The 72,089-nt window shown below is 41.8% G+C and overlaps 1 long non-coding RNA gene and 2 pseudogenes across 3 annotated transcripts; 1 reads left to right on the top strand and 2 right to left on the bottom strand.

Moving 5' to 3' along the window:
• Window positions 1–23,635: 23,635 nt before the first annotated feature.
• Window positions 23,636–29,643, bottom strand: LOC120295639 (annotated as a pseudogene).
• Window positions 27,848–29,066, top strand: LOC120288940. Of its 3 annotated transcripts, XR_005546853.1 has the most exons (4): window positions 27,848–27,993; window positions 28,172–28,244; window positions 28,451–28,513; window positions 28,879–29,066. It is a non-coding gene; the product is annotated as an uncharacterized LOC120288940 (long non-coding RNA). The 3 variants fall into 3 exon arrangements; XR_005546851.1 differs by lacking the exon at window positions 28,879–29,066 and having other exon boundaries at window positions 28,451–28,839; XR_005546852.1 differs by lacking the exons at window positions 27,848–27,993; window positions 28,879–29,066 and adding an exon at window positions 28,001–28,034 and having other exon boundaries at window positions 28,451–28,839.
• Window positions 29,644–31,526: 1,883 nt separating the features above from the next.
• LOC120295637 lies at window positions 31,527–33,651 on the bottom strand (annotated as a pseudogene).
• Window positions 33,652–72,089: the final 38,438 nt, after the last annotated feature.

Genomic DNA, 72,089 nt, shown 5'->3' with positions numbered 1-72,089 from the left:
CTATTCAATTTGGTTGCAGGAAGTACAGTAAGAAGAAAGCATTATAAGATCAAAAGAGGAAAAGCTACTTGCATTGGAGAACAAGCTGAATCTGGGAGAGAATGTGAGTTGGATGCATAATCTATCTCTAGAAATTACTGATTTATTACATACTGAACAAAGTTTTTAAAGATGGACTTGGATTTGATGGTTTTTCTACTTATGATCATTATTTTGTATTTCATCTTCTAATAGGTGTTGGATCAGTTCTTTTTTAACAAAATAGCTTTATTTTTTTGGCAAGTATAGTCCAACTAATTTATAAAATTGCTGTGCCTCATGCTTCTTGTCCTTGTCAATGGCGCTGCTTATGATTCAACACAAATATGATTAGCTCAAAAGGCATTTTCTTCGTGGAATAGGGGAGATAATGATAGGTTGGGGATTCATATTCCAAAAGATCATCACAATCAGACTCCACAATCATGTCAAAACATGAGAGCTAGACATCACATCACACACCCTTAATCACGACTGATCTATTCAGCAGATTTGAATACAGCGTAGTAATCAGCTTATGTGGATTGATCGTTGTTGTTGCTATTGTTGCCATGGCAATGGCTGTGGCCGTGGGGGTTCAGATCATCCTCATTGGGCAACTATTGCTCGTGATTCACTGATAGAAAGTCGAAGAAAACGAGTGTTGATGTGATCGCCTTGTTCGGCAGCGTGGCTAGTGTTGAAACTTAGGGGGATGGAATCATCCCTAGGGCTTGGTGAGTCCAGGATGAATAGTTGGGGTGGACTTGAGGATGATCCTGCAAATGTGGTGGCCTCACCTTCATATTTCTGAATGGTGAGCCACGATTTTATTGGCCTCCTCTCTCGTACATCTCTTCTTTCTTGCCCATCGTCATGTTGCTGATGTTGCTGTTGTCCCTCTCTCCACCACCACCTCCTCTTTCACGCGCGGGGTCGACAGAGTTGGAGATGGCCAAATTGAAGTCGGCTCCTTTGGGCTCTTGCGCCCTCCAGATTCGCAGGATTGCTCCCATCAAGCGAGGCTCTCTTTTGTTGTTCCTCTGTAATTGCCTTCAGTTACTTCTCGTTGGCCTCTATTATCTCCTGAAGCTTCCTCTGTACCTGTTTTTTGTTTTGGATTTGAGTGATTAGAATGAAATGGTTTGGCTTTCTCCATGGCTTTTAATCCCCCTAAACATTAAGAACGTACTTCTCTTAATTAAATACTATCTTAGTAAAGCCTATCTTTGGATATATCTCTAATTAACACATCTTGTTGTGACTTTGGATCGAAGATTGCATCATATTAACAGTGATAAGACTTTGTATCGACTGTATGATTGCCATGTTTTGTGTTCCCTAATATTCTCCAATGCACTTTTATGAATATTCCTTTTTAAAGAAATAAATTGCCAAAAAGAAATTATTCATACCTCAAGTTGAATTCTCCTTTGAGCTTCCATTTGAAGCTTTGAAGCCTCTGTAGATAGGATTTCTCTGCTGGGATGCATGATTTATTAGCCAAGTTGATAGATGGATGTGTTTCTTATTAAGTTTGAAGCCATGACTTACTGTAAAGATCCCAAACAATATTTGTTTTAGACCTCAAGCAAGAATTGATTTCTCTCTACTTTATACAATATTTTTCTTAGTAATACATATATATGAGAGATTTAGGAAAAGATATATAATTTGTGAAGTATGTGGAGAATTTGTTATTGAGAATCAAGATATATCATTTGTGAAGTACGAGGAGAATTTGTTGTTGAGAATCAATCTCTTACAATATTTCCTCTATTGGTGCTCGTTGATTCAATCGGGGCAGAATATATATATATATATATATATATATATATATATATATGTTTTGGTGAAAGGTAATCATATTAAGCTAAAACCAATATTTACAACAAAAATGGCACCAAAACATACACTCATAATGAACAGAAGCATAATGAGTGGAAGGGTGCTGAAAGAAGAAGAAAATGGAAGCCAACAAGGCACAAAATGTGAATAAGCCACACAACTACGGGCACATCCAAAGACGGACCAAACAAAAAGAAGGCGACCAGCCGGCCAAACAATGGCAACCCAACCCAAAACCAAACAAAACATCATCGCCCAAATGGAAAGGACGAGACAACCAGCAGGAAGCAAGGCCAGCACTGAAACATTAGGTACACAAAGCACAGTAGCGGACCCTCTTGCACCACTACTCCAATCTGGAAATATTACGGAGGCGCCGGAGTAGAAGAGAAGATGCAGGGGTCTATCCCCCAGCTTACGTTGAAATCTCATGTTGCTTGGGTTATCTTCAACATTTGAGAAAGTTAAACCCTTATCCTTAACCACTTTAATCAGGTGGTTCTTCACGGTCGGAAGCGTGAAGGTATAGTTCTTAAAGAGAATCTCATTCCTATATTTTCAAATCAGGTGGTAAAGAGCCCCAAAAGAGAATCGGGCGATAGAGTGATAGAAGTCCTTACCGGATATGAACTTTATAGCCTAGCAAAGGTTGTCAACCCAAGTCCCATTCCTTCAAGGGAGGTTGCATCTGGCGGCCCAAGAGAAGGCACAACTAGCCGTAATGCTACAATGAAAAAATAGATGATTAGTAGAGTTCGGAGTTACTTTGCAAAAGGGGCACGCCACATCCCCAATCCTGCCATGCGATAAAAGTAAGGCCTGCGTAGAAAGACTATTCCTAGTTATAAGCCAAAGAATGAACTGATATCTTGGAGCTATATCATTGTTCCAAATCAATGAAGCCCAATTGACCCTAGGCTTCTTTTTTCTTATGAGGTGCCAAGCCGAAGCAACAGAGAATAAACCAGTCATGTTTCCTTGTCAAGTAAGACGATCCGGAGCTTGCACTAGAAAGGGAAGGGGATGTTCCCAAGACCATAAAACTTCTCACATGGTTTGACCAGTAGGCGAAAAAAGATCAGCCACTGTCGCATGCCTAGGAAGGCCAGATTTGTGAATGAAAGAGTTAGAAAATATCAAGTTGAGGAGGCCTCTCGGGTGCCAGTAGTCGAACCAAAAGGAAACAAAGCAGCCATCTCCTAACTTCCATAGAAAAGATAACTGAAAATCAGTCCTAAGGTGGAGGATTCGCTTTTATGCCCAAGAGCAGTAGGTGGGTTGCTTAACCACCCAAAAACTCTTCCTTTTAAGGAAGGTTGAGTGGATCTATCTACACCACAAGGATTCCTTGTCCATAAACAGGATCAATATGTGTTTCAGCATCGCTGCCTTGTTACAATCCTTTAGACTGTGGATGCCTAGCCCTCCTTCCTCCTTTGGAAGGCAAACATCATCCCAGGATACATTGGCACCACCCCTCCCTAGGCCAGGGCCCTTCTAGAGAAACTGTCTCAAGATTTGTTCAATACAATCCAACATTACAATAGGGATGATAAAGACATTAGTCTAATAAGCTTGGATTGCATGAAGAACTGACCTTATAAGCTGGAGATGTCCAGCAAAAGAAAGAAAACGCTGAGTCTAGGACTGGACTCTTGTAGTTATGCAATCCACAAGGGAAATGCAATCCGCCTTGCCAAGCCGAGAGGAGATAATAGGAACTCCAAGATATCGTACTGGCAAAGACCCTTCCTAAAAACCAAACACTAGGAGAATCTCTCTGCGCAAATCTACCGATCCTCCAGCAAGAAATATCTCACTCTTATTAGAATTAGGCTTGAGTCCACTCGAAGAAAAGAAGGAATCCAACCCTTCCTTTAAGAGTGAGATGGAAACCAAGTCAACTCTGCAAAATAGAAAGACGTCGTCTGCAAAGAAGATATGCAAAAGACTCAAAGCCTTGCATCTCCAAAAGAACTTGAAGCCCGGTTGCCTAATGCGAACACTAAGGATTCTGGAAAAAACCTCCATGATTAAGGTAAAAAGGTAAGGAGAGATCGGATCCCCCTGGTGAAGACCTCGGCCACTAGGGAAGAAACCATGAAGTTCTCCATTCAAAGAAATGAAAAACTTAGGAGTGTGAACACATACCATAATGATTCGAACAAAATGATCCGGGAAACCGAAGGCATGAAGAACCAGCTCTAGAAAATCCCAGTCTACTGTGTCGTAAGCTTTCTGAAAGTCCACCTTGACCGCACACTTGGGTACATAAGGATCGAGATGGAAGCCAGCAAATAACTCCTGGGCAATAAGAATATTGTCTCTAATTCTCATGCCTTTGATGAAAGCATTTTGATAAGAGCTGAATATCATTAAGGACTGCAACAAGTCGGTTAGCCAAAAGCTTCGTAATGCATTTGTAAATAGTATTGCAGCAGGCAATAGGCCTGTAATCATTAATAGACGTAGCATTAGGAACTTTCGGAATCATGACTAGGATGGTATTGTTGATTTCCTTGAGAAGTCACCTTGTTGTAAGGAAATCCTTAACCGCTTCAGTGACCAAAGGTCTAACTATCTCCCAATTATGCTTGAAGAACTCAATACCAAAATTGTATGGTCCTGGAGCCTTCCCCCGAGCAAGAGAGAATATAGTATCCTGAATCTCCGAATAAGAGAAAGGACGAGATAGAGAACTAACCTGTTCCTTATTGAGAGGGCATTGTATAACCTCCCGAAAATCCAGTAATGAGGGGCTGGGGGACAGGGGGCGTGGTGAAAAAAGCTCTTGGAAATGAGAAACGAAGGTATGGTGGACCAAGCTCAAGTCCGAAATAATAGAACTAGTAGAATCCATAATAGAGAGAATCCTGTTCCTCAGCTATCTCCTAATAACGGAATGGTGAAATAATTTGGTATTCTGGTCACCTTCCTTAAGCCACCTGATCTTGGATTTCTATCTAAAGAAGGACTCCTCCTGATTCCTCAATTCCAGAAACGTTTGACGATGCATCTTCTGCAAGTTTGCAAGAAGCTCATTAGTAGGATCCTACTGCAAGTCAACTTGGGTGGATAACAAAGCATCCCTCGCTGCATTAACCCTCTCAAAGATATTGGAGAAAGATTCTCTGTTGAGTTGCTTCCAACGGCCTTTGAGGGCCTTCAGCTTACTCACCAATCTGTACATAGGAACCCCTTCAATTGGACTCTCCCAGACTTGAGACACAGTGTTGTGGAAAGATGGGTGTTTAGTCCAGAAGTTGAAAAACTTAAAAGGTTTCCTTGAGACCACCGGCTGCAAAACCCTAACCACCATAGGAGAGTGGTCAGAGATGCCAGGTGCAAGGAAAAATGCTTCCAAATAAGAGAAGTGAAGACTCCATTTAGCATTCACAAGAACTCGATCAATTTTCCTAGCCTTGCGATTAACCCCTGAGAAAGTAGACGAAGTGAACCGAAAGCCAACATATCGCAGGTCCTCTAATTCAGCTTGGGTCAAACAAAGATTGAAATTATCAAAGCAAGGAAGCCAATTGTTAGAGCTAACAATCTAATCAGAGGGATCCCTGATAGTATTGAAATCTCCGGCTACTAGCCAAGCATCATCTCAGCATAAAATACTCCTCTGAATAAGGTTCATCCATAATGGCCTTCTAGCTACAAAAGTATGTTCAGCATATACCATCGAGACATAACAAGAGATACCAGAGATGATAAACTTCAAACTACCATGAAGAGTAAGGGTGGGTGGGTCTAAGGAGGCTTGATCCAGAACCTCCCCTTTACCCGTATTGGCCACAGCAGCGGTAATCTCACACCTATGCCCGAAGGTGCCACAAGACGGATATTCAGCTGGCTTCCATTCAAATTCAATTGCAATTGAGCGCGAGACTCCGTTCAAGACCACATCAACGGTAGAGCATCTAGGCTGATTGGCATAAATTTCAACACAAACTCTTGTAAAGGAAAACACCTTCGTATGCTGCATGTATAGGTCAACATAGAGAGGTTTCCCAATGGCACTAGCAATGCCTCCAATAGCCAGAGCCGACCACAGATCAAGAGGGAGGTTATTCAACCTAATCTAGATCGGAACGGCGGTTTGCTTGTCCTTTTTCAAGTCCATAAGTGGCTTCCACTGCTGCAAAATGAGAGGAATTCTCGCCATCGTGATGGGTCCATCTTTTATAATCTTACGTCAGAACACTGGGTCCGGAATATGGAAGATGAAAAAGCCTTGATTGTCCTCCATCACCTCTATAAGCTTGGAGCCCCAAGTTCACATCAAAGTTTATTCCGTTAGTTTGAAGGGAAGCTTCTTCCCCACATAATAACCAATAAGGCATTCATGCCATTTGGGATCAAAAGCCTCCAAAGACTTTCTTCGCAAGGTGAACAACCAGTTTACCATCCACAAAAGTGGGCGGGGGAGTAAGCAAGATCATATCCTTTCACTGCTAGCTTCGCAACATTGGCCCACGTACGGGTGGGAGAATGTTTCAGATCCTTTGTTTGTTGGGTAGAACCACTCAGTCGCTTAGAAGAGGCCCAAACGCAACTCCTACCCCTAGAGCGACCCAAACGTGAGGGGGCCCTACAGGGCACTTGTTGTTTGCCAAAATGAACTGCCGATCCAGCCTTGGAAGGGCTGGACTAAACTAGAACAAAGGTGTTATAGCCCAAAGAGGTGCCCGCAACAACTTGGGCCTCTCGGGAAGTACCAGCTGGACCAGCCATGGCAGAGGAATTAACTCAAACACTTGTGCAGCCTATCCACTACCACAGAGGGCTATCGATGAAGAAGAACAGCTTACCAAGGAGGAACTTAGCAGCACCATGGACAAGAAAAGCAGACCGATCGCGTAGCAGAACCACCACACCGAGTAGAGCAATAGAACCCCCACATTGAGCAGCAGAACCACCACACCGAGCAACAAAACCCCCTTCGAACTAGTAGAGACCCAGTCGAGCAGTAGAACATCAGGGCGTGTTAGGGAAATCCCTTATGATATTTTGAAGATGACAAAATAAATCAAATGCTATTAACGTGTTTAATTGTTGAGTAATAGACTATGCAGATGATAGAACATGTAAAGAGTATTGTCAAAGTCTATACTTGGAAGAACCATAAGACATACTTTATGATATTGTCAAAGTCTATATTTGGAAGAACCAGAAGACAAACTCTATGCTGGAGCTGAACTTATTCAGACTATGTCCAGACCTTAAGGCTAAATATATTTAGAGGTAGAATATGTTCAGACTGACGTCCAGATTGTAAAGTTTACTTCAGTTCAGACTAATGTCCAGATTGTAGACTTTACTTCAGTCTAAAGACTCTCAAACTTTACATCCAGAACGAAATACAAGTTCAGAATGTAGCAGATTCAGAACGAAACAATGAGACAAAACGTAACACAAGCCCTAAATGTATAACGGCTAGTGATCTAGTTTGGATTATACATCAAGATTGATTTGATTAACTCAATCTAATTAATTGACAATTAGATCTTGAAGACAAGAACTTTCTATATGGAGAAGCTCTACTTATGGAAACCAAGATTCTGTTTGTATGGGCGATCAAAATTAATTTGAGATTCTACTTCTATCACTCAACAACTACCAAATCTTCTAGATACAGATCTATCTAATGGGTAGATTGGAAGACGATCCTCTAAGATACTGTCCAACGGCTGGTTTGGAAGTGGAGGAGTATTTAAGGAGATCAAGGACTGATGAGCAAGTAAGAGACGGAGCGTAGAATTTATAATTCCAAAGTCTGAGTCACCTTCGATTATACACTTGTCTCTTGTGAGCTTAAACATTTGTGATCGTGAGAGAAATACCAAAATAGTGACTTAGTGAGATAGTGTGATCTACTACTAAGTGTTTGCACTTAAAGTTGTAATTTTTATTGATTACATAGTGAAATCTAGCTAGAAGGCTATTAGCGTGGGAGAGTGGACGTAGGCTTGATATAAGCTGAACCACTATAAACTTTGTGTTCTTATTCTCTTCCCTAAACTCCTTTATTTTGTTCGTAGTTTTATTTAACTACTAAAGTCTGATTTCACTCAAAGTCTGCTACTCTTCAGACTCAATTTCAAAAGTTTGTTATTCTTCAGTCTTAGTTTCAGAAGAAAAATATTTCTACTGTTCTTTGTGAAAAATTTTCTTCACACTTATTCACCCCCCGCTAGGTGTTCATACTAGCACTTTCAGGGCGGAATATTGTCCTTCTTTAAAATGAGTAATTCTCAATTCATGTTAGAATTATCAAGATCCATATGGATACCTTAACTGATAAAAAATCAAATAAAATAAATATTAGAAATTAATGAAAATAGATGTATCATTTGTTAAAGTACCGGGTAACTCGAAGTTGATAATCATTTCTTGATAAAATGTCCTCCATTGCTGCTTGTTGTTGATCATATTCTGGTCTAGTCTTGTCCGTATATCTGAAGTATTTTTGTGCAAAAATGAGTAATTTTACATTTCATGTTAGAATTACTTAGATCCATATATATAATTTAGGTCCATCTAAACCTCTTTCATCCTCTGCCCAATAACAAGAGAAATGAAATAACAAAAAAATTAACTTCTATTCTTAGCAAGTTAGACAAGCTAGTTATAATCCAATTAATGACTATCAAGTTGTGTCTCGAAATCATATGAACAACGGAACCATCTTTTCATGTCTTCTCTTTTTCCTAAATTCTAAGAGATCTTCATGTGATGCTTACCATATATGCAATCGTTCTTCCCAAACAGAAAGTTCACTTAAATTTTGAATTATGCGGAACATCACTTAAATAGATAAATTACTTTTTAGACAAAGTTAGAAGCAAAAGATCATGAGTTTTGGCCATTAATTACCTTGGAAGGGAAGTGTCGACGCTCTCACTTCCCTCGGAGACCTCGGACCTGACACTGGCATTGGTCGGGACCTGCAAGACCTTGTTGGACTCATCGCTACTTGATAGGGATAGGGTGTTGCTGGACGACCTGAGGACATTGACGACTAGATATTTTGTGAACATGGGCCGCCTTGTGTTATTGCCAGTTTGAGAGTGAGCATCAAAGAGATCTGCGAGCTTCTTCATGGGATTCTGGGCATGGAGGAGGTCTTGGATCGCGCGCTTGCCACTTGAGGGTAGGTTCTTAGGCTAAGCGAAATGCTCCATTGATGAGAGACGTCTTGTGCTTTGCTTTACGATGAGGAGTGAAAGTAGAGAGAGAACCAGCACATGTTCTTTCTAGGAAAGAGAGATGAGGACAAAAGAGCTTAGGGTCATGAGCACGAAGTAAGGAAGATGAATGGGAGGTGGCGCGAAAATTCCTCATCCTGCGGGGTCTAGATAAAAATGAATAGCTGGTCTTATTAGTATGATTATTGTAATAATTGTTATCATATTCATATCTTGATGGGCGTGGTGATTGAATTCTCTTAAATGTTATATTATGCACGTGACCCAAAATTATATTCATGAAGCCTAGGGAGATCGGGAAAATTATCCAAAAAGTCTTAAACTTATTATATGTTAGCCAATTGAATCTTAAACCTTTTAATTTTGCCAATTTGGTCTTATGCATTTTTACTTTTTGTCAATTGAGTCCATTTGGCCCACTTTAACTAGAAATTGCTAATGTGGACGAATGGCATTGCCGTGGCACTTTTTTAATAATATTTTAACTTTTTATTTTTATTGTTATATTTTACTTTTGGGGGCTTTTGGATCCGGGGCTGACCAACCCTCGTTGGTTTTGGGCGAGGGCGTTGCACCCCTTGCCAGCTTTGGGTGAGGGTTGCAACGCCCTTGCTAGTGAAAGCAAGGGAGCATGAGTCCTTGCCTAGAAACGACGAGCCCGCACTTGGCCCTCTCTGGTGAGGGCCATGGCCATCGGAGCCCTCGCCTGACCAAATCTCGTGAGGGTGTTGCGGCCCTCACTGTTTCTGGGCGAGGGCTCACATGTCCTCGATTTTGCCAGACAAAAGCATCACAGCCCTTGCCTAGAGCCAATGAGGGTCGGTTGGTTCTCACCTGTGGCCGATGAGGGTTGGTCGGCAACCCTTGCCAACCATAGATCAAAAAAAAAAAAAGCAAAAAGTTAAAAAGATGAAACAATAAAAAAAATTCAAAATACTATTAAAAAGTGTCATGTCAAACCGGTCGTCCACGTTAGTAATTGCTAAGAAAAATTGGCCTAATGAACTTAATTGATAGCAAGTGAAAATATTTAGGACTAAAATGACAAAAAGTAAATAGGTTTACGATTTAATTGGCAAAATTGAAATGTTTATGACTAAATTGGTAAAAGTGTAATAGGTTTATAACTGAGTTGACAAAAGTGCTCCAACAAGGTTTAAGACTTTTTGAACAATTTTCTTGGGAATGTTTTTCCCTCAAATCCAAACCTCTCTTTTTATTACTCAATTGCTTGGGTAGGGGATGGGATCTCTTCTTCTTTTCCCATTTTCTAGGCAAAACACCATGAAAACAATACATTATAGATATCATGTTATAATTAAGGTTATAATTATGGTTAATGGATCAACGAAAACCAATAAATTAAGATACGTCTTTTCTGTTCACGTATCTCTTTTGGATTCATGAATTTCCTAAACTGTTATGTTCACATATCTATTGAATTCATGAAGTTCCTAGATTCATGTATCTTTTAGTTCATGTATTTATTGAGTTCACGAATTTCTTGAATTGACGCGTCTCTGGATACGTGAATCTCTTGGATTCATGTATCTCTTGATTCATGAATTTCGTGGATACATGCGTTTATTTAATTCATGTATCTCTTATATACATGAACTAAAAAGCTCTATAAATAGATAGAAGCATAGAGCTTCATTACGTCTTTTTGGTTTTGATTTTTCCAACTCGATTCCAAAAAGGCTTTGATATACTTTTCTACTCTTCTGATTTCTCTGAGTGTGCTGGTTCAATTGAACGATTTGATTGAGTCATGTTTGCATAGTGTTAATCCAAATAGGTTTGAGGTGTTATATTTTAGGAGGCATAGTTCGTGAATCTGCGGAGCACCATTGGCAGGAACTAATCACCTTAAGGAGATTCGGATATCCATACCTCACTTCCAATTTTTTGTTCTGATTACAACAAACAGTTTGCTTTCTCTGGATTAATTTTCCAACAATCTTAAGGCGATTATCTCACTCACTATTTGTTGTTCTTGTCAGATTATTGAGATGGCTGAAAACAATCAAGTGTCCTTCAATGTCTCGAATGTTTTAGGAGACATTCCTACAATCAATTCGACTATTCATATGGAAGATGTTCAACCCTCAGGGTCAGAATTTATAGCAACCAATGCTATGGGCCCTTGGGCCAACACCAATTTTGGTGGTGCGAGTACAAGTCATACGACTGGTATGCTTTTTTTTCATAACAATATAGGCCAAATGGCTTTTGGCTCTGTTTTTGGAGGGATGGTTCAACGAACCTTGCCTACTGTGATGGCAACACCTCCAGTTATAGCTAATGAGAAATCGGAGAAATTCATCGGAGTGGGCTTTAAACGGTGGCAGCAGAAGATGTTCTTCTATTTGACCATGCTCAATCTGACGAAATATTTATCGAAGGTGTGCCCGATAATTAGTCCAAATAAGCAAGATGTCACGGCGCTCGGTGCATTGGAGGCTTGGAAGCATGGGGACTTCTTATGCCGAAATTATATCCTTAACCGTTTAGTGAATTCTCTTTATAATGTTTATTGTAATATTGAATCTGCTAAATAGTTATGGGAGTCCTTAGAGAAGAAATACAAGATTGAGGACGCTGGCACCAAAAAATTTGTGGTTGCCAAATTCTTGGATTACAAGATGGTGGATTCTAAATCTGTCATGAGTCAGGTTCAAGAATTGCAATTAATTTTGAGTGACATCTCTGCCGAAGGAATGATACTTAGTGAATCATTCCAAGTGGCAGCCATGATTAAGATACTACCTCTAGACTGGTCAGACTTCAAAAATTACTTGAAGCATAAACGTAAGGAGATAAGCCTTGAAGATCTCATTTTGCGCCTCAGAATCGAGGAGGACAATAGAAGGAGTGCAAACCCTTCTTCTGAGCCAAAAGCCAATGTTGTGGAATCTTCCAAATCCAAGCAAGATATAAAAAGGAAGATTTCTTTTCAAGAAAAGACAAGCAGAAGGAACAGTTCCAGAAATTCCAAGGGATGTGTTTTACATGCAACAAGCTTGGCCATCGTGCTAAGGAGTGCAAGAAGCGCCCGAAAAAAGGCAAGAACGATGGTGCAGCCGAACAACTGAATTTGACAGAACATGACAATATTAAAAAACTATCTGCTGTGGTAATGTATGAAGCATCTTTGGTGTCGAACACTAATGGCCGGTGGCTAGATACAGGTGCCACAAATCACATTTGTGCAGATAAACATATGTTCTCATCTTATGAGAAGGCTGAAGAAGATGAGAAGCTTTATATGGCTAACTCTGCATCAGCAAAGATTGTCGGAAGAGGAAAGGTGATCTTGAAGTTTACATTTGACAAGGAGGTCGTCTTGCTGAATGTGCTGCATGTACCAGAGATTTGAAAAAGTCTAATCTCTGGTTCCATACTTGTCAAGAAGGGTTTCAAAATTGTATTTGAATCTGACAAGTTTGTACTTTCGAAAGAAGGGATGTATGTGGGAAAATGATATTTGTGTAATGACATGTTTAAAGCCAATGTGGCTGTCATTGATGTAAACTCGAATTATGTGTACCTAAAGACTATTAATAAAGAAAAGATTTTTTTTTTGGACGAATATAAAGAAAATATTTCAATTTACACTGTTGTGTCTCCTTATCTATGGAATGGTAGATTAGGATATGTAAACTATGGTACAATGAAGAGAATAGCAAACTTTGGGTTAATTCCAAGATTTGAGTTGGATGCTCGTTATAAGTGTGAGACTTGTGTTGAGGCTAAGTTTGCCAAGAAACCTTTCAAATCTATTGAAAGAACAAGTGAACCTCTACAATTAATCCATAGTGATCTATGTGATTTAAAATTTGTAGAAAGTAGAGGTGGAAAGAAGTACTTCATCACATTTGTGGATGACTGTACTAGATTTTGCTATGTTTATTTACTAACTAGCAAAGATGAGACTATGAGCATGTTTGTCAAGTATAAAGATGGAGTTGAAAACCAACTTGATAAACGAATCAAAGTGCTTAGGTCTGATAGAGGAGGAGAATATGGTTTAATCAATTTCAAAGAGTTTTGTGCTAGTTTTGGAATAATTCTTCAAATGACTGCACCTTATACTCCACAACAAAATGGAGTTGCTGAACGATTGAACATGACACTATAGGAGATGGCTAATGCCATACTTTTGAGTTCAGGTTTACCTCAAAACTTATGGGGGGGAGGCAGTTTTAACTGCAAATTATAATCTTAATAAAATACCTCACAAAAAGACATGTAAAACTCCATACAAATTATGGAATGGAAGGTTGACACCCTACAATTTTCTAAAAGTGTGGGGGTGTTTGGCCAAGGTGGCAATTCCTCCTTCTAAACAAACTCGGTTGGGACTTAAAACGGTGGATTACATATTCATCAGTTATGCTCAAAATAGTAGCGCATATAGATTTTTGGTTCACAAATTTGAAAATGCAGAAATCCATGTCAATATAATCGTAGAATCAAAGGATGCTGAATTTTTTGAGGATATATATCTTGCAAAAAGAAATTAAGGAGAACTTTCTCATAAAAGGCTTAGAGAATCAGAATCTGAGAATGATGAAGTTGTGACCAAAGAAACCGAACTTCGAGGAGTAAAAGATCTCGAATTGAAAAATCTTTCGGACCTGATTTTCTAACATACATGTTAAAATGTGAGCCCCAAACATATAAAGAGGCAATGTCATCTCCAAATGCTCCTTTCTGGAAAGAAGCTGTTGACAATGAAATCCATTCTATCATAAGTAACCATACTTGGGAATTGGTTGATCTTCCACCAGGAAATAAACCAATTGGATGTAAATGGATATTCAAGAAAAAAAACTAAAAGCTTATGGTTCCATTGATAAGTACAAAGCTTGGCTTGTAGCCAAAGGGTTTAGACAAAAAGAGGGTCTTGACTACTTTGATACTTATTCACCTGTCACAAGAATAACATCAGTAAGGATATTGATTGCTATAGTTTCACTATACAATTTGCTGATACATCAAATGGATGTGAAAACTGCATTATTAAATGGTGATCTCGACGAAGAGATTTATATGGAACAACTTGAAGGGTTCAAGGTCAAAGGACAAGAACACAAAGTGTGTATGTCACGCCCCGATCCTCGGGCACGCGCACATCCTTCACTCTTGGTCGATTTTATAATGCGATATCCCAGGACTAGTATCGCCGACCCTTTCATTTATTAAGCACATGCGGAAGCAGTTAAAATCCCCAGACAATAAAACGATGGGATAGAAAAGCAGGGCCATATTTTTCATATTGAAATTTATAACCAAACTTTTATACAAAACACAAATCACTTCATAACTATTCACATCAAAATGGAGATATCAAAAGAAGATAGGATCTCAATCCATCCAGGCCATACTCAAGGCCCATCTCGGTATTATCTTCTCCTTTCAAAATCCTTCCCTTCAAGTTTCACCTCCAAGATCTCCTTCCCAGACTTCTCCTCCTCAGCTCCTTATCGGGTCCTGAAATGGTTTCCCCAACCGGGATGAGACTACGTCTCGCCGAGTTCTACCCCACTAAGCCCGATTAGTAAACTATTATACTATAGGTTGCCTAAACACGCACGGGGCGAGAGGACTTACCTTGGCCTCGACTCCACCTGCATATTAGCACAGTTCAATAGGCACCTAAGCAATTACATCACGATCAATATCTCGATCCATCGACCTAGTCGATTTCATGTCAATTCGACCATTCCCTAAGTCGTTTCCCTTATTCAGGTTCAAATCGTACTCACGACTTCACAAGCATAGACTACCAAATTTCTTGGCAACAAATTACAGTCCCGAAGGACATGACCCATCTTTAGGTAGCAAATTACGGCCCAATGGGCGCGACCTTTAATGGTGGCAAATTACGGCCTTATCAGGCGCGACCCTTATCGGGTGGCAAATTACGGCCTTAACAGGCGCGACCTTTAATAGGTGGCAATTTACGGCCCAACGGGCACGACCTTTAATAGGTGGCAGATTACGGCCTTATCAGGCGCGACCGACTCCAAATTCGGTGGCAAATCTCGGCCCAACTGGCATAGCCATACTTCGGCGGCTTCCGAGGTTCAACTCGCAACCTCTCATAGTCAAATTCTAATTGAATACCGACATTGATCAATCTTGGGATGAATCCCCACATACTTATCAACTCACTCAATTTTCACACGATATTAACATACGATGGATCTTAGCCAAGAGTATATTCAAATCACTCTCACAATTCTACTCACTTTACAACTCAACAAAGCATTGCAAATGCTGAATAAACATACTTGGCCATTTACCAATCAATAATTCAATCTCAATCAATTCCAATCAATTTAGGGTAAATCCCCAAAATATCACAATTTATTTAATTCCATGCAACGTAGAGCTCAAATAAATAAACGGACTACGCCACGACGATCAGCACGAGATTTCGATCGTCAGCCATCAAAATCTTAATTTCCGAAAAATAATTAATTAATTTATTAATTTCGAAAATTAAATAATTAATATTAAAAATTCAATTTAGCTCAAAATAAAGCCCGATTAAATAAACGGACTTCACCACGGTCATCAGCATAATTTTCCGGTTCCAGACCATCTCAGTTGAATTTTCGGAAAAATAAATAATTATTTAATTTAATTCCGAAAATTAATATTTAAATACTAAAAAATCCACTTAGGCCCGAAAAGCCTAATTGGAGCCCACTAAGGGTCGGGAAAAATCCCGAGGCACTTCCAATAAATAGTAGACAATGTCTACTTGCTAATTACACATTCAATTTATCTAATTCGCATCACAATTGGCTAATAATTGCTAATTTAATCTAATCTAACAACCTAAACATAATTAATTAAATCTAAACCAACCTTAAGCATAATTAGCCAACTAATCCAAGATTAGTGAGATTACTCACCAAATCGCGCGCAAATCGGATCAATCCGACGGCGGCGACGCGAGGAACAACAAACTCCAAAGCACGGCTCGGGTTCGGGGCCCGGAAACGGCCCAAAACGGCCTTGAACAGTGCTGGAAACCCATTTTTCCAGCCACTGTTCTTGGCTAGACGAAGCTCGTCCGGCGGCTAGGGCGGCGAGGGGAAGCCGGCGGAGGGTGAGGGGGACGCCGGGGAGCTGCGAGGTGGCTGGACGGAGGTAGGCGGTGGCCGGAGGTGGCCGGATCGAGCTGGACAGAGGCGGAGTAGAGCTGTCTCGCATGGGGAAGGGATGCCTGGGCGGAGGAGAGGGCGGGCGGTGCATGGCGGCGAGCGGCTGTCGCGGGCGGCGATGCGACGGCTCTCGGCGAGCTGCGATCGTCGGCTCTTCTTCTCGCTCTTGGCTTGGGTTCGCACGCTCGGACGCGCGAAGGAAGGAAGAAGAAGAAGAAGAAAGAGAAAGTAGAGAGAGAGAGAGAGAGAGAGAGAGAGAGAGAGAGAGAGAGAGAGAGAGAGAGAGAGAGAGAGAGAGAGAGAGAGATTTGACCGGTCAAAACAAAGAATAAAATAAACTAAAGCAAAGTGGAAGATAGCAAAAGGGGCGGTCGGCTGGGGAAGGGATTCGCACGAGGGGAGGGGAGAGGAGAGAGGAGAGAGAAAGAAAAGAGAGAAAAAATGAGAGGAAAGAGAGAGAAAAAGGAAAGGAAAATACATATTTACTTATTTCAATTTTCCTTTTCTCTTTTCCTTTTTCTTTCTATTTTCTTTTGGTCTTCAATTCTTCCTCCGATAATTTCTTTCTTGAAATTTCAGACTCGGCAATAAATTGATAGACGATGAGACGGTCCTAAAAATGAATTGTGACACACTCGAATATTCGATTTCCCGAGACCGAATTAAATTTCATGATTAAAATTGACCGGACGCGATTTTAGTCCAATCCAACAAATTAGGTAGCTTTTAGGGATTTTACCGCGGTTATATCCCTTAACGGCTTCACCCAATAGGTTAGCTAACTCGTGAGTGATCAGCTCAGAGAAAAAGGACCATAGGCACGTCAACGAAATGCACATTTCATATTATCGAAATAGGGTCGAATTTCAGGATGTCACAGTGTAGACTTGTCAAATCATTATATGGACTTAAATAAGCTCCCTAAGCAATGGCATGAGAAATTTGACTAGATAATGATTCAAAATGGGTATAGAATCAATGAGTGTGACAAATGTGTGTACACTAAATCCACAACAGTTGGATATGTACTTATTTGTCTATATGTTGATGACTTACTAATTCTTAGAGATAACATTGAGGTCATCAGAATTACCAAGAACATCTCAAGAAGAAATTTGAGATGAAAGATTTAGGTGTGGCGGATGTTATACTCGGCATCAAAATTCTAAGGAATTATGATGGCTTATGTTTAACACAATCTCATTACATTGAAAATGTAATTGAGAGATTTAAAGGATTCAGCATTAAAGATGTAAACAATCATTTTCTTCCACACCTAACTTTAAGAAAGAACATTGGAAATAGTGTCAGACAGCTGGAATACTCTCAAGTAATCGGTAGCATCATGTATATCGTGAATTGCACTAGACTTGATATTGTATACTCAGTAAGCAAACTGAGTAGATATACCAGTAACCCAAGTCACGAGCACCAGAATGCTCTAATGAGAGTATTAGGATATTTGAAAAGGACAAAAGACTATGTTCTACAATATGGCAAATATTCAGTTGTTTTGGAAGGTTATTGTGATGCCAACTGGATTTTAGATACTAAAGAATCGAAATCGACTAGCATATATGTGTTCATGCTAGGAGGTGCCGCAGTGTCATGGAAATCCTCTAAACTAACTCTAATAGAAGATGTTCCAATGTGGCTTCGACATTTTTTAGAAGATGTTCCTGTGACATCCAGATTTTCGGGTTCGGATTTTGATTAGATAAATTGGGCATTTAATTGACGCGACGATAGTGTTTTTCTCTGAGTTGGCCACTCACGAGATAACTAGACTAGCTGGGTAAGCTATTAAGGACTTTAAGGCATATAGACTTGAGAATTCGATCAGGAATCGATTTCTCAACCGTGCTCATCTTTAGAAGTCATTACGGCACAGCTAAAAATCGAATTAAGATAAGATATAGGTCGGTTCAACTAAGATGAATGACCGATCGTGGGTGATTCCACTAAATTGGAAAACTCTCGTCGACTGGTGCTAATTTGATTTTACTGTCGTTTTGGTACCTCCTGTGTCCGTATTTGAATCCTCAAGATTTTCACGACAATGGAGAGTCGCCAATGGGTCGAGTTGGTTCATCGTGGTTCAAAGAAAATCGACCACACGTCATTTGTCTTAAAAAGTTATGAAAACTACCCAGTAGCCCAGGTCACGCTAAAAGCGCGTCGGAGTGAAATTAACCGTCAATTGAGTCCGATTTCAGAAATTGAAGATTTTGTGGTGTCACGAGCTATTCTAGGATCGTCGACTCAGTCTCAGAATTTTTTTTGGAGATTTTGAGATTTTTACGGAAAATGGATTCGGATGTCGCGGAAAATTAGCGAAAATTTGGACGGGCTCAATTAAAGGAAATTGGGACTTCCGAGCCAAGTCTTTGAGTGTCAGGGGCTTGCAGAAAATTGTTCGGTATTTTCTTTCATTGAAATTGGACCTCGATTTGGAGATTTGAGTAAGGAATTGAAGTTAATATTGGTGAAATTCGGATTTAGGCAAAGGCAGCAATTTTGGGCTTCAATTTGGTTTATTTGTGAATATTAAGGTTGGAAAGAAATGGGGGAAAAGCAATAAATGGGATGGCTAAGGCTTGATGATTATGGGGATGAGGGCTTGACTTTTTGTCCCCTCTCTCCTCTCTTTCCTCTCTCGGACGCATGCTTTTTCTCCACCTGCTTCTGCCGATCTTTTCATTTTCCTTCCCTCGAGCCATCCTACTCTCTTCTTCATGTGCAGACTCATCCCCCTCAAGCTTTCACCACCACGCCCACCAATTTCTCTAGTTACTCTCTTCTTCAACCCGCGAGACTGCAGCTCACGAACCGAGCGTGCTTCAACCATGATTCCTTTTCACGCCGCCAGCTCTTGGTCAACAAACTAGCCATAAAATCCACCGAAGTTGCATTTTTGACCACCGAATCCTCTCCATCTCTGCTTCGGTTTGCCAACGTCACTGCCACCGTATCAACCGAAGTAGCCTCATCACCACACGGCCTCAACCAGTAACTTCGGCCACCTGCCGCGTGCTCCATCAGCGTACATCCTTGCCGAATTCACCCTCTTCAAGCAGTCCACGTTTACCTCAGCTTCACTGACTTCTCCTCCAGCTTGCTTCCACTTCGTGCAGCCCATTCCACCGCCAGCAGCCGTCCACTTCCTTCGATCTTCACTCCAAGCTGTCACGGTGTCGAGGTCCATCGAAGCTTTAGTCAACCTTGCATCTTCTTAGGCGGTTTGTTGACCCAGCAAATCCACCGAGCGGCCGCTTTTGCCATCATCTGCCGCGTGTGCCTTCATCCACCGAGACTGCAGCCACTTCACGGTCAACAAACTAGCATCGAAGACCACCACAATTGGCAGCCCTCAGCTCCACGCGGCCAGCATCCAGCTGCTCGAAGACTCCAATCGGTCTTCAATTGTCGAGGCCCAACGACGGCCTTTGCTGCTCCTTCGCCCGGCCCAAAACTTCAAGCAAGCCAGCCCATGAAGTTCAGCAACTTCGGTCCAAAGATTTAGCAATTTAGCCCACTTGAAGCTGCATCAATTCGGCCCCGAGCGGTTGGGCCATTTGCAGCCCGTAGCTTCACCCATCTTGAGTTCAGCGAGCCCAAGTGCACTTCGGCTTCAACCCATTAATTTCAGTCGGCCCAATCTAGCAGTCTTCAGCCCATTTGAAGTTCAACCCAGCTTTGAAGCCCAGTAAATTTAGTAGTTCAGCCCAGTCCGTAGCCAAGTCCAAGCCCACGGGTGGCATCATGAGCCCAAGTTCGGCCGCCGTTGCGTCATCCTCGCGGTGTTCCGATCTTCGCTTTGCCAAGTGAGTTTTACTCACTAATACATTCTTAGTTTTCTAATTATACTTAAAGGTTGATTAGTGTTAATTAAGCGCAATTATGTGATTAAACTAGAATTGATTAGCGATTATTAATTAATTGCATTGCATATTAGTTAGGTGGTTAGTGTACTTAGATAGAGAATTACCTATAATATTTATTGGATGCTTTATGGGATTTTTCCCGACCCTTATCGGTGTTAATTAGGCGATTCTGGCCTAAATGGTATTTTTAGGAATTAAATATTAATTTTCGAAATTAATTATTTAATTATTTATTTTCCGAAAATTCAACTAGGATGGCCAGTGACCAGGATTTTAAGTTGATGATAGTGGCACAACCTGTTTATTTAATTGAGCTTTATATTGTGCTAAATTGAATTTATTGTACTTATTTATTTAATTTTCGAAATTCATTATTTAATTAATTATTTTCTGGAAATTCAACCGTGATGGTCGGTGATCGGAATTTCGTGCTAATTGTCGTGGTGCAGTCCGTTTATTTAATTGAGTTCTACGTCGTGCTGAATTAATTTAATTGTGGATTTTTAGGGATTATTCCTAAATTGAATTAATTTGAGTAATTGACTGGTGAATAATTGAGTATCGGTTGCCAGTGACAAATGTATTGTGGTAGATTGCTGATCATACTGGAAATTATGGAAATGAAAGTGAGTGTGTAAGATGTATGTTGACCCGATGCCTAGACATGTCATCTAGGAATTCGGTCATGTGTATAGTGGATTCATGATAGGTTATATATCACCTTGGAGAAAAACACGTGGCTCGGTGAGTTGGCCTATCACCTGGCAGAATGCACGTGGGCTCGGTGATTAAGTGTGGCATCTTGAAAGAGACACGTGGGCTCGGTAATTTGATGCATTACCTCGGAGAATGCACGTGGTCTGAATGAGTACATTTGGCATCTTGAAGAGACACGTGGGCTCGGTGACTTGATGCATCGCCTTGGAGAATGCACGTGGGCTCGCTGATTCAGAATGTCATTTTAAAGGGCACGTGGCTCGGTGACTTGATGCATCGCCTTGGAGAATGCACGTGAGTCCAGTGAGTTAAGCATGGTATTTTGGAAGAGACATGTGGCTCAGTGATCGGTTCCATCACCTCGGAGAATGCACGTGGCTCAGTGATAATGAATATCGCCTTGGAGAATGCACGTGGCTCGGTGATTGGTTTTATCAGTTGAGACGGTATAGCAATGACTAGAATGACCTGGAAATGGTCTGACTGACATGTAATCGACTAAGTCGATTGATCATTGTTTTGATTTGATGTTGTGAATTAATTAATTGAATGGAAATGACCGTGAGTGGTCTTATTGGCATGTAATCGACTAGATCGATTTGATCGATGCTTTGATCAGTGATGTGATTGCTTGGATGCCTATTTGATCTATACTAATATGCAGGTGGAATCTGAGGCCAAGGTAAGTTCTTTGACTCATGTTGTGCATAGGCAGCCTTAAGGTGTATTAGTTTACTAATCGGGTCTTAGGGGGTAGAACTTGCTGAGACGTTGTCTCAGTGGTTATTGAATAATCATTTCAAGACCCAAATGAGGAGCCTATGGAGGAGGAATTTGACAAGGAGATCCCTGATGAGGAACCCGAAGAGGAGTACTAAGGAGGAGAACCCCGAGGATAATCCCGAGTATGACTCGGATGAGGACTGAGATCCCGTCCTGTCTTGTCAGACCTTGTCTGAATGTGAATAGATGTTAGATCAGACTTACGTATAAATAGTATTGTAGAATACTATGAGATGCGTGTAAAAAGGTGTGGCATGTGAATTTTCAGTATGAAAAATATGGCATACTTTTCTATCCCATTGTTTTATTGTCTGGGAATTTATAACTGCTTCCGCATGTGCATTGAAAATGAAAGGGTCGGCGATACATAATCTTGGGATATCGCATTTTAAAATCGACCAAAGGTAAGGGATGTGCGCGTGCCTGAGAATTGGGGTGTGACAGTTCCAGTGTGACCAAAACTTATGCTTGCAATTTGCATACACTGTGACAATCAAGCAGCAATTGCAAGGGCGCATAATGTGATTTATAACGGTAAGTTTAGACATATTTGTCGTAGAGACAGTACTGTAAGGTAGTTGCTCTCAAATAGAATCATTTTTTGTAGACTTTGTAAAGTCAAAGGAAAATATTGCGGATCTGTTGACCAAAGGTTTGTCAAAAGAGCAAATAAACTGTGCATCGAGGGGAATGGGTTTAAGAGCCTAACCCAATAAAGAGATTTTAGGGTGGAAACCTAACCTATGCGATTGGAGATCCCATGGTCTAGGTTCAATAGGACAACGCAAATTTTGGAAACTCTAGTGTAAGCACCGTCTCTCATTCCTATGATGCAATAGTGCTTTCCTACAGCATTATTAAGGGTACGCTATGCGTTTAATGATTCATATAACTTAAAAAGTAACATCCAAGTAAGATATGGTAGGATATCTTTAATAGGAATGCACCTATATGCGTAAATCTGGCTGACTCTATGAAAATCTTTAAAGGCTAGATTTTCTAAAGTACGTATGAATCCCGAGAGGTTCAAGGCCAAAAGAATGAACACAACCGAGAACCAATCTTGAATTGGAAATACTCTGTGTGAGGTTTATTGTCTAGGCTTACACAAACAACTGGCGATTCAAGGCTTAGTCCATCGACTAGTTAAGTAAGTTCGATAGGTTTTCACAAAAGAAGGTTCAAGGCGAAAGCTACCTATCTTGATGCAGTGTATTTCAATAGGTATGCTCACATTCCTTCGAGTCAAAAATGTTTTGTTGATTCATTAATGTGGAGGATTGTTATAATTATGGTTATAATTATGGTTAATGGATCAACAAAAATCAATAAATTAATGTACCTCTTTTTTGTTCACGTATCTCTTTTGGATTCATGAATTTCCTAAACTTTTATATTCACGTATCTATTGAATTCATAAATTTCCTAGATTCATATATCTTTTAGTTCACGAATCTCTTGAATTCATGTGTCTCTGGATACATGAATTTCTTGGATTCACATATCTCTTGATTCATGAATTTCGTGGATACATGTGTCTATTTAGTTCATGTACAATAATTCATATATCTCTTATGTACATAAACTAAAAACTCTATAAATAGATATGAGCATAGAGCTTCATTACGTTTTTTTGGTTTTGATTTTTCCGGCTCGATTCCAAAAAGGCTTTGATATACTTTTCTACTCTTCTGATTTCTCTGAGTGTGCTGGTTCAATTGAACGGTTCGATTGAGTCTTGTTCGCATAGTGCTAATCCAAACAAGTTTGAGGTGTTGTATCTTGGAAGGTATAGTTTGTGAATCTGCGGAGCACCATTGGCAGGAACTAATCACCTTAAAGAGATTTAGATATCCATACCTCACCTCCAATTTTTTGTTTTGATTACAATAAACAGTTTGCTTTCTCTCGATTAATTTTCTAACATATCACATTGCCATCGCCATCGCCATCCATGGCACATAACATATACGTACATATATCAATTTGGTTAACACCAAGCAGATGCAACAGAGAGAGTTCGGCCGCGCCAAGCGAAGCAAACCACGCCATTCTCTTCTGTCAAAGTGAATCTCGGATCCTAGGTCCACTCCACACTGTGGAGCGACGCTGTCAATGAGTCGGCCACGTGTCGACCTAATGGCTTCAACTGGAACCCAGCCATCCCCATGCGGGCCCTCCACTTCCCGAACACCTCGCATCTTTCAACCCGGTCCCTACCTTCGCAAGCAACTAATTCCCCAATTTCCGACTCAGCCACTCCTCTGCCCTCGCTCGCTCCAAGCTGTCCCACCACACTGCATACTCAAATGACTCAAGCAGCGCCCCGTAGTACGCCAGCGTCTCCTCCACGCGCATCAGGTTGGGCGCCGTGTTCCCGTTAATCTCCTGCTCCACCAGCGTCACCACCTGCGGCGCTAGACCCTTCACAAGCTGAAGGAGCTCGTCGCTCGTGTTCTCCGCGGACACGCTCTCGTCTGGCATTCTGTACAGCTTGAACGCCAAGTTCACGGCCAGCACCTCGTCGGGCTCGCAGCCCAGCGAGTCGCGGCTCAATACGCTCAGCTTCTGCCTCACGATGTTGAATACTAACCTAACTCCTCTATTGGCCGCGACTTCACTCAATCGATCCCCAAGATGAATTGATCCCCAATCATCTTGAGCCTCTCCTCACCGTTGAAGCTATCTGCGAGCGTCGTGATCTTGAGGGTGGATTGATGGCCCGCCTAACTTATGGGCAGCGCGTGAAGGAGATTGTGGTACTGTTTTTCCCCACCAATATTGAAATCAATTACATGGAGCTTGTTAGTGGAGGGTTGCTCTAACGCAGCCTTCCAAATCGCGAGATTGGCAGTCGGGAAACCGAGCCCTAAACAAGGAGACAGATTGTAAAGTGATCGAACCGACAACACATGTTCCTCGGTGAACAACTCCGCCACGGGAAGGGGCTAATCGACTGGACTCACGTAGGGGTGAGCATGGTTCCCGGTTCTAAAGGGACTGGTTCTGGTTCCCAGTTCCCATTTTCTGGGAACCGGCAGTTCCGGTTCTTATAGGAACCGGAACCGGAACCGGCACTGGGAACCGGAACCGGTCCGGTTAGGGCTCAAAAAACCCCCCCAAATCATAAATTCTGTCACTTCTTCCACAGAATCCACACGACACTTTTAGTTTTCACTCAATTCTCTCTTCACCCATCTGTTCTCCACCTCTGCTTGACGCCACCACCGGTTGCCCTCGACGCCATCGCCGGTCTCCCTTGACGCCACCGCCGCCGATCTCGCTCGAGGGTCGAGGCCACCTTTGCTCGCCCTCGACGGCACTGCGGCTGACCTCTGGCTTGCCGTTTGCCCTCGACGGCACCGTCGCTAACCTCTGGCTCGCAGCTTGCCCTCGACGCCACCGTCGCTCGCCCTCAATGCCACCGCCGCTCACCCTCGATGCCACCACTCGCTGACCCCTGCTCGAGGCCACCTCCGCTCTCCCTCGACGGCACCGCCACTGACCTTTGGCTCGCCGCTTGCCCTCGACGCCACTGTCGCTCTCCGACCTTTGCTTGATACCACCGCCGCTCGCCGACCTTTGCTTGATACCACCGCCGCTCGCCCTCGATGCCACTGATGACCTCTACTTGGCGAGCCACTGGTGAGTGGTGACCTCTGCTCAAGCCACTTCTTGATGTTGTTGTTCGTAACTGTTGTTCATCGTCTTCTATTCTTTTTTGTCCCGTTTCATAGTTTCACTGGTCAACGTCCCCCCCTTTCTTCATCTCTTCTATTATGTCTCTATTGTTCGTAATCGTTGTTGAAGGCTTAAGTAGAATTGGTTTCTTGAGTTATGATTTTATCTGTCTTGTTTTGATTGAACTAGCCAGAATTTTATAGAACAATCACCTATTGATTTCTAGAGTCACCGATATAAAACTAACATAAAGAAATAACTAAAATTGCTCGACATAGAGGCAATATGCCGAATAGGTGCTTTTTTCCCTGCAAATCCACATTAATGGTATATGATTTAGTTGGACATATTATAATTGGTAAGATGCTATTTGCGGCGGAAGTACAGCCCAAGTGCCATAACTTGGCACCGAGGGACACTTAAGTGCCATAACTTTAAAATGGTACACTTAAGTGCCAGTTTTGAAGTTAAATGGAACACTTAAGTGCCACTCCGGCGAAGATTCGGCCAAATGGCTTATGTGGCGACTTTCCGGCGACCTTGGTCCAAAACGGCGTCGTTTTGCATGCGACGTGATGGAGAAAATGCAAAAACGACGCCGTTTCTTGTCTATGTGTAAATAATAATATAAAAATTAATTAAATCAAATTTAAAATATTCAAAAAATTTTAAAAAAATAAGAAAAATTAAAAAATTAAGAAAATTTTAAAAAATTTTAAAAATTAAGAAAAATTAAGAAAATTTAAAAATTAAGATTTTTTTAGAGAAAAAGAGGGGGGAGGTCGAACGGGGTGGCTCCTCGCCGCCGCCGCCTCCCGCCGTCGCCGGAAGGGCCGGCGACGGAGGGGGAGGGTCGGCCGGGTCGCCAACCCCCGGCCGACCCTCCCCACTCCTTCACCGGCCCTTCCCCGGCAGCGGCGGGGAGGCGGCGAGTGCCGCGACCCCTCGCCGGATCAGGCGGGCGAGGTCGCGGCTCGCGCGTAGATATAGGGCGAGGGTCGCGGCCCTCGCCCAAATCCAGTGAGGGCTCACGGGCCCTCGCCGCCTCCCGCCACCGCCGGGAAGGGCTGGCGATGGAGTGGGAGGGTCGGCCGGGGTCGCGGGCCCCGGCCGGGCCGGCGAGGCGGTCGACCCTCCCCCCCTCTCGTCGCCGGCCCTTCTCGGCGACGGCGGGAGGCGGCGGCGGTGAGGGAGCAGCCCCGTTTGACCTCCCCCTTTTTAATTTTAAAATTTAAATTTTTCTTAATTTTAAATTTTTTAAATTTTCTTAATTTTTAAAATTTTAAAATTTTTTTAATTTTTTTGAATATTTAAATCTAATTTAATTAATTTATATATTATTATTTACACTTAGACATGAAACGGCGTCGTTTTGCGTTTTCTCCGCCACATCAGCGTGCAAAACGACGCCGTTTTGGACCAAACTCGCCGGAAAATTGCCACGTCATCCATTTGGCTGGATTTTCGCCGGTGTGGCACTTAAGTGTCCCATTTTACTCCGATATTGGCACTTAAGTGTACCATTTTAAAGTTATGGCACTTAAGTGTCCCTCCGTGTCAAGTTATGGCACTCAGTGTGTCCCAACCTCTGCTATTTGCACAATTACTTATGATTTAACGATGATGCTTAATACCTTGTGAAGTCTTGTGAGATAACTATTTATTAAATGTCAGTGATTTAATTGATTAAAAAACCCTTGCAGGAGCTGTGCGTCAATAGTGGGTTTGGTGGCATTGCTTTGAGGTATTTAAGAATCTTTCTAATGGTTCATTTTTATGAGTGTTTTGGGGTGTTCTTGTCTTTTTGTTCAACCATTATATGTTCATGAGTGTATGAACGAGCCTTCAGTTTCTCTTTTGAATTCTTTGTTGCTATGTCAAAAAAGAAAAGAACAGAAGAAAAGTGAAGAGTTGAGAAGCATGATAAGGTTTCATCTGCTGAAAAGTCGCAACTTATTTCTAGGATGTGCACTGTTCTCTTTACCTGTAGGTTCAATTGATTGGCAAGGTTCCATCGTCATTAGTCGTTCGTCGTTTTTCTCCAACGTTTTTGTAGAGCACCAAACATCCTATCATTGTTCAGATGAAATATCTTACTCTCATCTTTCTTCTTTGTCGTGTATTCATTGTCTTCTTCTATTTCTGGTTCAATTAAAGGAGAACGGTAAAGCTGCATTTTTTTAAGACGGGGATTTGTTATGGGTTGGGTATATAGGACCCACAAACATGACACAGATGATTCTATTCAGTAACTTTAGTACACATTTTTTGGTTGTTTACACTTGGTAACAGGGTTAAAATGTAATTGGATAAGAGTAATGTGATTGAGGGCGCAATTCAATTCTTGGTTTTGATGTTTGATTTGAGGCGTCGTATCTGATGTTGCAGCATGAACATACTGGGGCGGACACTCATGGGCCATGGCGGCTCTTGGCCATAAGGTTGGTACTAGAATCGTAGGCCCTCAGAAAAATCTCTCTCTGCATCTGAAATGGTTCCCTGGTCATGCAGTGTGAGGGTGTTAAATGAACTCGGAGCAGCTCATCCAAGAACGGCAAAGTTCTCGCTCATAGTGGCAGTGATCTCCTCGTTCATGGTTGGTCTGGTCTTGTCGGCGATCTTGCTTGCCACTCAGGACATATATCCGTCCCTATTCTCCAGAGATTTGTAAGAATGGCGAAAATCAGTCATTTAGCACCATCTGAAATGTAAATATGTTCATTGAAGGACAACTTGTGAAAATGTCAATTGACTTACTCAATGACAATATTAGGTTGAAAGTCAGCAACTTTAGAGTGTTATTGATTTGTGGATTGAAGTACTATCTTTCTTCTTTTGTCAACAGGAGGACTTACAAGCCTGGTGGTCGTGGTAAAGGTTGTGGTTCCAACAGTACAGCTCCTCCATGCACTGGGTAGGTGCCCTGCACCATATACTATTGAAAGTGCCTTGTATCTGTTGGCTGTACTTTATATTGTCGGATGGATTGTCTGTTTTTTCAGGCTAAGCTTGTCGGTCTTTTTTTTTTTTTTTTTTTTGAGATACTATATTCTCTTTTTCCTTCTGATGATCTTCTAGTATGGTCTTCTGTAGAAACTAAGTGGATTTAATCTGTTACAAGTAGATAGAGATGATGGCTCCAGTTTTCTCCAGAGTTGCCTGGCGCTGTGAATGGTATATGATTCAGGTGTGCCATTTTATTGCGTCTGGTGTTTGTCTTTTTCTAGGACATCAAAGTGTCTGCTTGTATATTGGGGCCATGTCAATCAGAAGAGATCTCTACGTTAGATAGGTAGGCATTGAGTTGTGGAAGATGATATCTTTATCGTATGAGTTTGAATTTGACTTTGAATTGGATGCTGTCTGCTATGGACCAGAATAATAAAGTAGGAAATTGCCTCATTGATAATCTGTGTGTGTCTAAGAGGATGATAATTATTAGTCACTACATTTTAAACTCATAGATGGTATAGGGTGACTCAGTTAGGCCTAACCTTTTACAGAGGCAGATTGGTTACTCACCATTGTGTGCATTCTTAACTTTCTTAACAGAATGATTTGATCCATGCTTGGGGCCTAGACACACAACTTGGTTACTGCGCTCAGCTCAAGTCAATTTAACTTTCAAAAGCACTTCGAAGTTTCTACATGCATCCGTATATCCAAAAGAGTTTCCTCATGTGCCTTACCGTAATAGCAAGCTCACTCAATTTGTTTATTATTGCTTCTAAAATGCTGTTTGTGTATATTATCTTCGATGAATGAGAAGTTTGTTTATTATTGCTGCATTCATTTCCATTTTTTTTAGACTAAAAAGGAAAAAAAAAAAAAAGGAATCTATTGGAACCTGTTGGAACCTGGAACTGACCCTGGAACCTGTGACAGGGTAGGTTCCAGGTTCTTAGTTTTGACGGGTAGATTCCGATTCCAAAAAATAAGGAACCTGTACCCGAGGGTAGGTTCCAAGTTCCAAGCAGAACTTGTAAGGAACTGGGAACTGCTCACCCCTAGACTCACGCGCGATTTAAGCGCAGACAACATGTATCCCATCAATTTCTGCTCTGAATTACGCATGGGGTTTGGCACAGTAGACAAGCGCCTCAGGATCTCCGAAGCCACGTCTACTCTGCCCTCGTATATCGTTGTCGCAGCCTGCACCAGCTCCCACGAGATGGATAGCCAAGACCACTGGATGGGGGTCTCGACACTCTCCACCGGAGACCTCTGGACGGAGGTCTCAACGCTCTCCACCGGAGACCTCTGGAGTCTCCGGAAGGGGGTCTTGACGCTCTCACTTCCCTTAGAGACCCCTGACATGGCACAGGCATTGCTCGGGACCTGCGAGACCTCATAGGACTCAGAGCTGCTCGATAGGGATTGGGTGTTGCTGCTGAATGACCCGAGGACGCTGACGATCAGATCTCCCGCAAACAAGGGCTGGCGTGGGTCATTGCCAGTTTGAGAGTGAGCGTCGAAGGTATCTATGAGCTTCTTGGGATTTTGGCCACAGAGTTCCTAGATCGCGCGCTTGTCGCTGGAGGAGAGGCTCTTAGGCCAAGCGGAACGCTCCATTGATGAGAGAGGTCCTGTGCTTTGCTTTTGTGATGAGGGAGGAAAGTTAAGAAAGAGAGAGAGAGAGAGAGAGAGTGTGGCTTTTTGACAAAGACGAAAGAGCTCATGGCCATGTGCGAAAGAGGCAAGGAAGATGAGTGGGAGGTGGGGGCGAAAGTTCCTTGTCTTGCGGGATCTAGCCCTCTCCACGCGCTAAGTGGGAGGTGGTGCGAAGGTTCCATGTCTTGCGGGATCTAGCCAAGTTACGAGCAGTTGGGTCGATCGCGAATGATATATGATACATGGTAAATCCCTTTTTTAGAAAAATCGAACATCTTGTCTTATAAGTATTTTTATTGAGGCAAATTTTAGAAAAGAATTTAAAGTGAAAGCGTTTTCTCAAAAAAAAAAAAAAAAAAAAAACAAGAAGATTTGAAGTTGACCTTATCTTAAACAATAATTTGGAGCGACAAATTTAATCTCAAATAAAGTACCAAACTTACTAGTAAAATCTCAATGTAACCAATGACATTTTCGTTCAAAATCCTTTTCTTGATTTATTTTTATTTCTCAAGAATAACTGCATTACACGAGTATTAATATGGGATTTTTGACAATGTCCAAAAATTAAATTTAAGTAAAATTGTCATAAATGTATGACGTGTGTATTAGTATGTTTGGACCAATTTGTGAATTTCTGAGAGAGAGGCCACATCTTTAATAAGGGGTGGTCGGATCGTTGTCTTTTGAAGATGGAGGTTTTTAAGGAACAGCCAGTAAAATCAAGATACTGCATGCTCATGAAATACTCGGAGAATTGTCCACCGGCAAGGAGAATGCACAGAAATATCCCTTGATCTTCCTCTTCCTCATGTGTGAAGTGATCCCAGTACAAGAGGAGAGATGAACATACATTCAAACATGACCATCATAACAAGTAGACATTGCAAGTTATATAGACATCAAAAGCAAGATTTAAAGATAAAAATAAAATGAAGAATCCGCTAGTCCATGAATCAAAATTGTAAGGTTCAACCTTAAAATGCATGTTGAGATTTGAATAAATTACATGTAACAAAATACAACAAATGGGGATGAAAATTGGAGTCTTTTTTTTGGTAATATTAGAAAAAGGAAAAAAGAAAGCTGAGGTGAATTCGAAGCGGGGATGGACAATGGAGAGGGGGGGAGTGGATAGGGGACTAGAGGCGGTTTGGAGAGGAGGGTTGAAGCGGAGATGGACGGGAAGGACCGCCGGGCACTCGCTGAGAAGGTCATCGAGCTCAAAAGCTGAGGTGAATTCGATAGATATTGTTGGTTGTGGCTAACCATTTTCTAAGGCTTGGAGTAGTTAGTTTACCTCAGCTGAATGGGTTCTTGGATATCAATTGCGCTAGAATGATGAGCTTTTGTTGTATTTGACCGAATACAGCACCTTGTGTCCATAGTTGAGAGCGGGAGGGAGGGAGGGAGTGTTTAAGGAATAGAACAAATATATTTCAAGATAAAACGGGCATATTATGTTTTGGCGCCAAGCTTGTTCCTTAGAGTGTATGAGCTGTTTTGGGTTGGTAGTTGCTTCTTGCAATAGTATTATAATGTTCTACACACCTGTTTGCTGGATGGAAATTTTGTCATGTGTAATTTACCTACCCAAGTAAACAGAGCACGAGTACCTGAAGCTGCTCCAGAGTTTTGGATAATGATGAAAAGATCCATAATATAAAGCAAGCATCCAGCAATGTAACGGACAAGAACAGAAACAATGCTGTGCTGTCTTTTCAGAGAAGTCATTGATATTCCCAAGATGTTCAACGAGTTCATACGACTCGGATGCAACTAGATATGCTCCACCAAAAAGCACTCTTGAGGTTATGCCCCCAAGGGTAGGTCTCACCACTCCATAACCCATTGACACTACCAACAAGAGAAGTCTCGAGAGTGTTTTCTTTACTGCAATAAAAGTGACTGCCCACATCGCGATGCCCATCGGTCTTCTTCCAGTAGAGTTTAAGTTGGAATATTCAATGTACCAGAGAGCCAATTCACACATTCCAAGAGCAATAACTGCAGTTATGTTGTAATGCAACTGTATGACATCCTTCCAGTGTTGAACGAACTTCAAAAACCATTTAAGTCCAAGTACAAGGTAAGCCAATGACATTAAACCAAACACTACCATCAAAGGAGCCATTTTTCCAGGCAAATAACCACTTGGATTTCTCCATACTGTCCTCCATTTAATTATGGTACCCTTGAGATGTGGATCACAAAACATGAAATACGAGTAGTACGTCCCTGTCTTATCGATCTTGACCGTCACACTCTCCATCTTTGCTTCTTGATTTCTCCCAGCAAAGGAAGTTGTTATGCGTCTGGGCCATTCGGGGTTATCATGGTTTCTCTGAATAATAACTTGACCTAATTTGCAGGCTTTCTCTTCAGACAACTGCGGAGTGTAACATATCATATCAGATTTCAAATAAGCACCTCCAATCCTTTTCCGATCTTTTATATCAAGTATGATAGCCTCCACCGAGCCACTATTCTCTTGCATTTCATTTTGTGCATCAGCAGACTCCTTTGTCCTTATGAAGGTGACATTGTCAAACCTAAGTTGGGGAATCAAGATAAAGAAATCGAATCAATATCAATAATCATAGGGAAAACCTTCAAACAGAGATTGACGAGGGTTTGCACCAAAGAGATGTATAATCAGAGACTACAACACCGTCTGTCTCCAATCCAGTAACAATATGCACAAAGTTCAGGCAATATATTTTGTGCGAACGCATGTGTTCGTGTCTATAGAGCAGGTAGCTGGAACATTAAAAAAAGGGAAAGCAGGCACACCAAGAGGTACAAATATGATGCTTACATTACATGAACCATCAAATAGAAAGAACATCAACATAATTTAGAGGCAGCAAAGCATTAAAAGATCACTCGTTACTCTAATTTCAATAGAGAAAAAGCATTTTTCCTTAGACAACCCGACATACAATCGCCTATAAAACAGTTCTTACACAGCAAGCAACAATTCGGGGGGACTACAACTGCCATTTCCATTATAACCTCGTAACGAATCATCGACTTCTCGGACCTCCAGCGAAAGCTCTACTCGGTCAATGACGCAGAGTAAAACCAAGAAATTCCAGCACCCCATCTACAATAAAAAGAGAACGAGTAACCCGCACCTGAAGTCCTAAACCTTATGTAACGAACGCAATCTAGCCCCGCACTTTGACTCCAAAGCACAATCGAGTCCTAAAATTCCCAATTAAGCCCTAAAACTCAAATCAAAACGTAGGAAATCCTCTAGCGAACCTGCAGCCGACTCCAGACGTTTCATCCGAAGGACTTCGATTGCGTTCTTCCGCGGATATACGTACAAACCGCATAGAATCTAAGCGAGTTCAAATGATCGCACGGCTGCAGCACGACGTTCCAGAAACCAAAACGAAGACGGAGCATCCATTCGGAACGCCGGCAAACCACTGAAACGAAGGAATCCGTACCTGATGAAGGACTTCCCTTGGGGCCGGTCGTGATGTTGGGAGACGACGTCGTGGAGGAGGAAGGCGGGATCGCAGAGCGGGGAGCGCGGAGGCCCTCGCTGCCGCCGTGGAAGAAGAAGGCATTGGAGCGGGCGGTGAAGGCCTCGTTGAAGTAGTCGTGGACGGAGGCTTCGACGGCGGCGATCGAAACCAGGGCCGTGATGAGGAAGAAGAACCCTAACCGACGATGAGCTCTGCACGATTCTCGCACTTCCATCTCCTTCCTCCTTCACTCTCTCTCTCTCTCTCTCTCTCTTTCTCTCTCTCCCTCTCTCTCTCTCTCTCTCTCTCAGTTTCTCCTCTCTCTCTCTCTCTCTCTCTCCCTCTCTCTCTCTCTCTCTCTCTCGGTTTCTCTTCCGAGAGAATGAGCTTTGACAAGGGAACCAACCTCGGAGCTAAACTAATACTCCGTTCGTTTCGCGGAAAACAACTTGTTCGGGTGGACGGAAAATACACGGTCAAGGAAAACATTTTCCGGTCAACGGAAAATCCTCTCTTGACATTGTGGAAAATGATTTCCTCTTTTGAAAAGAGGAAATCATTTTCCTGGTCTCTCTCTCTCGCTCTCCCTGCTGCAATGGCTTGATGACGTCCTTCTCCGGGATCAGCCTCCGCCCTCCTCGGCCACTCCTGCCCGCCTGCTCCGGCCGGGTGACACCGCCGCCGCCGCGCTCCGCTTCCTCGGCGGCTCGAAGCCGCTCGGGAGGATCCGACTCAAGAGGGAGCACCGCAGCGGCGCTGGGAGGCTCCCGGGGAGCCCGCCGTCCAGGCCGCTCGTTGTGCGGTGCGTTGGATTTTTCTTGCCAAGTTGTCGTTTTTCGCCAAGCTCTGTTGCCAGATCCGACGAGCTCAGGTGAGATCGGCTAAGCCTCGAGCTCGTCGAACCGGCGGCGGAGCTCGCGGCTCGCCGGATCTAACGGCAGAGCTCGGGCTCCCGATCCGGGCGAGCTCGAGCTTTGTCGCGATCCGGTGAGCTCGGGTGAGATCGGCCGAGCCTCGAGCTCGCGGATCCGGCCACCGGGTCTTGGTCGGCCGTTGGGCAGCCGGCCATCGTCAGGTAGGAAGGAGGTGGAGGTGGCAGCGGCGGAAGGCGGAGGAAGGAGGAAGAAGGAGGAGGAAGGAGGAAGGAGGAAGGAAAAGAAAAAGAAATAATAAATAATAAAAATTTCGATTTTTAAAAATATAAATAATTAAAAATATCATTTTTTAAAAAATATAAATAAATAAAATAAATTTTTTGATCAATTAAAAATATTAAAATTCAATTTTGATAATTTTTTTCCAAACAATTAAATGAGCTAACGAACGGTGGAAAATATTTTCCACTCAAATTTTAGATTTTGGCCGAACACCGGAAAATAGAGTCATTTTCCTGGAAAATGACTTCCAGGAAAATGTTTTGCGGAAACATGATATTTTTTGCGAAACGAATGAAGCCTAAGATGCTTTCCATCTTCCCTATGTTAATTTCTGAGAAAACAAGGGCAATTTTCCCTACTTTCCTAATAAGTAAATTTGGATTATTTGGATTATTTGGATGAAAAATTATCAAACTTCCAATTTCCATTTTCTTATTTGAACTAAAGTTAGGATGAGTAAAGAATATTTTACTATTGATAGCATAAAAGATTTGTTATCAATTTGGGTAGCTTCTTAATTTTCGTGGAAAATTACGAGTTATATGATCGAAAGAAGTTATGACCATCAAAAGAAAAATTATGCTCATATTAAATATAAGTTATGACCCATTATGCAATTTATTAATAATAGAAAAAGAGATGTAGTATTAACTTAGGTAGCTTGCTAATTTTTGTGGACAAATAGAAATCATGGGATCTATATTACTTGCCACAAATTATGTTTTGTAAAGAAGGTTACAAAATGACATGTGATATGTAAGTTGCTATTATCGATAAAAATTGTGAATTCCAAAGGAAGACCAGTATTGATTAGCCAATATCCCTTCTCCTTTTTTTTTTGTACATCATTGTATAGGAGGATCTTGAAAAGATTTGTTCGTAGTTTCACATCAAAATTGAGAATAATTAAGTTGTTTTTCCAAATGATACCGGTCTTTCACGGTACGTTTATGAAAGTAGATATAAACAAAAATCCTAATTTTAATACAATATGAATCTAAAAAGCACCTTTTTGTCCGATTTTATTTAATGGTAATTGCAATTTTTGAAGACGATGATCAGACATGGGTTTACAATCTTAATTAGACACAGAAGAGTAAATTCTACCCCTTGTTAATATGATGCATTAAGAGATTTTAATATTCATGATATGTCGAAAATTGTTATCAAATTAATGGGGAATACATGGAATATAAAATACTTTTTTTATTGGTATGATAATTGCATAACCGGGACTTCTGCACACTTTGACACTCTTCTAATCTTGTTCTCTACTTTGCGTTGAATGGAACTCCACGAGCTGAGCTACGATGGACTTTGACTAGAGATAACCTAGCCCTTATTGGATTTTTAACTTCTAATTTTGATATTTTAGTCATAACAAGTCAACAACTACTTAGCTATCAGTAAACTTGCAAATTCTTTCAATTTAATGTATTTGCGAGGCTGGAACTAGTGCACCAATTTTGGATGGCAAACGCTAATGTGAAGGCCAGTCGGTGTTGGCCATTTGGGCGACACTAACGTAAATAATTTTAAATAATATTTTATTTTTTTATTAATTTTTCCTTTTTTTCTTTGCCATACTAAATTAATACAAATGCAAAATTTTTAAAACCGAATTGACAAAAAAAAGTTTAGGACAGAATAGGAAAAATTGTAATAGATTTAAGACGTTTTTGGTAATTATCCTTATGATTTGGTTAGATGCTCGGAAAGCTCTGAATACATTATTTTAACTTGTCGGCATAAAAAATGAAAAATTGTATGATTCTATCGTGTTCAGTTTAGTTAAATTTGAATTGGCAAGATCCATTAGCATCTATATTTGCATGAGGTCGGTGAAAATATTTACATTTATTTGATGAATACAAAGTCAACCTAGCTAGTGTGAAACATTGGAGACAGGTCAAACATGTGAAGGGTCAAAATATGTGATGGGTCAGGCACTCTGATTCTAGGTATTTTTGGTCAAATTAAAAGGACTAGAGCTAACATTGTTAGAAGCAAAAAGAAGGATAATTTGCTTAGGAGTAGGTTGTACATTTCTGGGCTTGTTGTTTCATGATGATCATAATGAATCAAGACCTCACCAATCCTTCGAGGGTGGTTGTTCTCATCAGATTTGGGTTCACATTTCACAGACATGTTTCGTTCATCAAAGCATTGGCAATTGGAATGTTGGACCATCTTGTTTGAAGCAAGACCCACTGAAAGAAGTATATTTAGCAAATGTTTGTTGCATTCATCAATGGAGAGCTAGGAACTCCAAGCTGCATTCTTTTCCCCTACCTCTTGTTGATGTTGTGATTCAAACTATTGAGATTCACAGTCAAACACAGCTTCAATATATATGGGGACTCTCAGGGTTACAATCACCTCTAAGCTACATTTGAGATCACGTGCTATGTGTTGACACCTAAATTATTTGTTTTTAATTAGATTTCTTTTATTTTTATTTTGTCTTTTAAAAAAATCAGTAAAAACAACCACAAAAAAAAAAGAAAAAAACAGAAACAGCAGCTCATTGGGGCTGGGCGCAAGGCCCAGCCTCCTTTTTCCCCTTCACGTGGGCCCCTAGGCTCATTTTCTTTCTTTTTTCTCGGCCCGGCCTGCACAACCTAACCCTTCCCCCCTCCTTCTTCCTTCTCCTTCCTTCTTCTTCTTTGTGCCTCTATGCATCATGCGTGGCGGCCAGCGACGCGCTCAAGGGCAACCTACGGTAAAGAGGAATGGAGGTAGGCCGCCGGAGGAGAGGACGACGTGCATGCGCCTTGAATGCGCGCCTTTAATGCTGAGATGAGACACCGGTTCGGCCGCGGGCGTCCGTTCGGCGTGCGAAGACCGGCGGTCGAAGCCCCATCGACCAGCCTGCCTCCTCGCCTATAAATAGCGAGGCACCACCTCCGTCAAAGGACATGAGCGAGCTCTGAGATCTTCCCACTGAGAGACTTCGGGGGAGGAATCGAAGAGCGAGCGAGAGAGAACTCGGGTCGCGAGCTCGACTGACCTCCCACTGAGAGACTTCGGGGGAGGTCGCCGGTGAGCGAGTTGGGGGAGGTTAGATCCGGCCGGTAGAGGCTCGGATTTGGCCGAGTGAGAAGCGAGGGGAGAGATCCGAGAGGGTCGGGTCTAAGAGAGAGGAATCGGAGGGAAAGGTGCCGATCCGAGAAGCCGAGGACCCGCGAGCGTTGCTGTCCCTCCCGACGCCGTCGACCGTCCACGCCGAAACTCCAGTTAGCTGCCGTGCCGTCACCGTCCGCCACCGCCATCCCCCGCCTCGCATCCGGAGCGTAAGACCAGATCTGAGGAGGATCCACGAGATCCGGTCACCGCGACACGCCGCCGTGCTGCCCCCTACCGACGAGCCTCGGTTGAAGTCCCCGAAGCCAGTGAGTATCTCTGACCTCCCCTCGCTTCTGGGTTGGGCACGCCGGAGCTCGCAGAAGCTCCGACTACCGATCGCCCCTTTCTTTGCCGTCCCACTGTCTCCGCCGTAGCCGCTCCACAGTAGCCCAGACGCTCCCGTTCTTGCCATCTTCGCCGTAGCCGTGTCGCTGCCGCCCGCCGCCGCCTAGATGTCTTCCCCCTCGTCGCCCGTCACGGCCGTTGGACTCGTGAAGGCAGCAACGGCTGCGAAAATCGGGTCACCGGATCGAGCATGTGACCCGGCGCTCTAGGGTTTCATCAACCGGGTCGCGGATAAGAAGTTGGGTCGGGCGCGGACTTGTCCGACCCGGTTCCTTTGCTTTTGGGCTAGGGTTTGGATTTAATGGGCTTATTTTGGGTTTGGGCCTTGTTTTTTTAAAAAAAAAAAGACAAAAATCCGAGTAAGGCCCGCAACGCGGCCTGTCCTCGTTTGAATCGTTGGTCCGGGTCGGACCCAACCGCGGATCCGACCGGTCAACTTATATATAAAATAATATTTTAAATAATAATATAATAAATAAATATTTTATTCCAAAAAAAAAACGAGAAAAAAAAAAAAATTATTTTCCAAAAAAATTTATTTTCCGAAAAATCAAAAAATAAAAAAATATTTCATATTTCCAAAAAATGTCAAAAATCCAAAAAGGCCAAAAATTCATGAAAAAGCCAAAAAAATTCATAAAAGCCAAAAAGACTTGTATTTTTCCAAAAAATACCAAAAATCCTTTTGTGTCAAAAAAATTAGAAAAAGACTAAAAATATTTTTTCCTCCCAAAAATGCATGGAAAATCCCTCGAACATCCAAAAAGCCTTAGGGTTTAAACAAGATTAGGTACCGAAGGGCATTAGTGATTAACTAGTGTAATCAAGTCCCCGATCGTAATTTCTCTGATTGCGCAGGAGTGAGTATTTCTCCCAATACTTCGCTTGGGTTTCTAATCAACCCACCCCAAATTGATTAGTGGTGACTCCATTTTAAAAATTAATTTACAGGTTAAAAACTTGAACTATTAAGTCGTGAATTGGTGGACTTGGGAGAGTCCGGGCTAACTAATTTCAGCCGAGCCATTAGCCTCCTTTAGGCGCCCATACCCGATCGCGGGCGCCGGAAAAAAAAGAGGTCGCGACAGCTTGGCGACTCCGCTGGGGACATTGATGACTTAGGCCATTTTATCTTTGTTTAAATGCTTTGCTGACTTGGGTTTTTTTTTCTCTTTGTGCGGGGTAATAGCTTAGAGTTATCATTACCCTTTACCAAAAAAAAAAAAAATAGCTTAGAGTTTTTTTTTTATTCTGTTAAAATAAATTGTTTTGTGATTATAAACTACTATGCATCCTTAAATGTTTTAGCACTACACATGGCACACACAACCCGGCCGCCGGACTGGGCCGCCATAGGATTTCTAGGATGGTGTTAAGAAAGATACGACCTCGAACGCGAGACTGCGATGTAGAGGTTGCCTTTCTTTTCCCGAATTTCTTAGCTGAGGTTAGGAGGGTATGCTGCTAACGCGAGACTGCGACGGGCGGATATCCTTTTAATCTCACCAATCCTTCTCAGCTAGAAATCGAGCCGCACGTCCCATGCGCATGTCTTTGTGCTTGCCATTTTTCTTTAAAAGCAAAATGATTTCTTTACTGTTACTCAATCTTTTTATTTGGCCCATGGCAATTTAGGATAAGCTTTTCAAGTCCTATTTTATATGCGATGGGGAAAGACGATATCCAGTTCATTCCTACTCCCAAGGCGGAGCTCTTCAGATGGTGGGGTAAGTTAGATCAGTTTGCCCAAGAGCGTGTGAAGGCCAAAGTCGGTCATCTCCTATCGTTGATCCAAATCACTGTTCGCCCTGAAGTCATACAAGCCATGGCACATTTCTGGTGCCCGAAGACGGTTACTTTTATGTTTGGTAGGTTTGAGCTAACCCCAACCCCGGGAAGAATACAGCATCATCACTGGAATGCCTCTTGAGAAAAAGCTTGTCGTGCCATCGATGGCATCATCCCAATACGTGGGTTAGCACGGCTTTTAAGAACTGAAGTCCATACTATGATACAAATTCTTGAAGATAACCATAATACCCGCCCACCGGAATTTATGAATGCATGTTTCCAAAATCAGCCTATGACCCGAGTAAAAGTGAGATTTTCCTCCTGGCCTTTTTCGGGCTCATCATCTTCCCCCATCAAAGAAATGCCATAACTCCCAAGATAGCATGGATAGTTGATCAGATCTTAAGAGGGGGGAATTATGTCAACATGATCTTAACTGAAACATTCTTGTCCTTTAATCGTTTTAAAGACAACTCAGAGAAAATCATGCGAGCCTCTCCTGAAATTTCGAGACTTCATGCGATCATCTGAAACGAATGCTTTTGAAAATCCATTACAAAAATTTATGGTTTTAGGACCGTATATTCCCAATCAAAGCTGTTTAAATTGGGTAAACTTCCTAAAAGACCTAGCTCCTGAGGCATTCCAATGGTGTGCTGGTTGGTTCCATGAAAAAAGAGCTCGCTTCGCTTATAAGCGTGATCTCCCAATTCCGTTGCTTGGTCACATCGGCGCCATTCTCTATCACCCTTATCGGGTGGCACGACAATATGGAGCCCTTCAGGAGATCCCATCGCCTTCCATCAGGAAGATCTCTTCAGTTCTTTTCAATACAAGCCGTGACTACGCATTCGAAGTTTCTACCGCTCAGAAACCCGGGATAAGTGCCATCGCAAAGGATTGTGGTACCCGAAGGGCTTGAGGGAGAAGAAAAAGCCCACCACGCCTCCATATCCTACATCCACAACCATCGCATTCAAAAATGGAAGCCATCAGTTCCTCACTCAATCAGCGAGAGTAGCCAGCACGAGCAAGCAGAGCTCATGGAGAGGGATTTGGGAATGGACTGGATGCACACCTCAGAGCCGGTCCAGGAAAACAAGCATCTGCGCAAGCGCAAGACTCCCCGTCGCATATAAATTGGCAATCATGTGCCCCTTATAGTGTGAAAGTTTCATCCCATTGCTTAGGGACTTTTGTTTAATATCTAGTATTTCATTATGTCATTTCAATTTGAAGTTTTAAGTGTTAGAGCGGCAGTCTACAAATCCTCTTTGATAAATAAAAAAGCAGTTAGACCATTGCCATGGGTCAATCTTTGTTTACTTTCGTACTCATTTATTGTTTTCACAACGAGTAGGTAATTATGAATCGCCGGCCTCCAATAGCTCGCGAATGGCCTCATGCATCAGGGCCCGATCAGAATGATGTACAAAATCACCTCATTAACATTGAAGACGGCGTAGGACAGATGTCCATTGTCCTTCGACAACTCTCGAGATAAATGAAATCCACTCAAGCTGAGCCCAACTCTGTAGTTGCCATCATGACACCCGTAAATTTGCCAGAAAATAGCTAGTACCATAGACAGTTTGAAAGGATCATGAAAAAGTTAAGCCAGCTGCAGGAGCAGAATCCCATGGACCTGTCCAATTACGCCGGCATTGAGATCCCTGAAAAACTCAAAGCACCTGAATGCGAAAGGTATGCTGATACCTTCCGCCCAGAGACCTACTTGCAAGCCTACTTGGTCCGAAGGATGATTCAATCGTACTAATCGAGCTTGACTGGCCCTGCCTTGCGATGGTACATTATCAGGAAGATTAGTCTCCTTAAAACCTGGAGGGAACTAATTCATGTTTTTCACCAAGAGTATAATCTTGATATCACCCTGCCTTACGAAGAGCCAATGATCGCAGAGCATGAGGAACCGTTAGTCGCTGAGATAGGAGAAGAGCATGTCAATGAAGCCTTGCATGATAAATAGGCAGCTGAGCAACATCTTGTTACTGGAAAATTTCCCACTAGGAAAGGCAAGGAGCCTTTGTACGAGATCAAAGACACAAAGCTTGTTCAAGACTGGGGCACGACTGGACGACTCTCCAAGCTTACTCCAAGAGCTAGGGTCCAAAGAATACCAACCCCTATCAACTCGGAAAGTGAATCGAGCGGTGAAACTCTAATGTCTCTCACTTCCTTGATAGAATCGAAATGGCAAAATGAAGGGCCTTACTCAAAAGGTCTGGACTAAAAGTCAAGAAAAGAGAGCCTAAGCGAGATCAATACAAAGCACCGCCGACGAGCCACCGCACCAAAGCTTCGAGCATTCCCAAGAATACAGCTTTGAAGGCTACCATCCCCTAGAGTACAACCCGAAGACTTCCCGGCTCAGGTATCACAATCCCAAGGACTTACAGCGTTATTTCGACAATGAAACTGGCGATTCATCGTATAACTGTTTCCTACCCTCACCCGGGGATGAAGGCCTGTCAGAAGAAGAAGCATACGTCTTTATCCGCTACGATCCTAACGAAGTACTAAGCTCGTCCTCTGACCATGAGGATAGTTTCAATACTTCATCCTCATTTGGAAATTTTAATCCAGAAGAAAGTAATGGGGTAATTTCGGTAGAATCCAACTTCCCTGAAACAGAAGAATTCACCACTACAGCGAATATGCAGTGGGAAAACTAGTGGCCTAACCAAGACATACCAGGCTCGTCTTGCCCTCGTAGGATCCTGACCCCTGGAGAGATGTGGATACCTAATCTCCGCAAGTATAACGGCACGACTTGCCCCGCGGCCCACTTGCAATACCTCCATGTTGAAATGAGTCGGTACTATTGCCTGATGTCATTCACAACTCAGGCCTTCCAAGAGAGTCTTACGAGATCTGCATTACAATGGTTCATCACAGCAGATATCTACCTCATGAGAGATTGGAATGAGCTGTCTTCTGCATTCCTGCTTCAGTATCAAAGCCAGATTGGGACTGAAGTGCCTTGTCAGAACTTGGTCCACTTCAGAAGAAGACCAATGGAGGATTTTTGAGCGTATGCAAGGAGGTGGGAGGCTTTTATGATGCAAACTTACCCTCAACTGGCCGAAGAAGAAATGATAAAGCTGTTCATAGGGACTTTGCCTCGCAAGCATCGTTGTTGGTTGCATGGGTTGTACTTCCATAGCTTCAATGAAGTGGTCCTCTCATGCGAATACTTCAAGTCTACGGGAGGCGAGGAATTCAAAGGCGCTTGATTTCAGAACCGACACTATCAAAGCACTCCTTTACACAGGAGTTTTCATGGGTTTTACTTGTTTTTATAATTTCATGTTTCTTATCTTGTCTAGTGTGCTACTGTTGCATTTTCCATTCCAAGTACTCTATTGTACATTTATAATATTTTGTTTTAAGAGCATGAGGCGGTACTCCAAACCAGCCCAGTGATGTTATCCAACCATGAAAAGAAAATATCATCCAGGGAGAATACTGAGGACTGGGCTTCCTCATGCTTTTTCTCCCTCGAATACATATTTTGAAAAAAGAAAATACTTCATCACCAAAATCTTAAAAAAAAAAAGGATGATAAATTTAATCATGTTTGTCTTTCTGACTCACTCACTTCGTGTCTCGAATATCATCCCATTTGACTTAGTGTGACCAGGGAGGCATTTGAAGCAAGCACATTATATGAACTCACCGAATTCAATGACACTCTTCCAAGAAGACAGTGGGGCAAATAAAAGATCATCCCACTTCAAAGAAGGTAAGTTTTATTCTTTGAATGTAAGTTTGGAAATGATGTCCTCTCTCTTCTATTTACAGAAAATGAAAGATGGGACGTAATAGGTACAGGCATACGATTGAAATCAAGCCATCCCTAGGAGCTCTGTACACTCCACCTCGCTCCTGCCCAACTCCTTCACAAGCTGGATCAATATCTTTTCCCCACCATGTGCCTGAGCAACCAGATGCTGTGGTTTCATCAACGGGACTTCCAGCTTCGACAAGCCCAAAAGCACAAGGAAGGGATCTTTTCTCTTTCTTTGAATTGGCTACCGTCAACTTGAGAGAAGAAATCCCGGACAGATGAAGCAGTCTCTAGCCCCTATTCAAAATGAGGACACGGAAACCCGACTTCCTATTCGACGCATGCTCTCCCAAGAATTAAAGATGAAGGAGAAATTCCACGGAAGGAAGGCGTTGAAGATGAATCAACGACTAGCAATCATGCATACATGGTCACAAGTGAGGAAGGCCAATTGAAGGAAATGTCAAACTATGCCAAGATAAAGAAGCCATCATTGACATTCAAATATCTCTAGGAGCTAACACATACAAGCCTTGGAGAAGAGTAATTTTGTATCGTTTCCAATACTCCTCACTCTTTGAATTCACTTTTGACGTATTTTCCCTATTGACAGGAAACATTGGGAATCAAAAACCAAACTTGATGGTCAATATTGGCCAAGTGAGGTTCATGAGAATGACCCAGATCAAATTCACCTGGCTTCGTGTAAAAAGACATGTCATCCAGGAGCAAATTCAGAGAATAATTGACCTAACGAAGCAAGGGACATAGGACTTCGTGTCCCCCTCTCACTTTAGGTTCATCCAATCATCTGCAAAACCAGTGAAGGGTAAAAAAAAAAAAGTTGTATCGCTTCCAGTTATTCGACTCTTGAAAGAGTTCATGACTAACACATTCCCTCTTGTTTGTTGCAGGATCACCTGACTGTCAAAAGCAAGGATAACGAATCAATGAGAAGCATGTCTTGTTTGTTGTAGGATTACTTGACTGTCAAAAACAAAGATAACAAATCAATGAGAGGCATGAAACTCTCCCAAGCAAAATGGCGTCTCAAATATTGCCAAAGCAAATGACAGAAAATCTTGGGCCTCAACTCACATTTGATTTTGGCCGAGACTAATTGATCTACTTGTACATCTTCTCTTCGAGGGGGCAAAAGCAGAGATGTCCGATCAGATTCCCAACCCCGACTAATCATTCATGTGTCATATCCCTAATCAATAGGGAAAACTATCGACACCCATTTGCGAATAACCCTTTTGATGTTCAAAATTTAACATATTTGGAAACACCATTATGTTAACTCCTACAGTTGTCAATAGGGTCTTTTTTTTTAGTCAAAACCATTCACTTGTTTTGAAGAGTTCAAACTCCATCATATTCAAAATGTTGCATGTCACTTCCAGATGAATTCTGCATGATAATTTTGTCTGTCTAAGTCACTGATTCCACTAAGGATTATTAGAATAGACAGCTAAGTGAATAATACAAGATTAATTGAGCATGCTGGATGAGGCGCGTCAGAATGATGAAAGGAAAGCCATATCCTATACACAGTCCCCCATCTATACACTTGTGAGATGAGTGCAGAAGATTCCATGATTGCAAGATAAAGAATTCTCTCGCGAATGGTACGATAACCAAAACAGTGAGAGGCATTCCATCGCTCACCCCATTGAGCCCCATACATTGGTGAAGCTTCTCTCATACCCCCATCAAGAACCACCCCACACTGGGGCAGATCGGAGACGAAACAGCATCATAAGGTGAGAAGAGAGATAGAAATTTTCTTGCTCGCACTTGCATCAATCTTCGGGTGTCTTTATTGCATATGAACACCCACGTTAGTTTAAGTGCCCTAGAATGACGAAGAGCAATTCTTTCTTTATGCACTTGTATTCATTGTACAACTCAATTGAGTCTGTAATTTTACCCTCACATGGAGGCAAAACAGAAGTCACTGCCAATTAAGCGGCATAGCCTAGAGCGCCTACTGAAGATGAAGACTCAAGAGTCTAATAATAGTGTCATGATTGAACTTGCCTAGATTAGTTCCTCAAGCAACAAAAATGAAAAAAACTAGGGGCATAAAAAGCAGTGTACACGGTAAAAGCAAGGTCAAATGCCCATAAATGAAGAACTGGAATAAAAATAGGGGCATGAAAAAGCAATGCGCCTAGTAAAAGCAAGGCCAATGCCCCCCAGTCAAAAATGCAGCCAAGAAAATGTTGTTGTTGTGGTCCATAGAACCTCCATTTGACAAGTGAGAAGAAAGACTAGTGACAAATGCCAAGGCAATCACCAGCTCTCACCCTTTTACACATGAATCAAGCCTACATTACATCCCATTGTAAAAGTCTCTTCAGACTAGGGGCACTTCAATTAACGTAGGATTTCATATGTCTATAAACATCGCTCGAAGAAGTACGAGCAAGATTACTCTATCTCTTTTCGCAGGATTCTTGACTTGCAAACCCGGAGACGATCGTGCGGCACTCCATTCATGAGCCTTGACCTCAACGGCCCCATTTGATGAGCTATTGACCAAGTCTTCATCACAATTTCAACAAAGACCTCTCACATTGGTAAAGTTGTACCACTTGCGAGAATACTCAGACCCTTGCTGACATGATGACAGTGAGAAGTGTGGTCCTTATAAATCCTGCATCAATGGTCAGGATAGCCTTTTCCATGAGAGAGAGTGGAAAGTCCTTTAGGACTCGAAAGTCCCTCATCCGGCATGCTCAAGACATCTACATTCTAAATGAAGGTTGTCTTTCAAAATCTTCCCTAGTGGAAAACAAAAGATGCAAAACTGACAAAATTATCATGCATGAATCTCATTTGGACTCATGAATTTATAGCATATACAATCATGTGTGCATATTGTGCAAATAGCAGACATACTCTCAGAGATCATAGATATTGCCAGGTAAGCATATCCCTGTCCCCATTTGTCTTAAAGTACCTACATTTGTCTTAAAGTACCTATCACTATCTAGGTACTCTCTTCTTGGCACTCGACCTATTCGAGTCGTCCCTTGAGTTTGGGTGCTTGCAACTGTCTAAGTATCTCCTTGTCTTTGAGTACCCACCACTTGTCGGGTACTCTCTTCTTGACACTCGACTTATTCGAGTCGTCCCTTGAGTTTGGATGCTTGTGACTGTCCAAGTATCCCTTTATCGTTGAATACATACTGCTGTCTAGGTATCCCTATTGTCTTTGAGTACCGGCCACCGTTCGGATACTCCCTTTTCTGACACTCAACCTGTTCGAGTTGTCCTCGGAGTATTGATACTTGTGACTGACCAAGTATCTCTTGAAATACCTACTGCTGTCTAGGTATCCCCATATCGTCAAGTGCCCACTATTGTCCAGGTAATTCCTTTTCATGACACTCAACTTGCCCAAGTTGTCCCCAAATAATATAGCAACTGTTCAAGCATTCCATTGCTTTGCTTGGCACCGCCGCCCAGGTATGCTTTCTTACACTTGGACCTGCTGAGTGGTCCCAGATCATGTCATTAAATACTTGTGTTCATCCAAGTATTCCGGTACTTTGTACACCTGCGGCTACCCAGGTGTTCTAGCCCTTTTGAGTGCCTGCGGCCATCCAGGTAAGCCTCGTGCTACATTCAAGTTTATGTTACCAGGAGGTGAGAGACCTTCACGAATATCTCAGGTACGCCCTTGATATTCCCAATTACCAGGAGGTGAGGGACCTTCATGAATATCCAAGGTACGTCCTCGATGTTCCCAATTACCAGGAGGTGAGAGACCTTCATGAATATCCAAGGTACGTCCTCGATGTTCCCAATTACCAGGAGGTGAGAGACCTTCATGAATATCCAAGGTACATCCTCAATGTTCCTAATTACCAGGAGGTGAGAAACCTTCACGAATATCTCAGGTACACCCTTGATATTCCCAATTACCAGGAGGTGAGAGACCTTCATGAATATCCAAGGTACGTCCTCGATATTCCCACTACCAGGAGGTGAGAAACCTTCACGTATATGCAAGACCCATCCTCGATATTTCCACACAAATATCTCAGGTATGCCTTGATTCTTCCTTCAGAGTTTGTACCTGTGATCGTCCAGGTACCCCTTCGATACTTGTGATCATCCAGGTATCTCCAAAGAGTTTGTACCTGTGATCGTCCAGGTACTCCTTCGATACTTGTGATCATCCAGGTATCCCCCAAGAGTTTGTACTTGTGATCGTCCAAGTACCCCTTCGATACTAGTGATCATCTAGGTATCCCCCAAGAGTTTGTACTTGTGATCATCCAAGTACTATCTCCCAACAAACAGATGCCCTGAGAAAGGTTGGCGCATCTCCTGTCAAGGCGACTGAAGAAAGGTTCGGGTCCTAGACAAACAGTTTATTGCTCTCACAGGCGACCAAGAAAGGTTCGGGTCCTGGAAAAGCAATTCCCGTCAAGGCGACCGAAGAAAGGTTCGGGTCCTAGAAAAGCAATTCCCCGTCAAGGTGACCGAAGAAAGGTTTGGGTCCTCAAAAAGCAATTCCTCGTCAAGGCGACCGAAGAAAGGTTCGGGTCCTAGACAAACCAACTTATTGCTCTAACAGGCGACCGAAGAATGGTTCGGGTCCTAGAGAAGCAATCTCCTCATGCAACAGGTAAGATGACACCTTGATACTTGCCAAAACTCGGGGTTCACACCCTATCTCACACACTCCCGGTAAGTAACTACATATATCTTCTTATCTGTTTTAGTATGTGTAATGTTAGATTGCTCTTTTTCTGTATAGGACAATAGGTCCCAAATAAAATATAATCTATTGCATATGTATAGACACAATTTAGGTATCAGGTTTGTCTTTGAATGCAACCTCTGCGAACTCACCTTCAACGAGGGGCAACTGTTGACACCTAAATTATTTGTTTTTAATTAGGTTTCTTTTTATTTATTTTGTCTTTTAAAAAAATCAGTAAAAACAACCAAAAAAATAAAGAAAAAATAAAAACAGCAGCTCATTGGGGCTAGGCGCAAGGCCCAGCCCCCTTTTTCCCTTTCGCGTGGGCCCCTAGGCTCATTTTCTTTCTTTTTTCTCTGCCTGGCCTACACAACCTAACCCTTCCCCCCTCCTTCTTCCTTCTCCTTCCTTCTTCTTCTCTGTGCCTCTGTGCATCACGTGTGGCGGCCGGCAACGCGCTCAAAGGCAACCTACGGTAAAGAGGAATGGAGGTAGGCTGCTGGAGGAGAGGATGACGCGCATGCGCCTTCAATGCTTGCCTTTAATGCTGAGATGAGACACTTGGTTCGGCCGCGGGCGTCCGTTCGGCGTGCGAAGACCGGCGGTCGAAGCCCCATCGACCGGCTGCCTCCTTGCCTATAAATAGCGAGGCACCACCTCTGTCGAAGGACACGAGCGAGCTCTGAGATCTTCCCACTGAGAGACTTCGGGGGAGGAATTGAAGAGTGAGCGAGAGAGAACTCGGGTCGCGAGCTCGGCTGACCTCCCACTGAGAGACTTCGGGGGAGTTCGCCGGTGAGCGAGTTCGAGGAGGTTAGATCCAGCCGGTGGAGGCTCGGATCTGGCCGGAGTGAGAAGCGAGGGGGAGATATCCGAGAGGGTCGGGTTTGAGAGAGAGGAATCGGAGGGAAAGGTGCCAGATCTGAGAAGCCGAGGACCCGCCAGCACTGCCGTCCCTCCCGACGCCTTCGACCGTCCACGCGAAACTCCAGTCGGCCTACTTGTGCCGTCACTGCTCCGCCACCGCCATCCCCCGCCCTCGATCCCGGAGCGAAGACCGGATCGAGGAGGATCCACGAGATCGGCCACCGCGACACGCCGCCGTGCCCCCTACCGACGAGCCTCGGTTGAAGTTCCCGAAGCCAGTGAGTATCTCTGACCTCCCCTCGCTTATGGGTTGGGCATGTCGGAGCTCGCAGAAGCTCCGACTACCGGTCGCCCCTTTCTTCGCCGTCCCGTTGTCTCCGCCATAGCCACTCCACAGTAGCCTAGACGCTCCCGTTCTTGCCATCCTCGCCGTAGCCGTGTCGAAGCCGCTCCGCCGCCGCCTAGATGTCTTTCCCCTCGTCGCCCGTCACGGCCGTTGGACTGCGAAGGCAGCAACGGCTGCGAAAATCGGGTTAGCCGGGTCGAGCATGTGACCGGCGCCCTAAGGTTTCATCAACCGGGTTGCGGATAAGAAGTCGGGTCAGTTCACAGACTTGTTCGACCCGGTTCCTTTGCTTTTGGGCTAGGGTTTGGATTTAATGGGCTTATTTTGGGTTTGGGCCTTGTTTTTTTTTAAAAAAAAAAAGACAAAAATTTGAGTTAGGCCGCAACGCGGGCCCGTCTCCGTTCAAATCGTTGGCTCGGGTCGGACCCAACCCGCGGATCCAACCCCGGTCAACTTATATATAAAATAAAATTTTAAATAATAATATAATAAATAAATATTTTATTTCAAAAAAATCGAGAAAAATCAAAAATAATTTATTTTCCAAAAAATTTATTTTCTGAAAAATAAAAAAAAAAAAAATATTTCATATTTTCCAAAAAATGTCAAAAATCCAAAAAAGGCCAAAAATTCATGAAAAAGCCAAAAAAAAAAAAATTCAGAAAAAGCCAAAAAGACTTGTATTTTTCCTAAAAATACCAAAAAAATCATTTTGTGTCCAAAAAATTAGAAAAAGACTCAAAAATATTTTCCTCCCAAAAATGCATGGAAAATCCCTCGAACATCCAAAAAGCCTTAGGGTTTAAACAAGATTAGGTACCGAAAGGGCATTGGTGATTAACTAGTGTAATCAAGTCCCCGATCCTAATTTGTTTGGTTGCGCAGGAGTGAGTATTTCTCCCAATACTTCGCTTGGGTTTCTAATCAACCCACCCCAAATCGATTAGTGGCGACTCTATTTTAAAAATTAATTTACAGGTTAAAAACTTGAACCGTTAAGTCATGAATTGGTAGACTTGGGAGAGTCCGGGCTAACTAATTTTAGCCGAGCCATTAGCCTCCTTTAGGCGCTTGTACCCGATCGCAGGCGCCGGAAAAAAAAAGAGGTCACGACACTATGGAGGAGAGCTCCCTCATACTTATGGACCTCTAGAGCAGTTGCATCCATTATGTAATAGGTATCGTCCATGGTTTAGATTTTAAAAGGGTGTGGTGTATATGGTGAATATGTAATGGTTTTAGGATATCATCATCATAGTATTTGAGGCTTTTTGTTTCTTGGCCCTTGATGGAATCGGTTCATGTTAATTAATATAAAGTCAGGTAGGGAAAAGAAAACAGCCAATGGATACTTCTCTCAATAATGAGAAGGATCCCTCTTCTGATGCTGACTAATGAGGGCTGCTCCATCTTTGGTGTACTTAGTGACAAATTCGTTTCATTTTTCTTTTTTTTGTACTGTAGATTCATCCTCTTGCTCTTTTGTCAATCAAAGATACCTCTAATTTTGGAGTTTTTGCCTGAGCAAATAGTGTACTCATTATGGTGATCTTTATGGAATTATGTCCTTGTCCACATGACTAGGAGAGTATTGGGTGTAAGCTCACCGCATCATCTTCCTTTTGACAAGCAAAACATGGTGTCTTTCGGTCACAGAACTAAATAAATGCTTAATAGCAGTATGGTTTTATTGCCCAAATTACTGCACATTGAAATCTTAGGTGAATTCAAACCTTACAAGATTTGGAAGGTTCGATTCTCTCTAGCTACATTCAAACAAAAATCTATGACAACCAATAAGGCATTGCTCTTTGATAATTGATGTGTAACATACTATGATTTAAAAATTAAGAGAAAGTATCTCATGCAACTCCTCACTTGTTTTCTACACAGAAAGTTTACTAATTTCCTGGGGGCAAACAAATATCCATGACCTAGATTTAGGCCTGGCTATTATCTGAGCACATAGTGTAGATGGCTATGATCTTCATTTGCTTGTATATGAAGTTTAAACATGTCGAACTCAAACCTAATTAATTCCACCTCCTGCCACCCCGATTGACATTTGCAAAGTATTTGAAGCCAAAGTGAAATTAAATACATTCATCATTGGAGACTTTCAACGAAACTTGCAAAGGTCAAACACATGCAGGGAAGATCAGGTGACTAGTATTCTTGCGCAAAGTTTGTGTTGATCGCTTGCAGGTGGGCATAGATGTCGCGACCTACCCCTCGGGGGGAGGGAGTAGGTTTAGGAGTATTGCCTAAAGGACGAGCCTAAGGCCCATGATTATACACGAGCTCTCCCAAGCCCATACCCCACGTGACATTGAAATATTTTTGGGAATTTTATAAAAATGAGTTGCCACTAACCTATTGGGGTCGGCTAAAAACCAAGCAATGCATGGGAGTATACCTTGCTTCCTACTCAATTAGAGAATCTAGGATCGTGGACTTGATTACACTAATTAACCAATTAGTGCCCTTCCGGTACCTAATCTTGTTTATTTTAAGATAAAAAGATTTTTGGCAAGCAGTTTGAATTGATTTTATGTCTATCCACTAACGTGTGAGGTGATCATGCGGGTGTGCAATTATTAAAATAATAATCACAACTACCAATATTCTAATTGCAATAAAATTAAACATGTGCAACTAAACATAATTAGATATGCAAATTAAACATACGATATAATCAAAATACGAGCAAATAAAGGCCTAATTACATTAAGAAGGCAAAACATAGCGAATCCTAACCAAACCCTACATTTTTGGATTTTGGATTTTTTTAATTAGTTTTTTAATTTTTTTGATTTTTTAAAATTAATTTTTAAATTTTTAATTAAAAATAATTATTTTTATTTCGATCGGACCGGGTCGGGTCCGGTCGACAACTAACCCGGTTCGGCCCGGTCGGTCGGATTCGGTTCGGTTGGGGGGTTGGGTCTAGCCCTACTAACGGCCCAACTCCCATTTTGCGGCATGGGCTGTGGAAGCCCAAGAAAAAAAAAGAAAGAAAAGAAATAAAAGGGTTGGGCCGAGTGGGCCAGATCGGCCTTCCCTCTGGTCTGCGACAGCTCAGTCGCCATCAGAGGGAGCCGCGACAGGGGAGGCTCCGGTGGCTTCGGGGGAAAGAGGCGTGGGTCGGCGTCGGTCGGGGAGCACCACCGGAAGCGGCGAGGTGCCGGTCGAGGGCTCCGCCGCCCACAACCCTTGTTCGGGCAGTCCGACCGCAACGAGAGGGCGCGACAACGACTAGCGCGAGGGGCATCGGTCGGGGCACGACGGTCGTGCTTCCGGTAGGCATTGGACGGCCCGGCCTCTGCCGTACAGCGGCGGTACGGCGACCTAAAGAGCGGCTTGCGGTTCGGGACGCCGGCGGTTTTCATTTGGGCATATCATCAAATAGGTGACGTGCACTAACGGCACTAAGAGATTTCAGCTCGGCCGGGGCCCGAGCACGGATCCGAACCTCCAAAATGCACACGAGAACAGCAAGCTAGGCAACGGGGAGAAGGAGGTGGTCGGAGCTCGCCAGAAATTGGTCGGGATGAGCTTTGGCTGACTCGCTTTCCAAGACGCACTCCAACTACTCGAAAAAAAAGTCTACCCGAGTTCTGCGGGAATGGCGGCTCGGAGATGCGGCGATGGCGGCGGCGGTGGCTCGGAGACGCGTCGCCTCTTCTCCCTACTCCCCCGGTTCTCTCTAGTCCTCTATGTTCTTGTTCTTGCCTTCTACGTCTTCGCGGGCTCCGAGGATTACAGCGGCGGTCGGCGGCTCACCGGCGGCGGCTGGATGGCAGCGATCGACGACGGTGGTGGCCCTTGCTCCCCTCCTCCTCTTTGTGTTTCTCCCCTTCTATTGCTGTGTGTTTTTCTTCTTTTATGCTTCTGGGTCAACGGTCGGTGTGCCCCGTTCTGCCTCGCCAGCCCGTCGACCGGCTGCTCTCCGGCCGCGGATCACGCCGGACCCGATCCTCTGCTCCTCTCACATTGCTCCTCTTTGTTCTTTGTCTTGCTGCTTTGCTGCAAGTCCGGGGCGAAGATCGCCGGGGAGGAAGACATTCGGGCACGGGCCGGGCGAGGGGAGAAAGGAAGATGGGCGGCTCGCGCTGGGCCCCATTTGGAGAAAAAAAATGAAAGAGAGGCGGGCCGGGCTGAGGTCGAGATCCAGTCCGACCCGACCCCCTTTTCTTAATAATTAATTGTTTAAATAATTTTTAAAATTTTTAATTTTAATTTTTTGACTAATTCCTAACCTTTAATGCTATTTATAATTAACTAATTTAGGCGAAATTTAGGTGTTAACAACATAAACCATAAGCACCATAGAGCTTTAACCTATCCTATACGGATCAAAGGAAATTAACAAATATGATTTAAAGGATATGAATAAAAGATGAACAAAATAAAGCCACACCTACAACAACTTACATAAAACATAAATATATTCACGAAGCTTTTGTAGAAGATGCACACCCACCAACAGCAAACATAGACTTCTCAAGTGCAGTGATATTCAATAATGAGGAAGACAAATTCTCATTGGTCTTTGTCAAAGATGACATGGTTTTTCTATGTGTTTCCTAACAGAAAGCAAAAGAATCATATACATAATTAGGGATGTATTTAGTTCAGCATTTGGAAAGCTCATTGGGAAAATGCAAAACAGTTTAGCTTAAAGGGCTTTGAAGGAAATACAAAGATTGTTTGGTAAATTCTGCTTTGAAAATCAATTTTGAGAGAAATGTTGTTTGATAGAAAACACATTTGCAAAGCCCCTTTGGTGATTAATCTAAATATTTTAATTTTTATTTGTTTAAAATTTTAAAAAATAATGTTTGCGACTTTTTTAATTTATATTTGACAAAAATGTTAAAGATGTTGTATAAACAACTTTATTAAAATTAAAATTCCATTTTTGTTAAAAAAACATGCTCACTTTCTCAATTATAAGAAGAATACTTTCATTATAGTAAAAGTATGATAACTTATGCTTTAAGGAAAGAAACTCATTATTCTTAAAAATTACAAATATCCTTAATTACTTCCTAAATTTATAGCTATTTGATCACGCTTGTCATATTAGATACTATATCATCATATGAAATATTACCCTCTCCATATACATCATCAGAATCTATTGTATATAAATTGGGATCCAAATTTATTCTAACAAGATGTGCATCATTTAAGTCCTCTAACTTCAAGGAGAAAAAGTGTACCTATTCGGTTAACGCCAAGCACATGCGACGGTGAGAATTCGGCCGCGCCAGCTAAAGCACAACTTGCCATTCTCTTCTGTCACATTGACCTTTTCCATTTTTCTTTTATTTTCAAATTTTCTTACGTCGCGCCTTACGAGTATCATGGCCATCCCTTCGGAATGGAGTCTCTCGCCGACTTTTTCAAGCCCCACCAATCCGCAACATTTGATTAACTCGATTGATTATGAATGTTTTTGTTCCATTTTTAAAAAGTCCATACTAACCTATTCTAAGCTAATTTTGAGCCAATTGAGATGCGAGAAGTCATTTCATCTTCCGTGAGCTAGAGATCTTATTGACTTAGTTAAACTAAGTCTAATTAGCACCATTTTTATATATTCTCTCGTCATTTTGAAAATGTTTGATCACGCAATCTTGTCCATTTTTATTAAAGCTAAGTCACTAATAGTGCGTACAAAACCCAAAGCCGTTAAGGATAAAAATTAAACAAGTCTTATTATTACCCCTCGGGACAAGACCCCATGAGGGGTATTAGGAAAGTCTAGAAGGCCTCTTACCAATTTCCTAAGAGAGACAAATGCGGAAAAGGAAAAGGTATTTTGTTGTTATGCCTCAGGACAAGACCCCTGAGCGGTAATAGGAAAGTCTAGAAGTGCTCTCATCAATTTCCCAGGAGAGACTAATGTGTAAAAGGAAGGGGTATTTTGCAAATGTGATATTTTATATTAAAACAGCCCTCACTCTCTCAAAATGAGTTACTTCATGGGTAAAGGAACATTACCCATTTAAAAGAAAGAAAACCTTAAGACAAACCATGCCCAAAATGGAATTCAATCTATACTGAGGTGATACTAGTAAGCATGAATACGGTTTGGCGGACAAAATTGAACGTTAGACTAAAAAAGCAAAATTTCAATATAAATTGATTTTGCTGGCCCACTTTATATTTATTCGGAGATTAAAAGAAGAATAGAAAGAAAGGCATCTTTATTTCGCTCAAAGATTATAAGATGCTGGGATTCATTTAATGTCGAAGATTCCGAGGTTTCACATGGTGTTTAACCATCAAAACAAAAGAAGAACACGAAATGGTGCAAATGCCGTTTCTCAATTTTTCTTATTTTATTATTGTCGTGCCCTACTCTTTCTTTTACCAACCCGATGCTCTTTTGGGGCAAATGCCGGCACATGACTGAGAAAAACAAGAGAAAAGTCACTTGACAAAGGGAAAATTCCATTGTAATTTTTCAATTCAATTCTAATTTTTTATCAATTTAATACTTAATTTTTTATAATTATGTCAATTTAATTCATCTGGCTAAATTTAGCTAACCAGCGCTAAGTGGACGTCAATGAACAATTTTTTAATAATTTTTTATTTTTATGATTTCTTATTTTTATTCTTTTTCTTTTCTTTTCTCTCTCTCTTTTTTTTCCTCCTCCCTCATTCCTCTTGCTCCAGCGACCAGCCAAAGAGGAGGACTAGTCGCTAGCTAGTGGTGAGCTCACCTCACCAATGGATGGCGAACCTGCGGCCAACTCCAGATGTTTCATCCAGAGGACTTCGATTGCGTTCTTCCGCGGATATACGTACAAACCGCATAGAATCTAAGCGAGTTCAAACAATCATGCGGCTGCAGCACAAAGTTCCAGAAACCAAAACGAAGACGGAGCATCCATTCGGGACGCTAGCAAACCGCAAAAATGAATGAATCCGTACCTGATGAAGGACTTCCCCTTGGGGCCGGTTGTGATATTGGGAGACGTCGTGGAGGCCCTCGCTCCTGCCTTGGAAGAAGAAGGTGTTGGAGCGGGAGGTGAAGACCTCGTTGAAGTAGTTGTGGATGGAGGCATCGACGGCGGTGATCGAAACCAGAGCCGCGACAAGGAAGAAGGAGGAGAAGAACCCTAACCGACGATGAGCTCTGCACGATTCTCTCACTCCCTTCTCCTTCCTCCTTCACCCCCCCTCTCTCTATCTCTCTCTCTACTGAGATTCTTTCCATCTTCCTTATTTTAATTTCTGAAAAAATAAGGGGAATTTTCCCTACTTTCCCAATAAGTAAATTTGAATTATTTGGATAAAATAATGATCAAACTTCCAATTTCCATTTTCTTATATTAACTAAAGTTTTGATGAGTAAAGAATATTTCACTACTTATAGCATAAAAGATTTGTTATCAACTTGGGTAGGTTCTTAATTTTCCTGGAAAATTATAAATTGTATGATCGAAAGAATTTGTGGCTATCAAAAGGAAAATTATGTCCACGTTAAATAAAAGTTACGACTAATTATGTAATTTACTAATAATAGAAAAGAGGATGTACTATTAACTTAGGCAGTTGGCTATTTCTTATGGACAAATTGAAATCATGGGATTTATATTACTTGAAAAGGAAATAATGTTCCGTAAAAAAGGTTACAAAATGATATGTGATACATAAGTTGCTATTATCGACAAAAATTTTGAATTTCAAAGGAAGACCCCTATCGATTAGCCAATAAAAAATTATCAAACTTCCAATTTCGATTTTCTCATTTTAACTAAAGTTTGGATGAGTAAAGAGTATATTACTACTATAGCATAAAAACTATGTTATCAACTTGGGTAGGTTCTTAATTTTCGTGGAAAATTACAAGTCATATGATTGAAAGGACTTATGACCATCAACATGAAAATTATGCCCATATTAAATATAAGTTTTGACTCATTATGTAATTTATTATTAATAGAAAAAGAAATGTACTATTAACTTAGGTTGCTTGCTATTTTTTGTGGACAAATAGAAATCATGGGATCTATATTACTTGTGACAACAAAAATGGAAATTATGTTTGTAAAGAAGGTTACAAAATGATATGTGATACGTAAGTTGCTATTATCGACAAAAATTGTGAATTTCAAAAGGAAGACCACTATTGATTAGCCAATATCCCTTCTCCTTTTTTTTTTTGTACATCATTGTATAGGAGGATCTTGAAAAGATTTCTTCGTAGTTTCACATCAAAATTGAGAATAATTAAGTTGTTTTTCCAAATGATACCGGTCTTTTTGGTATGTTTATGAAAGTAGATATAAACAAAATCCTAATTTCAAAACAATATGAATCTAAAAAACACTTTTTGTCCGGTTTGATTTGATGGTAATTGTAATTTTTGAAGACGATGATTTGACATGGGTTTACAATCTTAATTAGACAAAGGAGAGTAAATTCTAACACTTGTTAATATGATGCATTTAGAGATTTTAATATTCATGATATGTCGAAATTTGTTATCAAACTAAAGGGGAATACATGGAATATAAAATACTTTTTTTTATTGGTTTGATAATTGCATACTGGGACTTCTGCACAGTCTTGTTCTCTACTTTGCGTTGAACGGAAGTCCACAAGCTGAGCTACCATGGGCTTCGACTAGAGAAAACTTAGCCCTTGTTGGATTTTGAACTTCTAATTTTGATATTTTAGTCATAACAAGTCAACAACTACTTAGCTATCAGCAAACTGGCACATTCTTTCAATTTAATGTTTGCGAGGCCTAAACTAGCGCACTAATATAAATCAAGAAAAATATCAAAATAGTCCTAATTTTTTTTTCCAATTCTATTCTAGACCTTTTACAATTATGTCAATTCAATTCATCGACCAATATTGTGCAGCGAGCACTAATGTGAAGGCCAGCCGATGTCGACCATCTAGGAAATGCTAATGTAAATAATTTTAAATAATATTTTATTTTTATTAAATTTTCCTTTTTTCTTTTCCTTTTACTCTTTCTCTTTTTTTTTTTCTTTGCTAGAATAAATTAGCACAAATACAATTTTTTGGAATTGAATTGACAATAAAAAAGGTTTAGGACCGGATAGAAAAAAATACAATAGATTTTGGACATTTTTGGTAATTTTCCTTATGAATCGATTAGATGTTCAAAGAAAAATTGTCAGCAAAAATAGAGGCTAATTTTCATGTTCGATTTGGTGAATACAAAGTCAACCTACCTAGCGTGAATCATTGGAGACAGGTCAAACATGTGATGGGTCAAGCACTGTAATTCTAGGTATTTTTCGTCAAATAAAAAGGATTTGAGCTAACATTGTTGGAAGCAGAAGGAAGGATAAATTGCTTAGCAGTAAGTTGTTCATTTCCGGGCTTGCTGTTTCATGACGATCATAGTGAATCCAGACCTCACCTATTCTTCCAGTGCGGTTGTTCTCATTATATTTGGGTTTGCATTTTGCAGACATGTTTCATTCATCGAAGCATTGGCAATTGGAATGTTGGACTAACTTGTTTGAAGCAAGACCCGCTAAAAGAAGTAAATTTCGCAAGTGTTTGTTGCATTCATCAATGGAAAGCTAGCAACTCCAAGCTACATTCAATCTTTTCCTCTACCTCTTGTTGATGTTGTGATTCAAACTGTTGAGATTCACAATCAAACACACCTTTGATATATATATAGGGACTCTCGGGGTTACAATCACCTCTAAGCTGCATTTGAGATTACGTGCTATGGAGGAGAGCTCCCTCATATTATGGACCTCTAGAGCGGTTGCATCCATTATGTAGCAGCTATGGTCGATGGTTTAGATTTTAAAGGGTGTGGTGTATATGATGAATATGTAATGATTTTGGTATATCTTGATCATAGTATTTGAGGCTTTTTGTTTTTGGCCCTTGATGGAATCGGTTCATGTTAATTAATATAAAGTTAGTTAGGGAAAAGAAAACAACCAATGGATACTTCTCTCAATAATGAGAAGGATCCCTCTCCCGATGCTGACTAATGGGGGCTACTCCATCTTTGGAGTACTTAGTGACAATTTCATTTTTTTCTTCTACACTGTAGATTCATCCTCTTGCTCTTTTGTTAATCATAGAGGTCTCTAATTTTGGAGTTTTTGCTTGAGCAAATCGTGTACTCATTATGGTGATCTTTATGGAGTTATGTCCTTGTCCCCATGACTAGGAGAGTATTGTGTAAGCTCACCGCATCATCTTCCTTTTGATAGGCAAAGCATGGCATCTTTCAGTCACAGAACTAAGTAAATGCTTAATAGCAATATGGTTTTATCGCCCACATTGCTGCACATTGAAATCTTATGTGAATTCAAACCTTACAAGATTTGGAAGGTTCGATTCTCTCCAGCCACATTCAAACAAAAATCCGTGACAACCAATAAGTCGTTGCTCTTTGGTAATTGATGTGTAACATACTATGAATTAAAAATTAAGAGAAAGTATCTCATGCAACTCCTCACTTGTTTCTGCACATAAAGTTTACTGATTTCCTGGGGGCAAACAAATATCCATGACCTGGATTTAGGCCTGGCTAGTATCCCAGCACATAATGTAGATGTCTATGATCTTCATTTGCTTGTCTATGAAGTTTAAACATGTCGAGCTCAAACCTAAGTAATTCCACCTCCTGCCACCCTGATTGACATTTGCAAAGCATTCGATGAAGCAAAATGAAATTGAATACATTCATTGCCGGAGACTTCTAATGAAACTTGCAAAGGTCAAACACATGTAGGGAAGATCAGGTGATTCATATTCTTGCACAGAGTTGTCGTGTTGATCGCTTGCAGGTGGGCACAGAAACCATAAGCACCATAGAGCTTTAACTTATCCTATACGGATCAAAGGAAATTAACAAAAATGGTTTAAAGGATATGGGTAAAAGATGAACAAAATAAAGCCACACCTGTAACAACTTACATAAAACAGAAATATATTCATGAAGCTTTTGCAGAAAGATGCACACCCACCAGCAGTAGACATAGACTTCTCAAGTGCAGTGATATTCAACAATGAGGAAGACAAATTCTCATCGGTCTTTGCCAAAGATGACATGATTTTTCTATGTGATTCCTGACAGAAAGCAAAAGAATTATATACATAATTAGGTCCTCCAACTTGAAGGAGAAAAGTGTTTTCTTCATACATCAGGCCAAATAATGGCTTGCCTCTACTAAGAAGAAAAGGGGATATGATTTAACATTATTGGAAGAAAAGTGAACAAAACAAAACACATTACCTCCAGCCTCCTAGCAAAATTGCACAGAGCCTTCATAGCAAGCTCACTTCGTTGTAGAAGTGACATAAAATCCAATTCCTGCCCAGCAACCATCGCCCCTCCTATGCTTGGAGGAGGAGGGCCAACTGCCCAGATGCATGGTGCAGGACCATAAGCCACTGTAGGACGTGTATGTGCAAACTTTTGTGGCTGCTGCACATTAAGCAAGAACAGTACTGCCGTTACCGGTAATAGATACTTCCCTCGTAGTTCCATCATCCCTTCCTAAACTGCTTCTCCTCCCCTATCTCGTCTTCATCGTCCTCAAGCTCAGTCTCTTTTCTCAATGGCACATCCACCGCCCTATCATCGAAACTCTCGAAAAAAAACCTTTCTTTCCACCCTTAATCTTCCCTCTAAACATGGCAATTTGCCCCTAAAACTCCGGCTGCTCATCACTTAAGCCCTCAGCCGTGCCATGATTAAATCCTCCATCCAACGAAGTATAGTTCGACGCAGCTAGCCACGATTGCCTTAGCTATTCTCTCTTCGCCCTTATCGCATTTATCATTGCCTGATGGGGAAACAACCTGGATGAATCCTACCCCTTCGCAATTCCAATCGCAGCCAACTATCTCTCTGCATCATCTCTATATGAATCTTCCGTTTTCTCCTCAAACACCTGTTCCTTTTCACCCTCTTCCTCATTAGAGCTCAATTCATCCACTTGCCTTAATGTTTGTTCGACCGTGGCATTGCGTTTTACAAGACCCTTCAAAAAAATGAAGAATTCATGTTTAGGGATGGGCTTGGACTTCGATCCTGCAGCATAGCGAGATTCAATCCCATGGCATAGTGAGAGCTGCTTGTTGAAGCAAGGGTCCTCATGTTTTTTTGGAGCTTGCGCAGGGCTTCTTTGGTGTAAGTGCGAGCTTGAGGAAGGATATTCAAAGGCAAAGCATTGGCAAACGAATAATATTGCTCCTCTATTAAACCAAGAAAAGAGATATCACCATCATGGACAGAAATTAAAGCACAAATATGAGCGTCTTACGACGTTAGGTATCACTCATGTTGAAAACTAATTTCGACTTTCAGTTTCATAAAAAAGGCAAATCACTCATAAAACTACTCGATCTCAAAATGGAACGAAAATATAGGAATTTAACTTAAAATGTTATATTAGCTATTGAAAACAAAGGCTTAATCCTTAAAGAAATGGAGGTACAAATAGCAGTTAAAATAATTCTCTCCTTATTCCCAGCGTGATACACTTGGGAGGGATTAAAACCGGAAGTGCACAATGACAACGCAAATAGAATAATGCATGGCATTCTCTCCCTCTCCCTCCCTCCCCCTCTCCCTCTCCCTCTCCTGAAAGATAGCGGAATTGGAGCTCAAGCTGAGCTGCAAACTATCATGAACCTCCATAAATGCTGTCACAGGTGGAGCCCCACAGCAGCTATGGATGGAGAAGAAAGAGTGCGCACAAGAATTCAATACATACCAAATGAAACAAATCGAATAATGCAAGAAATGAATGCAACACATGGGAATGTTTTCCCCTCAAATCCAAACATCTCTCTTTTTATTACTCAATTGCTTGGGTGGGGAAATTGGATCCTCTCCTTCTTTTCCCATTTTCTCATGAAATCACCTCGAAAACAATACATGATAAGTATTACATCCCATCACCGCACATGACATACACATACGTATGTCAATTCGGTTAATGCCAAGCAGATGCGACAGTGAGAGTTTGGCCGCGCCAGCCGAAGCAAAACCCGCCATTCTCTTCTTTCACAGTGAATCTCGGGTCCCAGGGCGAGGGTCAACAATGAAGCAACGCCTTCATTGCGGCCAAGTGTCGACCCAGTGGCTTCAACTCGAACCCAGACATCCCCATGCGGGCCCTCCACTCCCCGAACACCTCGCATCTTTCAACCTGGTCCCTACCTTTGCAAGCAACCCAACTCCCCAATTTCCGACTCAGCCCCTCCTCCGCCCTCCCTCGCTCCGAGCTGTCCTCCAAAAATTCAGACTCGAATGACTCGAGCAACGTCCAGTAGTACGCCAGCGCCTCCCCCACGCGCATCGGGAATGGCGCCGTGTTCCCGTTCATCTCCTGCTCCACCAGCGTCACCACCTGCGACGCCAGACCCTTTACGCGCCGGAGGAGCTCGTCGCGCGGGTTCTCCACAGACATGCTCTCGTCCGGCATTCTGTGCAGCTTGTACGCCAAGATCACCACCAGCACCTCGTCGGGCTCGCAGCCCAGCGACTTGCGGCTCAACTCGCTCAGCTTCTGCTTCACGATGTTGAATGCAAACCTAACTTTCACCTGGGCCGCGAGTTCACTCAGTCGATCCCCAATCATCCTGAGCCTCTTCTCCCCGTTGAAGCTATCTGAGACCATCGTGATCTTGAGGGTGGATTGATTGCCCGCCTGATGCACGGATGCCGCGTAAAGGAGAATGAGGGGATTGGTACCGTCCTTCCCAACCAATATCGAAATCAATTACATGGAGCTTGTTAGTGGAGGTTGCTCCGATGCAGCTTCCACAATCGCGAGATTGGCAGCCATACAACCGAGCTTAAAACAACGAGACAGACCGTAAAGAGACTGAAACGACGACAAATGTTCCTCGGTGAACAACTTCGCCACGGGATGGGGGTAATCGACAGGGCTCACGCGCGATTTAAGCGCAGACAACATTTATTCCATCAATTTCTGCTCTGGATAATCCATGGGTTTCGGCACGGCAGACAAGCGCCTCAGGATCTCCGAAGCCACGTCTACTCTGCCCTTGAATATCGCCGTTGCAGCCTCCACTAGCGACTGCTCCAACAAGATGGATCCTGGAGACCTCTGGAGTATCCAGAAGGGGGTGACGGGGGTCTTGACCCTCGCTACCGGAGACCTCTGGAGTCTCCGGACATGGTCCATGACCCACGCTACCCGAGACCTCTGGAGTCTCCGGACGGGGGTCTTGTCGCTCTCTACCGGAGACCTCTGGATGGGTATCTTGAAGTTCTCACTTTCCTTAGAGTCCTCGGACATGACACAGCTCTTGACGCTCTCTACCGGAGACCTCTGGACGGGTATCTTGACGCTCTCACTTTCCTCAGAGTCCTCGGAAATGACACAGGCATTGCTCGGGACCTGGAAGACCTCATAGGACTCAGACCCGCTCGATAGGGATTGTGTTGGATTATAATGTCTCAGTTGCTGTTTTATGTTTTTTTTTACTCTGTTTTCTGCTGTTTTCTGTTCTGTTTTCTGCTCTGTTTTACTCTGTTTTTTATTAAAAAAACAGCCAAGTTCAATTTAGTTATTTATTTAGTTTTTTTTTCTATTTTCTAGGAAGTTAATAGCACGTTTGTGTACAGTTATGTGTTGCACATACGTGAGCAGTTTTGCTTTGTTTAAGTTGTTCAGTACTTGACAGTTTCCTTTAGAGCAGACGAATACAAGTTTGTGTTCTGTTTCTCTGCGCTTCTCTTCCTCATATGAAAAATATAGCTTCTGGTTTTCTATTTTCTTGTTTACTGTTTTGATCAGTAACAACAGTGGTATCAGAGCATGTATGATCTTGAGGGACTGTGAAGTGAAGCAAGTATCGAAGTGTAAAGAAGTTAAAGGGTGATGGAGACGGGGTCGAGTGGTTTCTGCGATGGCTTCTCCAGTATTTCTTGGAGAGAATTATCAAGCATGGGCTATTAAGATGACGGCATTCTTGGAGGGTCATGATTTATGGGAGGCTGTGGAAGATGATTATGAGGTTGCTCCACTTCCAGACAATCCAACCTTGAATCAGATAAAGTACCATAAAGAGAGAATCACAAGGAAGGCCAAGGCAAAGTCATGCACGGCCTACATTCATTTCACCCACTATCTTCACAAGGATCATGAGATGTGATTCTGCAAAGGCAATATGGGATTTCTTGAAGGATGAATACGAGGGAGATGAGAAGATAAGAGGCATGAAGGTGCTGAATCTCTTGAGGGAGTTTGAGAGACAGTAGATGAAGGATTCAGAGTCAGTGAAGGAGTACTTTGATAGGTTGGTTGGGATAGTTGAAAAAATCAGAGTTTTAGGGACTGACTTGAAGGATGAAAGGCTTGTTCAGAAGATTCTGGTGTCTCTTCCAGAGAAGTTCGAAGCCACCATAGCGTCTCTGGAAAATACAAGAGACTTACCTGATATAAAGCTTGCAGAATTGTTAAATGCTCTGCAGGCGCAGGAGCACAGAAGACTAATGAGAAGAGAAGAGTTTGTAGAGGGTGCGCTGCAAGCTAGAGTTAAGTCAAATGATGGAGGCAAAGGGAGAAATGGATTCAGTCCGAAGAAAATGCCGGTGACTCCAAGTTTGTAGCAAAAGAAGGAAATTCGGGTGGGTCTAGCAAATGGAAGATGAACAAAAAGCCTTGTCAATACCGTGGTGGAACTAATCATCAGTTTTTAGATGTTGGAGAAACGATGCTAGATGCGAGAAGATGTCACAAGTTGGGTCACATGGAAGCCATCTGCAAAGAAAAAAATTACCATCAAGCAGGAAAAGCCCAAATAGCAGTGAATGAAACTGAGGAAGAGCACTTGTTTGTAGCTTCATTTTCTGAATCTTCTGTTGGGAATGATGCATGGCTAGTGGATAGTGGCTGTACCAATCATATGACTGGCAATTCGAAGCTGTTTAGGATTCTAGACAGGTCGAGTCGGGTCCCAGTCGAAGTGGCAATGGATAGTATATCGAAGTGCAAGGGAAGGGTACGGTGGCTATTGAAGGAAGTCGGGGAGGTGAAGCTGATAAGTGATGTTCTCTTTGTGCCAAATATTGACCATAATCTGTTAAGTGTTGGTCAATTAGTTGAGAAGGGCTATAAAGTGAAGTTCGAAGGGAATGAATGTCTTATTAATAATGCAGATAGCAAAGAAGTGCTAAGAATTCCAATGGAGGACAAGAGTTTCATGTTCAAGCCACAAGAGATGCAACAAATGGCTTTAAAGTGCAAAGAAGAAAATGCAGAGATATGGAATAAAAGACTTGGGCATGTTCACAGGAAGAGCATGTAGTTTATGCAGAGAAATAGCTTGGCAGATGACTTGCCATGTTTGGAGGAGGAATTTCTACAGTGCAAAACTTGTCTTCTTGGCAAGTAAGCCAGATTTCCTTTCAAAGGAGGAGGCTGGAGAGCATGTGAGAAGCTGCAATTAGTCCACATAGATTTATGTGGACCTATGTCTGAGTCTTCTCTCAATGGTAGCGGTATTTCATTACCTTCTTGATGATATGACTAGGATGAGTTGGATTTATTTTCTGCGAGCCAAGTCTGAAGTTGCTGATGTGTTTGTGAAGTTTAAAGCCTTAGTTGAGAATCGAGTGGGAAGAAAATTAAAATGCTCGGGTCGATAATGGTTTTGAGTATCTTTGCTCACAAGTTTAAGTTGAATTGTGAGCAAGCAGAAATTGTGCAGCAGTTCACTGCTTCCTATTCACCTCAACAGAATGGGGTCAGTGAGAGGAAAAATAGAAGTATTATGGAGATGGCCAGATGTATGATGCGGGGAGAAGATGTTGCCTAAGAAGTTAAGGTTGAAAGCGAGCTATCTTTGCCGGTGTTCTGTTGAGCAGTTGCCCACAAAGGCCTTAGAGGTCAACACCTTTTGAAGTCTGGTATGGTGTTAAACCTTTTGTGAAAAATTTGAAGGTTTTTTTGGGTGTTTGTGTTACACTCATGTTCCGAGGTCAAGAGGACAAGCTGGATAAGAAGGCGAGCTTGGAATCTTCATTGGGTACAGTCTCCAATCAAAGGCTTACAGAATTTTTCACCCTATGACGGGGAAGGTGGACGTAGCGAGAGATGTTGTTTTCTAGAGGAAGATGAGTGGAATTGGATGGAAGGAAAGAGTGCAGAATAGCAATAGTTCAAAAAACAACCTGCAACAGATGTAGAGGTTGATGAAGTTATAGATGGATTGGAAGATAGTGTGGATGATTTACCGGTAAGAGGCACAAGGTCACTTGCTAAAATCTATGAAAGAAGCAATGTGGCAATGCTCGAACCATCTAACTTTGTGAAAGCTAAGGAGGATCAAAGGTGGATTGCAGCAATGCGGGGAGGAGATTGCAATGATCGGAAAAACCACACATGGGAGCTTGTTGACGAGACCATCGATAAGAATGTAATTGGGGTTAAGTGGGTGTTTAGAACAAAACTTAATCCTGATGGTTCTGTTAATAAACACAAAGCTAGACTGGTGGTGAAAGGCTATGCACAAATATGGGGAGTAGACTATTCTGAAACATTTGCTCATGTTGCACGACTTGATACAATAAGGCTACGTAGCTATTGCGCGAGAGAAGGGTGGCCTATATTTCAGTTAGATGTCAAGTCTGCATTTCGAATGGAGAGCTTGATGAGGAAATTTTGTTGAACAACCTGAAGGCTTTAGTATCAAAGGGCAAGAAGAGAGTGTATACGAGGTTGAAAAAAAGCTCTATATGGACTGAAGCGAGGCTCAAGAGCTTGGTATGGGAAGATAGATCGATATTTGCAAGATTTTGGCTTTATGAAAAGCTTAAGTGAGTTCACTCTTTATGTCAAGAAGGTGAATCACAATGTTGTAATTCTGTCACTTTATGTAGATGATCTATTAGTGACAGGGAATGATATGGGATTGATAGAGAAGGTGAAGCAAGATTTATTTGCAGTTTTTGAGATGTCGGACTTGGGAAAGATGGCTTATTTTTGGGTTTGGAAGTCAAACGGGCTTCATATGAGATCTTCATCTGTCAGAAAAAAAAATACATGAAGGAAATTCTAAAGAAGTTTCGGATGGAAGATTGTCGAAGTGTAAGCACTCCTATGGTTGCTAAAGAGAAGCTGCGGAAGAATGATGGAACAGATCGGTAGATGCTTCTATGTATAGAAGCTTTGATTGGGTGTCTCATGTATCTTACAGCAACCAAACCAGATATTCTATTTGATGTGAGTGTTTTATCCAGGTTTATGAGTAGTCCTAGTCAGTTACATTTGATTGCAGCAAAAAGGGTATTAAGATATCTCAAAGGAACATTGTTCTTTGGTGTGAAGTTTAAGAAAGGTCAGAAGTTTAATTTGCAAGGTTTTTCTAATAGTGGTGGGCTGGTTGGTAGATGACATGAAGAGTACGTTTGGATATTGTTTCAGTTTTGGTTTTGCTTATTTCTCCTGGTGTTCCAAAAGCAAGAGATTGTAGCTCGAGTCCACAGCGGAGGCTGAGTTTATAGCAGCTACTGCAGCTGCAAATCAAGCTTTGTGGTTGAAAGAAGATAATGAAGGATTTGTGGTTGAATTCCAATGATTGCATTGAAGTTAATGTGGATAATCAGGCTGTGTTAGCAATATCTCAGAATCCAGTTTTCATGGAAAAACCAAGCATTTTAAAGTCAAATTTTTCTTTCGCGTGAGGTGCAACAAAGTGGCGAAGTTAAATTGGTCTATTGCAGATCTAAAGATCAGCTTGCGAGATATGTTCACAAAACCACTTCAAGCTGGAAGATTTGAAGTATTAAGAAAGAAAATTGGAGTATGCAGCAGCGGACTGATCCAAGGAGGAGTTTGTTGGATTATAATGTCTTAGTTGCTGTTTTAGGTTTTTTTTTTTTACTCTGTTTTCTGCTGTTTTCTGTTCTGTTTTCTGCTCTGTTTTACTCTGTTTTTAATTAAAAAACAGCCAAGTTCAATTTAGTTATTTATTTAGTTTTTTTTGCTATTTTCTAGGAAGTTAATAGCACGTTTGTGTGCAGTTATATGTTGCATGTACGTGAGCAGTTTTTGCTTTGTTTAAGTTGTTATGTACTTGACAGTTTCCTTTAGAACAGACGAATGCAAGTTTGTGTTCTGTTTCTCTACGCTTCTCTTCCTCATCTGAAAAATACAGCTTATGGTTTTCTATTTTCTTGTTTACTGTTTTGATTAGTAACAACAGATTGGGTGTTGCTGAACGACCCAAGGACGCTGTCGATCAGATCTTCCGCAAACAAGGGCTGCCGTGGGTGATTGCCAGTTTGAGAGTGAGCGTCGAAGGCATCTCTGAGCTTCGTGGGATTTTGGCCACAGAGCTCCTGGATCGCGCGCTTGCGGCTGGAGGAGAGGTTCTTAGGCCAAGCGGAACGCTCCATTGATGAAAGAGGTCTTGTGCTTCGCTTTGCATTGATGAGAGAGTGAATGAAAAGTAGAGAGAGAGAGAGAGAGAGAGAGAGAGAGAGAGAGAGAGATGGGCAGGAGGCAAGGAAGATGAGTAGCAGGGGGTACGATTCCACGTCTTGCAGGTTCCAGCGATGCCCACGCGCGGCGCGTACAAGTTACAGTTGATTTCATGATACATAGCAAATTCTTTTCTAGAAAAAAATTAATATATTGTGTTATTAGTATTATTATTGTTATAATTGTTATCATATATCGATGGGAGTGATAATTTAATTCTCTCAAATGTCATGTTATGCATATGACTCAAAATTATATTCATGAAGCCTAAGGAAACTATTATTTCATATTTGTTATTTTGTTTTATTAATATTATTTAAAATAGCTGAAATATAACTAAGCAATTTCTTTTAGCTTTCTTGATTCCACATATTTCTTAATTTGATTGTGCCTATTTTTTTATTTATTTGATTGATTGTAATTGATGTTACAATATCATGTCACCTTAAATAATTATCTTGTAAAGGTTATAAATAGGCCAATGTATTTTGCATTATTAAATATAGATAAATTAATTCTCTCTTCCGCATCAAGATGATGCTGACCGTGAAATGAGCCCAACTACATATTCTCATTTGAGGGTTTATAGTAATCTCACCCATGCCAGCCCCTTTCCTTGAAACATTAGCTAAGCAGCTCGGTTGAACTACTTCTCCGACAAACTCCGTCCAGTCAAAACCATCTCAGCCTTCCTCATCATCAATTCGCACCAAACCAAATAATTCCCCAGAAGATCGTTCGCCAGAGATGCTTGGGTTTGTTAAGGGAATCTCTGCAGCTATCGTGTAACGAGAAAAACGAAATGGACTAGCAGAGAATCGACTCGGAAATATTGTCGAAAAGTTGATAGGGCCAGCGTGTAGTGGTGGGGAAACTAAGGCGATGAAACAATGCCAAATAGACTTGTTAATTAAAACTAAAAGCAGATGGAAATAACTAAAAATAATAGAGAAGGATTACGGATGATCGAGAGGAATGGGGACCACGATCATGAAGGTAGCTGAAAGAAAACATCATTGTGATGCTGGGAAAGCTCCCAAGGAAGAGAAGCTCTCACAGAGGAGAAAGAACCATATCCATGCCTATCTTCCTGAACAAAACTTGATATCTCATTCTTTTTAGCACATAAACACTAGCTAGCAAGCTAATATAAAAAGAAGTCTCGAACCTTCCAAAAAAAATATACTTAAATTCTAAAATTTCTCAAATTGATGTAACCCGAGTGTTTCGTTGGCTCCATTCACATTAATTAACGAAAAGTACTTTTTAATTATTTTTTTAATATAGGTGTTCTTTCAAGATAGGTGCAGCATTGAAAGAAAAAATTAAGAGAAGAAGGATAAAAAAATAAAAATAAATAAATAAAGGACAAGAATAAAAAAAAGGTTACTTAAAAAAAAACTAAAAATATAAAAGCCACCACTCTCGGCCACCAGCCACAGTTGCTTCCGGCCATGGCCACTCCAGTTTAACTAAGCCCGTGCCATGGCCGACATGGGTGCTCAGTCATCACGTTTGGCCAATGGCCATTGCCGCTCGAGTTTCGTCGAACTTGCCCTATTAATCACGGACCCGAGCGCCTTCAGGTCTGGGTCTGAACTTTCAACAGCCTCACTGCACCGTCTTTTTTGTACTCCCCGCGTTAACTCTCAGATCTTTCACCACTAGGCTAAAAAGCTTCCTCTTCATCATCTCCTCTTACCGAGTGGAAGATCTATTATCTTCTGTTTGGCTCACCAGTTTCAAGCTCAGATGGCTGTGCTGGTAGCGGTGATGCTGAAATTGTGAGTACCATTTGAGACGGACGTCTTCTCTCCTGATCAACGCTTCATCATCTCTAGCTTTTCTGAGGCCTTCGTCGCTTAGCCGTGATTATTCTCGTTATTGTTTCTGGTTTGATTTATTTATTTCTCTTAGCATTCTTTTTCCTGAAATTTTACCCTTTGATTTTTCTTCAAAGAATATGAGAACTGACGAGAGATAAAACGAAAAATGACATAAATGATCTATAAATTTTGACCCAATATGTAACGTGGTCTATAAACTTTTAATTTGTGCAATGTGATCCTTAAACTTTTAGTACATATTCGATTTAGTCCCTAGATTATATGAAAAAATTTAATTTTGTCCATGAACCTGAATTAATAAATTGAAAATATTGAACATTTTCACATAATCCATGACTAATTCAAACATGTATTAAAAGTTCATGGACTACATTGAATAAATTAAAAATTCAGGTATCACATTGTATATTGAGATAAAGTTCCAGGATCACATTGAACAAATTAAAAGTTCATGAACTATATTGTACATTAAATTAAAGTTGAGGAACCATTTGAGTCATTATCCAAAAATACTAAACTAGAGTCAAATTATGCTTTGCTTTGATTGCACATCTAGCGCTAAAGTTTGCTGAGAGTGACGAAACATTGTTCGAAAGCCCAAGTTCCCCTGGCAAAACTTGACAAAACTCAAGCAGCGATGGCCGCTAGCTCAACCATGGCCTCAAGCTCCGGAAGTGGTGGCGGCTTGCAGCGAGGTGGGCAAAGCTCCTATTGGCGGTGGTAGATTTTTAGTTTATTACTTTTATTTGAATTATTATCTTTTTCCTTTTTCATAAAAAAAATTCCTTTTTTCTTTTTTACATTTTCAAGTTTTTTTACGTGCCATGTACTGAGTGTTACAACCGTCCCCTCAAGAAGGGGAGCAGGGCATCTGTTAGGACAATAGATTGACAAATGATATCTTTGAGGGCCTTGCGAGATTGTGCTAATACCAGGGCGGGTTCTCCCGAAGCCTACTAATACATGACATTTGATTGACTTGATTGATCATGACTATTTTTGTTCCTTTTTTTAAGAGTCACCACTAACATATACCTAAAAGCGAGGACTAAATTATGCTAGGTCTAATTGGCACCCTTCCAATACATTTTCTCATTATTTCGAAAATGTTTGAACATGCGATCTTGTCCAATTTTATTAACCTAAGCCAATAAAAGTGATCAT

Source organism: Eucalyptus grandis, chromosome 1 (genome assembly GCF_016545825.1).
Source record: "Eucalyptus grandis isolate ANBG69807.140 chromosome 1, ASM1654582v1, whole genome shotgun sequence".
Classification (NCBI taxonomy): Eukaryota; Viridiplantae; Streptophyta; class Magnoliopsida; order Myrtales; family Myrtaceae; genus Eucalyptus; species Eucalyptus grandis.
The sequence above is the reverse complement of the archived record's forward strand: the minus strand, read 5'-3'. Positions and strand labels throughout refer to the sequence as shown.